Source organism: Ornithodoros turicata, chromosome 3 (genome assembly GCF_037126465.1).
Source record: "Ornithodoros turicata isolate Travis chromosome 3, ASM3712646v1, whole genome shotgun sequence".
Classification (NCBI taxonomy): Eukaryota; Metazoa; Arthropoda; class Arachnida; order Ixodida; family Argasidae; genus Ornithodoros; species Ornithodoros turicata.
In genome coordinates, this window is record NC_088203.1 from 31,659,718 (window position 1) to 31,731,806 (window position 72,089).

Genomic DNA, 72,089 nt, shown 5'->3' on the forward strand with positions numbered 1-72,089 from the left:
GTCGGGGTGCGATCGCATCACGTGAGCAGACAGTGTAGGAGGTGCGCCGTCCCGAGAATCGTCGTCCGATTCATCCTCGATATCGTGAGGATCAAAAAAGCAGAACACACACCGAGGCACTGAAAATAAACGGATCCGTAAGAAACGTGCAACAAGTAAAGGGAATAACTTACTTGTGAAGCGAGTGAAAGCAGACTGTTCCCCCCCTGAGGCGATCGCGCGGCTTATAAACCAGCAGCCATGCTGCATGTCAGAACACGTTGGGGCCATCTGTTTTATATCAAAGCTTGCATACTCCCATGCTTTGGTGGTCGTAAATCATGTGTTCCGAGAAATAAGGTCACGGAGCTTCATCGGCCACTCTGCATGTCAGAACACGTTGGGGCCATCTGTTTTATATCAAAGCTTGTGTACTCCCGTGCTTTGGTGGTCGTAAATCACGTGTTCTGAGAAATAAGGTCACGGAGCTTCATCGGCCACTCTGCACGTCAGAACACGTTGGAGCCATCTGTTTTATATCAAAGCTCGGGTACTCCCATGCTTTGGTAGTCGTAAATCATGTGTTCCGAGAAATGAGGTCAAGGGGCCTCTGCAGCCGCGGTGCACGTGTCGACACGTTGGGGCCATGTGTTTTATATCAAACCTCGCGTATTCCCATGCTTTGGCGGTCGTAAATCATGTGTTCCGAGAAATGAGGTCACGGAGGAGAAATGAGGTCACGGAGCTTCATCTGCCATCCCAACACGTTGGGGCAATCTGTTTCATATCAAAGCTCGCGTGCTGCCATCCTTTGGAGGTCGTAAATAACGTTTGTCAAGAAATGAGGTCATGGAGCCTCGGCCGCCGCGCTGCATGTCTCAACAAGTTGGGCCATCTGTTTTATATCAGCAAGCTTTCTGTAACCAAAAACAAAGGGTTCGCTTATGCAGTTTCCACGAAGTTCCAAATGTCCTTCGCGCGCATCATATATCACATGCTGTTCCTGCGTGATTGTGTAAACAGAATCGCACCACCCTTGCTCTCCTCCAGGGGTGCTTTATATAAAAGTTGCGATATATACAACTCATTTGAGGTCTGTGAAGCTACTTCCGTCGGTCGACTCCCGGTGAAGCGCACAACGAGAAAGGTATGTTTCACTATTGTCTTCAAGATGAGGAAAGTTAGGTAATAGTTGTCCTCATTTTCAGTTCATTTGGCGTGCGTAGAAACTTGCACTGAGAGATATGTCATCTATTTTCGAGGAGCTGGATAAACTAAAGAAACCCGGTGATGGGGACATTGAGAAAATGAGCATTGTTCCGAACAACGAAAAGCTCGACGTGTTGGACTTACGTAAAATGGATAGTATGTACGGGGAGTCCGTGTACGTGGAACTCCTGATGGACAACGATAAACGTGTAAAGGTGTACCTACCCAGTCGTTTTAAGCGATTCACAAATGAAGATTTGCAAGAAATGCGAGAATTACCGGATCTGAAACTAGAGAAGAAGGAGAGATTCAGGGATGGTAAAAGAGTCGCATCGCCAAACATCATCTTTACTCACGCGAAGATGAAGTGACCGTGAGACCAGCGAAAGTCCGCGTCCCTTATGTAATCAGCAGTAAAATAAAAATACATGTATTTCTGATTTTAAGAGAAAAAAACGTTGCGTTGTTGTGATGGATTAGGAAGATAGGCTGATATGATGGGAAGCTCTATTGATAGAATGATATGATAGGGAGCTATAGCGCGTATTCATTGACTAAGCAAGTATAGTTTGCGGGGAGCTATAGAGAATAAAAGACGCCACACTTTTTTAAGCGACAAACAACTTTTCTAACAGCTTTATTGATTTTAGGTCATTAGCGGCGAGATTATCGGAAAACAGGGATACAATGCTCTTCAGTGATTTCCCTTTCGCCAACAATGTCGCCACGATACAACAGTACACACCACACATTGGAGAATATAGGCTTTGAATACAGACATCATTATATTCGTCGACGGTGAGGCGTTTCAACTCGGGTTCGATGGGTGGCAATCCGAAGGAATCAAAGTAGATGAGGTCATCCTTCATTTTCGCGTACAGAATCCAGTGCTCCCCAGCTTGCTGTCGCCGATCGGTGTTTACCACGATTATACCCGGTCTATCCAGCGCGGGCAGACGGTCGTCTCGAGCGTATACACCACGGAAGAGTGTCGAAGTGTAATCGTTGTACTTCAGGAGTCTCTCGATATCTTGCTCGAACATCGCTAATCCAGTGTGACGTTCCTGTTCTTATCGATGGACATAATTCGCACACTCTTGGACAGTATCAATACGGTCGTGGGTTCGGCCAAGGCACGTCGGAACTTGAGTTGCAGACGAACGTTTCCACGCCTGATCGGTGACAGGTGGACGGAGGATTGATCGGGATCCAGGTCGTAGTACAGTGGGAACTTGTTTCCAACGTAGTGGTCGTATTCGTAGGAGACGTGCTTCTCACACAGCTGCTCCAGGAGGTTGAAGTAGCTTCGGTGGTTCAGGTTATTGTTGAAGTCGAACGTGTCTATTCACTGCGTCCCGTTCACGGTGAGCGTCGCCGACTCAGTGTCGTAGTTTACAAATCGGTACAGGTCCCGATTGAATGCTCCCTGGTAGGCTAGGGTGGGCACGAATGCGACCACCACCTTAGACGGTATCTTCTCTGGAAATAAATCTTCCAGGCATGCATCAAGGTTGCCAACTGGTAGCGAACGAATACGTGATTCACTTCCGGCCAGTGTGTAGAGAGCCTTGCGCTGCTGCAATTCCGTTTCGTGCCCGAGGAATAGGCTGGGAGACACGGTGATTTTCTTTATGTACAAGGTGGCACTCATGATTTCCACTTTATGCGTGTGCTCCTCCTGATCGGTCTTCATAATGCGGAACGCGTCGGAGCCCTGATAAAAAGCAAGCCTAATTTCCACTCCCGATATGAGTAGCTTAGGCTGCAGGAAAATGTCCGAGTTGATCTTGGAAACCAGGTCGATGGTCTTGCCGCCACGTGTGAGGTTGTATCGTTCGGTCGGTCCACGAGCGCGAATGTTGTTTTCCGATTGACGCGCTTCTTCTTGCGTGTACAGACCTGCTTTATGCACGGTACTTTGCTCCGTGGTGCTGGCGTGAAGCAAAATATCCAGGTAGCTTCTATAGCTATACAAATCATTATTCGTAATCATGGTCTGATTCAAGAAGACGGCTACGTCATTGAAAAGCGAGGTGGCGAACGCGTTGAAGGGGTAGACCTCGTCGTAGGTCGTCCGATCGCCAGCCTGTGTTTCCGGTAGCGAACCATCGTCACGTACGATGCGGACTTTCGTCACTATGTACGCGGAGTTCAAATCGAGATAGTGGTGCCCCAAATTCGAAAGCTGGAACTCTATGACGGAGGATATGTCAGCGACCGGGTAGAATACCTCATATTCCCCCTTCAGTATATGCCACTGCGTTCCCGGCACGGAAAATAACTGTGTTTCCGACTTATCCAACAGAGGAGTGTCGGGATGTACGACGTTAATCGTGTCCATCTCGATGGGCACGATTGTGGCCGCGCAACCAGCGTGATTTATGCCGTCGAAGACGTCCGGTTTTCTCCTCTTTCTTCGCCCGCCAGCCCCTCCGAGGTCGCGGAGAATTTCACGGCCCGTATCTTTCGCCAATCTTTTAAGCGCACTTCGGAAAGAGTCTCCCTCTGACAGATTTTTGGCTACGCGCTTAGCGGCCGCAACAGCCGTCTTTTTTAAGTAGGGCGATACGCGTTTAAAGAGTGGAATAGCGAAACGCCCTAGCTGAGAAAAGAAATTGCCTCCCCTCTGGTACACGTGCGACCTGTATACCGTCGGAACGCCAAATCCGTAGATTGGTACCGCTTTAGTATACATGCTTAAAGTGCAGCGTCAGCGTCGATCTACCGCGATTTTGTAGCGGTAGCTTGCGACCCCTGTCGTCGCGTATAGAAACGGTGATTGAGGAAATTTCGCGCTGCACTAACTTAAAATACTGAATGGGTAGAAAGCTGAAACTCAGTTGTTCTTTTGTTCTATCGTATACGAATGGAATTAATTTCAGTATCGGATGCCGCCCGTTTCCCACTACAGAGGGCGTGACGAGATCTGTGTATATCATAATACAGTTAATGGGAAGATCTATGGTCACTTGGCGACGCCCGTATCGTTTTCGGTAAATACGGTTTTCGCGCCGAAACCCTGTAGGTACGCAAAGTAATCAGATAATGTAAGCGACACGTTTTCCCGCAAGTTCAACGAACACTTCCTCGCCCATGCATCGTACGTGAGGGAAGCCTCCGGCTGCAGACGCTCATGGATGGCGCTCACGAGAGCTTTGGGTGTTTCGTAGTAAATTGGTGGAAGTGAAATGCGCCGACTTTCTCTCGAGTGTTTATGTGGATGCGGTTCGTCTTCACTATGGGATTACACGTGATGCGCTTTCGGGATCCTTCAACATGGATGTGCTTCACCTGAATGAGGTCCAGGAACTCGGTCGACAAGTTGAAATTCGTCGGGAGAGAGCGAGTAAGTGTTGTCTTTGTATTCCAGCCTTGATCGTCCAGCCTTGATCCAGCCTTCGTCGCTCTGAAGAAGTCGTTGAATGTGTCGGTAATTAGCGATCGGCGTTCTAAAATTAGATCGTTATTGATCACTATCACCCGGCAAACTCGCATCATAACGGCTCTTTCCTCCGCGAGCGGTAACACGTTTGGGACAGCGCGTACTCTACCGCCCTCCGGGTGATCTCCATCGATGTCGAAGATTCCAAAGGCGAGATGCAGCGGTCTGTCGATTAATTTCACCGAGCGCACGCGCGACGGTAGCTTAAAGGGACAGTCGCATCGACCACAGATCGATTCCGAAACCACAGTGAAATGAGATTCCCCGTCCTTCACTGACCATGACTCCAAAAGTCCCATCCCGATCGACGGAATACTTTTTGCATAATTCGTGTGTAAGCGGCGCTACAGCAGACGACGGATGCGGGCGCCAAGCGGAACTCCCTGCTGAGAATCTTTAGCAACGTCACGAGGAATCTGACCAATAAGAACGCAGCGAGCCAGAGGAGTCCCCGCGGCTTGCTGCTTGCATGAGCAAGGTCAGGGAGACGAAGGCGAAGGCACATACGGAGATGGCGGACTCGGAACGCGGAAGTGGCGAATCGTGCTGTTCAAATGCCTTTAATAATAGCTCCTGTGACGAATATACATGTTTGATGACGGCCCATATTCGACGGATCCGCTTCCGCTGCAAGTCGCTGGTGATGTACGTGCCGCAGCTGCGTTAGCGCAACAGAACGAGCCTCAAGACCACTGCTTTAGGTACGCTCATGATTAGAGTGCTCAATACTTGATCCCGTGACATTCACTACGACGCAGGAAACAATCCAAGTGTTTGTGCGGCGTCTGTGCTCCCCAGGAACCCGATGAGTAGCTATATGCTGCAGTGCTGGTGAAGTGGCAGAGTTGTGCAATGACGGCGAAGTACAGTGTAAGCACGCATCACACTTTGTTCCCAGCTCTTTGTCTTCGGCCAGAACTTCTGGTGGTGTATCTACCGCAGTATTGCAGCGACAATCACAGTCTTCGCCAACTGTACCCACAATAGATCGGCACGTTGAGCCATCCTTATTTTCGTAGTTGCCGTCGTCGTTTGCACACACGACGAATGCCCAATGAAAGTTACGAAGGCTCTAACCAGCTGTGCAACTCAAGGGCCTGGTTAGAATTAGAATGATTGTCAGGAGATTAACTGTGCTACGTGTTTAGGAAAGTGTCCTTTCTTTTTACAGCTACGTCAGGTTCACTGCTTATTGTGTGTTTACAAGCTGAGTTTGGAGACCGAGAAACAGACGACAGATACCTGGGTGTGTCGTCCGCATGATTCGGCAACGTTTTTCCATCCCGGTCCTATCAGGGCAATCATCTTTAGTGTGCCTCATTTCCTCAAACAAATTTTGATACCTGCCATTGATCCCATTTTTTTTGCACCACTGTTTTGAAAACATTTTTCAATGCTGTAACTTCAGAGATCCTTGGCAGAGCATTACCTCTTGTCTATGTATTATAATAATGACAGGCGATAAGTTATGTAAATGTGAATAGGTGGTGGTGGTGGTGGTGATGTTGAAAGGGCTTGCCGTTGTCGGCCTCACGGTAAATGTGAATAAATCTTTGTGTTGACTGAGTGTTGACCATTCAAGAGCCATTGCACAAGTCCACATTCAACTCTCCATGCACAGATATTCATTATTTGCTATGCAGAGACAGTTATCAGCGTGCACCACACTGGCAATGTCACTCGGGACCTGAAGCGAGGACTCACAAAAAAAAAACTGCTTCGTAAGTACTTCAATTGCAATGAAAATCTGGAATTGTGTGTTCTTTACATTTCTGGACGGTTTCATGAACTTCGGGTAATTAACATGGGGTATACCAGTTCCACCTTCACTTACCTTTTCCAAACGCACAATCTTCACCGAGAACCTCAATCTTGGGGTGGTGTTGCAAAAAAAAAATTGGGGCTGCGGTTACATTATAACAGTGGTACACAGGAAAAAGAACTCGGGGTGTTGTGGGGGACCTGGATCGATCTTTGGGCACATCCAAGTGTAAAATTTTGGAAGGGTTAGTACATCCTGAAATGACCCCATTGCCTCAGACCCCACTACTGGAATAATGCACCTCTCTTTTACGGTAAGAGTTTGTGTCAATCCAAGTTGCACTTGCATGATGTTCTCATCCAGGTACACATTATCGGTGAAATGCGAGGAGCATACACGGACAGCATGAACACTCCTTGCTTCATCTGGATACCCGCTAATGATGTAGCCGCTTCCAACTTTTGCTTCGTCTGGGGTCTGCCTGTAGCTGTACCCGAGGCGTGCGAAATCAAACATTGAAGTTTTCGAAGGAAGCTTTCCTGGAGTCAGGAACGCTGCGTCGGTTTCCAAATGACATCTCACGCGAAGGATGCAAGCGTAGAGATTCTCCCGATTCACAAAGAGTATCCGCTTCACTAGAAAGTGTCACATGTGAATACGGGCGACGTGCAGGAAAAAAATAAAGCTGCCCCAGACTTGGCGGCAGACGACAGCGTCCTTCACCGCGGATTAGCCAGATTCCACCTTGCGTCACGCGATGTTGTTGGCACTGGCGCTTTCGAGGATGAAAACGAAACCGGATCTTTTAAATTCGATTCCTCATCACCCGGGCGGTTTTGGAAAATTTGGCAAATAGCTCGTGGTAGTGTATCGAATACATTGGTATTGGATTCGTAACCATGGTTCCGGATGCGACAGTCCCTTTAAACACGTAGTGATCTTCCTCGTAAGTCCACTCTATCCCATATTCGGGGAATATTTTATTCAATAGTGTGTCCGTGTCTTCGAACATGAGCTGTTTTGTTTGCCACTTCTCCATTGATAGCGTTATCAGGTTATCAGGCGCTTGGTTCACGTTCAGGAAGCTGTTGGGAATGGAAAATCCCTCTAGACCGACGACGTACGAATCATCCAGGTGTAGCGGCTTATCTAACGCGATCGTGAAGTCATTCAGCGTGTTGGACGGGTACAGGTCCATGCTGGCGTTCGAGAGCAGGTACACGTAAAATTCATTTTCTGACATCGCTGGCGGGCACCCAAGAATCGTGATCTTTGGCGTATCCGAACCAACGAACCAAGTAGTGCAATACCCCGTTAATTTTCTTCTTTCTAATCACCGCGGATATGAGTCGCTTATCGTACGAGGAAAGATGGTGGACAGGCTGCAGCTCCTGCTCGTAGAATGATCCCAGTATTTCTTTTCCCGTCGAATCTTTCACGTACACTACGGGCGGATCGGTCTTTCTCGTTCGCGACACCTCGAACACTTCGGCCGTCCACCTTTGATCGTAGCCTTTGGCGAACACGCCGCGATCTAACGCGAGCCTCACCTGGTCCCCTGCTTTATACTTGCTCTCGCGCGGGGTCGTTTTACGATTCAATCTGTTGAACAGAGCTACTTCATTTCCGGCGTTCACGTTTTTCGGCTTTTCACCCGTGACGGAGTGCACCGAGTTGTTATAGTTGGCCACTATCTTCAGCAGCGCGTTGATATAATTAAACTTCCCCATACTAGTGAAATGCCTGGCTATTCTTTCTCTAATTGTTCTCTGCACGCGTTCACAGGAGGCCGCTTTCATTCCGCTTTGCGTGCTATAGTGATTAAGTAGCGACTGAAAATACTGATGAACGGGGGAACCCCAAAATTCGCTTCCGCGATCCATGAGCAAATTCTTCGGAATTCCGTGACGGAAAACTCGTTGGAAAGCTTTCTTTACGTCTCGCGGGCGCTTTGTGCGAATGGGGACCATGTACAGGTACCTCGATAGCGTATCTATGACCGTTAGGATGTACCTGAAGCCCTTGTTAAATTTCTGATATTTGCGCATATCCAGAAGGTCTGCCTGATACAAATCCCGCACGTGAGTTGCGATGATGGAGCGTCCCTTAAATTTTTTCTTCACTGGCTTGTGAAGGGTGTAGGCATCTTCTTTTTTCAGCTGTTCGATGGCTTCTGCGCGCGTGAGCTTGTGATAACGCCGGTGCCGATCCACTCCACCTACCCCTTTCCCCTTGATCTTTCTATAGGGCCCCATATTTGTTCCAGCGAGCAATTCGGTGTATTTTCAGAGTGCTTATAATTTTCGATACTTTGTTGTACCAACTGGGTTTCTTGATGGGCGCGCTACGACGTGCTAAGTAGCTCACGAGAGCCACAATGTTTGAGCTATTGATTCGCTTCCCTCTATATACTAGCACATTATCCGCCTGCCAGGTGAAAACTTTCTTCAATTCTTTTAGCACAGATTTCGCGCGTGCTTTATCAACGCCGGAGGGTAGAAGATTAAAATCGAATTGATTGGGTTCCGGTTCGGGCTCCGAATGGACAGGTTCCGGGGGAGGGGGAGGAGGAGGAGGATGATAGTGAGCGCGCTTCAGCAAGTAATAGAGGGCTTCCAGTATTTTGCCCACTTCTACGCCGTCCGAATCGTTAGATTTCAGAACTTCACCTATTTCTATTCTATGAGCCATGACCGATGGCTTTGGATATCGCTCGCCCGGCGACTCCCGCCACGAGACTTGGTAGCCCTGAGAGAAGCAGTGGAAGTATGGGAATGAAACCACCTTGTTGTCCCCTAATATATTTCTTCAACTGCCGGGGGCAGCACTTATGAAGTGACTTGTAAGCGAGGAAGCGGAGGATTTTTTTGTGTTTCTTCAGGTTTTTATGAAGTTCCATCGAAAGTGGGTTATTTCCGCGTAGAATGTTCAGACAGATTTCCGAAAGGATTCGAATGTCGTCGCAGCTGAGCTCTTTAAGTAACTCTGCGCGGTGCGTCGGTTTGCTGGCGGCCAATACTTTGAGGAGCGTGAGATGTCTTCTAAGATCGGTCGTCATTTCGCGGGCGTAAACAGGAACTGCCGGTCGTGCGGTAAAATACCCGTTCGCAGGCTACGAGAGGGAGGTGTTTGCGCGCGCAGATCCACAACTAAATAACCGTGCGCCTTCTCCGTCGCCTGGTTATATGCGTCGAGAAAATAGGAGAGCCCCTGTTTCCCGAACACCTGACGTCCGAAGGTTTCGATCTGTTGTACGGACCGAGCGTTCTGGAACAATACGATATAACTGGCGTTCAGCAATATCGTTCGAAAAGCGGCGTTGTGATAGAACAAGGCTTGTGTGATCAGGATCACGGACGCATTCTTATGGTTGCTACCACACACAAACAGCGACTCTACCTCCGATAGAACCGCCTTTTCCGTGATTTGATCGTCAATAACTATGAGAGTGGGATATCGCTCATCCCAATCTGCGGGTATCCTGTCCAGAAACTCCACACTGTCGAAATCCTTTTCCCAGCCGGCTGCATACTTTCGTACATAGAGTACCTTCTGCGGTGGAACGCTAAATAACTCGGGGTGTCTCATTATATTCTGCGTGAGCATCGTCTTCCCACACATGGACGTGCCGGAGATCAGGATTCGAGCGGGGTGCTGGAACTGCATGCGCATCGTGGAATAACTCGAGCAGACTGTGTAGCGAGGTGTGATGCATCTTTATTTTCATCCATAGCTCCTAGAGCGATTGATGATCGTCTCCTGATATAGTTCCTGAAGCTCACGCAGTGATTGCTCCCTATAAGCCGACAGGTACTCGTCCAAGATTTCCCGTATGATTTCCCGCAACTTGTTTGCGGTGATACGGGAGCGCAATATGTGGCAGCACATCTCGACGAAGTTCTCTCGCTCGTGTGACGCCTCAAAGTGGAACAGCGCGGAGTTGATGCACCTGAGTCGCGCCATCAGGTGGCACGAGGTAAGTTTGGATGTATGAGATAGAGACACCCAATTGGGTTAGGACCATCTGAAGCCGCCGCCGAGCGATCCGCGCACCATCTGGCGGGCACCGGTGAAGGCTTTGTTCAGTAGGCCACCCGCTAGCCATTATGGCGGGCTTAGCGTGGGCCAATCAGGTGGGGCTTAGAAGTCTGTGGAGAAGAGGAGCAATTGGGGGTGAGTAGGCTTAACGCGGACCAATCAGCGGAGCTGGCTAATTAATATAGAGGCTCATCGTGCGCCAATCAGCGTAAAGTGGGCGGAGCCAAATAATTAGCATAAAGGGGCAGCGCTATGATGAACCAATCAAGGATCAGTAGGTTAGCGTGGACTAATCAACGTGAAGTGGGAGGAGCCAAGTAATTAGCATAAAGGGGTGGAGCTACATTAACCAATCAACGCTCAGTAGGCTTAGCATGGGCCAATCAGCGTGAAGCGGGCTGAGCTGAGCCGACTAATTAGCATAAAGGAGCGGAACTACGGTCAACCAATCAGTGATCAGTAATCTTAGCGTGGGCCAATCAACGTGAAGTGGGCGGACCTAATGGCGACCAATCAGATGGCTTTGGATTTGGCTTGTGTTGGATTCCAACTGGATTGGATTGGCTTAGAACTGGATTTTGTTGGCTTAAAGGTCAGCTACGCCGATTTCCCGATGTGTTGAAACGGTTGTGATACTCAGAACGAGCACATCCAACTGCCCCCGAAACGCACCTTCGTTTCTCAATTTTGTCTTCCTATTACGAAAATTAATTAATCAAAGAAACCAAAACAAGCCATGGGCGCAGCCATTTTTGTGACGTAGATGGGATAAACCTGCTCCATCTACGTAGATAGAGAATCGTGCGTCTGATTGGATGAAAGCTGAGGCTTTCTCTGACTTCCCTAGCGTCTTCTCCCGTTTGCGAGGAAATCCAGTTATGGCCGCCGGCTACGATGAGCGTTTCGTCCGAGGTAATCCCGAGAACTATTGAACGATTGAAACAACAACCGCGAACTCACCTCAACATCATTTTCGGCGTGAAATTGTGATTATGTGCTCGAGAACTTCGCAGTTCAACCGTTCAGCTGCCATTCACGTCAACCCGTTTGCTGCTTTTACAACAAGTGCTGGAATGGGAGCGATTGAGCAACAACGCGAGACTTGGTGATTGTTTGAGAATATACCTGCAGAGGACTGGTCTTCAAAGAAAGAAGGCCGTATTTCTGCCCATGCACATCGTGCGATTGCCAGGCTTGTTACACGAGATACATATATTGTGCAGCATCATAGCGCGACTGCAATGAACGACGTAGGAATGTATCGTGACCACTCGAACTGCATTCGTTGAATCATTCGTCGGTTATATGAAAGTGCTCATTAGAGCTGCCCCGCACAAAAAGTGTTGGATGTAGTTTTGTAGTGTGTTGTTTATCTCGTAGAGCGCATCGCGGCATGTAGGTCGAGAGCCCTTATACGTATTTTTTGCATGTTTACTTGAGTGTGCGCATTGTTCTATACCACACAGGCCATATTTCATTCATAATAGTTTCGCAAATAAACACGTACGGGTTGATCTCATATTGCTTTTGAGTTAGGCATAGTGTCTTCAGATCAGGGTATGTGTATCCTGTTTGCTGGGCCCAGCAGATGTTATTAAGGGTAGTGCAACATTTCCCACTTCTTGAACCATGCTAACATTGCCAGAATAAGGAACATTACACTGTGCTGTGTATTCTACACTCAGTTGTCTCGCGACGTAAACCCCCAATTATTATATTGGGCACTCCACATGTTCAACCAGTCAGCACTTCCCATATCCTATTTTTTTTAAAACATGTGCTTAAAATTGCACAACTGCCACTCAAGTAACTTTGCCACCAAATTAGTCAGTGACAAAAGGTATATGTACTTTATCACAAATTTAATAACCTTGGTAGAAATGGTTGATGGTGTCCTCTGCCTTGTACGGTGCACTTCATAGCAAAATACACAATAGTCCAAATGTTTTGATCCACTGAAAAAACAGACTTACAGGATTTTAAGAAATAAGGTTAATTCCCTGGTTAGGCTCGCGAAAAGAAATTATTTCTGGAATAAATTTGCTGAATCCAAGGATCCGGCACGACAGTGGAATTTAGTCAATCAATTAATGGGTCGTAACACTAAGCTAAGCGTGGATGTAACTATTCTAAAAAATTTTGGCCAAGCTGAGAACGTATCTAACTTGGCCAGTGAATTTAATATGAAATATTTGGAATCTATTAATCAATTGTGTGACAATATAAAATCAGATCATACAAGTGTGAATAGAACGTCGATTAGTAATTCAATACATTTTCCTGAAATAACTCGGGAAGATATTTTGCACATAGTGAAACGTATGAAAAATAATAAAGCTGTTGGTTATGATGGCATTAGATCTCGTGATATTAAAGAAAACGTTGATGTCCTTTTAGAATGTCTATTTCACTTGTTCGATGGTATTTTCAAAACTGGTAAGATACCTGACGGTCTTAAAACAGCAGTAATAAGACCCATTTACAAGAAAGGGCCTAAAGATCATATTTTAAGTTATAGACCTGTGTCTGTTTTGCCAACCCTATGTTATATCATGGAGATATATGTCAGTAAAATAGTTGTTGATTTCTTGGAAAAAATGGGAATACTTAGTGATTCTCAATATGGATTTCGGCCTAAGAAAAGTACAATTCATCTGTTAGAAGACTTTAATGATGATGTAAATAGATTTTTGGATCGTGGATGGGTTGCTATCTCTCTTTTTATAGATTTTTCAAGGGCATTTGAAACGATAAACCATGAAATTTTGCTGAGTAGGTTATATTCTGTTGGAATAAGAGGAAATATATATGATTGGTTTAGAAATTATTTAGAAAACAGATGTCAATCCGTAAAAATTTACAACTTTTTTAGTCCTAAGTTAAGCTTGTCACATGGTGTCCCGCAAGGCTCTGTGCTGGGGCCGCTCTTATTTATTATATATGCTAATGAAATTTCCAAGGTACCGTTGCAGGGGACGTTATATCAGTTTGCTGATGATACAGCGCTAGTGGTTGCAAATCATAGTTATGAAAAAGCAGTGAGTGTTATTAAAGGTGATCTACAAAAATTAATGGAATGGTACAGACAAAATCAAATCACGGTGAATGTAGAGAAAACTAAGGTGGTTGTCTTTAGACATCCGCGAAAAATATTTAAGGAATTACCCATAAAAATGCATGGTGATTTTTGTAATTGTACTAATTGCCCCCTGATTGAGTATGTGGATAGTATAAAGTACCTTGGAATGTACCTAGACTATAATATGAAATGGCATACGCAAGTTGATAAGGTCTGTAAGAAACTTCGCTCCGTTTCGGCACAATTGTACTTCATCAAAAGAAATGCACCATTCAGTATTAGAAGATCTATCTATTTTGCGTTGGGTATGTCTTCATTAAACTACGGAATAACATTATATGGGAATTGTGCGCAATACTTAAAAATAAAATAGAGTCTGTGCATAAGAAATTGTTACGAAACATTGTCCCCTACATCGGTTATAATGATGTATCTCGAAATATATATGTAGAGTCGGGAATATTAAAATTTAGCGATTTATTTAAATATAATATCTTATGCAAATATTACTTTTTAACTCAATTTAAGATACTGGAAGAAAGAGGCATAGCGTTAAGATCTGGTACACATTATAAAATTCCCTTTTGTAAAACAGAATACGGCAAATGTACTAGGAATTATATTGTTCCCCATGAATTTAACAAACTATCGGATGAACTCAAAAAGCTGAAATCTATGTCTAGTGTCAAAAAAGAAATAAAAAAGTGGCTGTTGTACATGTAAAACACTCCTAGCGTTAGCATATATGTTCCATACAGTAAGTTTAAGTTTTGAGTTGTGGTTTAAGCTAGTAGTTAGTTTGTATGATAGGAGTAGTAAATAGTAACGATATGTAGTTGTAGTAGTGTGGTTGTAGTAGTGGTGCGTGTTAGTACTCTATTTGTGTTATATAATTCATTTTGTGTGTTAGCTTGTTGTTCATATGAACTGTATCTTCCTATTTAATTATTTTTTTTAGTTATGTCAGAAGAATCTGGCAAAGAGTTAAGTATGGTGCTGTTGTCTGCAACCTGCAAACAAGCCGTTTGGCTTAAGCAGGTGTTTTTGACTTGTAAAAAATTGTGATGAAAAATAAAAAATAAATTATTATTATTATTATTATTATTATTTTCCTTGTCCACAAATGCCCTGTCAAAGCTGAAAGACTCTTATCAAAATGGGGAAGCGAATGGGGAACAGAAACAAATATGAAACTGCAGTGCTCAACGTAAATAACTGCATGCTCAGCAACTAAGGCTGGTGATGCCGAAGACCTAATATTTCTAGGTTAAAGGGAACAAAGGAGAAAAGACCACTGCAGCGTATTAATGTTGTTTCAAAAGTATAACACCACAAAATTTGTGAGAGTCAGTTGGTGTATTTAGTGATGTTGGTCACCTCCTGCACCAATTTTTAATAAGATTCAAATGCGTTGCTACCAACCAGGACCTAAGCCTGACCTATGATCTAATAATAATAATAGTATCTATCTATTACCTATATGGACCTTCACCACTAGTTTGGTCTAGGTTTCACACGTGGCTTCTAGTGAAATTCGAAGCTGCTCTGTAGAGCTGACGGAGACTTGCAGAGTAGAAAATTTTTTATTTATATTTTCCAAAGAACATGTAAAAAACAATGTGCTGTACCAACTGTATTCAAAGAAATACAAATATACTTTGTTTTAGCTATGTGCATATTAGCAGATTACAGATGACCGATGACACACAATGGGCGTCAAGGGTGAGAACATAAGAATGCTACCACTGCAGGCACTGTCCTGAAATTCTAAGTCACCATTTGTCAGAAAGCAATGACCACGCACAGCCTAAGGATCATATTGAGCTCCTTCCATTATTTTTATTAACAGCATGTTGGCTGCCATTCAGTCCATGAAAGTGACCCTTATCGTTGAAAGAACGGTTCAACAGCAAGCGAGCTAGTGATAGTGTCCATGATGGCGAGACCTGAAGAGGAGATACAAGAAGGGACATAAACACGCTATGTTGAGACATTGTGTATGTCCCTTCCTATCCCTCGTCTCAGGGTTTTTCGCTATGGACCTTCATGATGTTTCCTTCGGCAAACATTACATATTTTTATGTAGAATTGTGAAGGTACAGCCAGGCGCTGTTAGCAAATCACACAGTACTTTTCTTGAATCAAGAATCCATGGAAGGTACACAGTCATCTTCAGCATTGCACACATCTGTGGGACATGTTAATCACTTTGGAATGTCACAGACATGTCATGGAGGCTGGCACATGATTAGTGGTGCTGAACAGACAACTATTTGTCATAGTTTTCGCATAAAAAGTAGTTTTGTCACCTGCATGTTGAGACAGATGTATCTCTACATACTTTGCCATGACACAAATATATGAAGCAACAAATGTACCCTCTACCTTATTATGGTTATTAGTCAACACTGCCAAGAATGTGGGAACACAGTCTTGTACCACCTACACTCTTCAAAATGACCTTCACACACGACACATTGTAGGTCAACGAGACTCCAGAATGATGTCCTCTCCCTCCCCATTAGCTGAAAACATTTTTCTACAACCTTGCATAAGGGGAAGTTAGTACAAGAAATGCACACATTCCTTTTTTGAGCAAATCAGTATTCAGAGCGTTACCATACTGTGGTAGACCTGCAGTGCATTACGTGGTACAGCACACACTGTAAAAAATTTCACCGTAGAACATGTCCCCCATTCTAATGACAGTCTTCTCCAGTTTTTCAAACTGCCATTTCCCATAGTGCTTTATGGTATGACACAGTATTTCTAAACCTTTATTGTAGTTTACTGGTTGTAGCAGAAAAAAGACACCACTGTTTCCGATCACAGGACGCAAGCCATAAGTGCTATACGGAAACAGTACATGCTGCTCTCTAGCAGTTGTTCGTGTTTGAACATGGTATGGTGCATGCAGGGTAAATTCCATGGTTAAAATATCCAAACGTGAACAACTGTTAGATTACATGATGTAGAATGCTCTATAGTACAGTAAAACCTCAAAAGTCGGACACCTCCCTACCTCGGACAACTCCCCATGATTTCATTGCACGGGCAGGCTCCCATTGAAACTACATGGGGACGAAATTCTCTATGTCGAACACCTCCCTATCTTGGAAGTAGGATAGGGTTTTCCCTGCAAAGTCGGAGAAAACCCTGGTCAAATTACCTCAATATCGGCCCATCTTTGCACCATCCCCAAAAATCCCAAAATGAGCCAGTGGCCTTGACTTTTGCCCCTTTTTTCCCCTATACTGGTCTCAGCATTTTGTTGCTTTAGTTTTTAGAGTCCAAAAAAAAAAAACAAGTGCTGTCAGCCTACATTGTAATTCTTTATGTGAGCACTTGTCTTCAGTTTGTCTAGAGCCTTTGAACAAACACTGCACCAAAGCTATGAGAAGTGGGCTGACGCTTCAGAGACAAGTCCTTGCTGCTCGAAAAGCTCTAGAGGTAATGCCATTGAGTAGAATCTGAACGGAATTCAATATACTAAAATCAGTAATAATTATCAGTGAAGAGTGGGTAGAGGTACCACTACCAGGAACCACCACCAGGTACCACTAAGGACCTTAAATTGAAGGAGGGGGACATTTCTCACAGCTGTGATCTCTTCCATTTTTTGTTGCCGTCATATTCTGTAACTCGGACACCTCTATAAGTAGGAGACGCTTCGGCTGCACCGCGGGTGTCCAACATAGGAAGGTTTCACTGTATTTGTGTTCCGTGTCATGTGACCACAAACAATATATGCTTTTGCTCATGCTGCACAGCACAGGCAAATTTATTTGCATGTGAGGATAATAACATGAAACCCGAGGCGCGGAGGAAAAGGCATGACTTTACGGTCTCTGTGTCAGTTGTTTCATGTTGTAATTGCGTACCAGCTGGCCTGTACCTGAGAATAGGTTTGATGCATTGTACACGCACCATAGACATGCAGTATGTGGTGTGTTGTGATAGTAATGCCAATTGAAGAATAATGCGCCAGGTGGATTGTTTCGGTACAATCTTGAACTATGCATACCAATGGGTAGGGCATCTGCATGACAGGTTTACCTGGAAGTAAGAACGTAAATGTTAGCTGAAGTCATTGAATAATTAACATTATCAATATACTGCTGCAGATGATAGAAACAATAGCACACAAGATGCTCCGATATGTTCTGCAGTAATGTCTCTGTACTCACAATATTAGTACAGCAGCTACAGAAAGGCATAAAACAAGTTTCTGTATACATGATACCACTTGAATTCAACAAAAGCTTCTGCTGCACTGCCAGAACACCACAGCAGACAGATTTACCTTACTTCACCTGAGAAAAAGTATGTACTGTTGCACACATGATGCTGTTTGAATGTCTTGAAAAACATAATTTATGACCGAAAGACATCAACTGGAAGATTTTGATTTACCTTAGTCAAAACTGAGAAAAAGTATGTGCTGTTGCACGCATGAAACTGCTTGAACTGCCCTTGAGCGCTCTGGAAGAACACCTTATTTGTGACCAAAATACAACAGCTGAGCCAGCACTGAATTTATACCTTACCCAAAATACACAAGATGTGCTGCCGTGCATATGATACGATGATACTGCTTAAATGTACTCTGAAAGCGCTGGCACCTCAGGCATGGTTGCTATAAGCTAGCGAGCAACAGCAAGGGTATACGAACACAAGAAGTCGAGCACAAGTGGTGGAATGCACTTGATTAATCGGAAAATGAAATGTTTCAGTACCAGATGTCACTGTTCCGTCAACAAAAACAGATGAACTTTGAAGGGGCGTCTGGTTGGCACTGGTGACAGCCTTCAGCTTGAACCCCAGACGGTGATAGTTGAGACGAGGAGTGCAAGCTTTTCGGTGGTGCCAGAATGCCTGCGAAATCATTTAACAAATAAGGCAATTCCAAATCTGTACCTGCTGGGGCGTAATCTCTAAAGGATGAAGCAGTAACTAACAGATAGCGTATTTTTCTCTTCTACGTGATGCAATTTGCACCGCATGACTGACTTGTCTAACATTACGCGTCTTACCTTTTTCTGCTGCCCAGTCCTGCCCCTGCAATCTCCTGCTGCAGATAAGGTTGGCACAGCATCCCGGACGAAACATCTTCGGCTTCTTGTGAAAGAAGTTGCGCATTGCTTCCGTAACATTCGTATGAGCCAGATGAACTGATCAAATCGCTGCTTTCGAAGGTGGCACACAGTCGAAGTTGTAACCGATTGTTGCAGTCAATAGATTTCTCTTTCGCCTTTATGAAAATTGTGGTTTGAAACACTGGAACTGCATGCTGAAGTGTTCTTGCAGACGGGAGCAAAATGCTCACGCATTCTCGGCACGCAGCACAGAACACGAACCACACCTGTACTGGCCTAGCAAATGCTTTGCAGTCGAAGGAAGCAAAACTCACGTTCCTCGTGGGTTTAGTGAAGTCCAGAAATATACTGGCTCCCTAATAGCGAACTGTTTATCACTTCCCCAATGTGAATCTGCGCAGCAGACGGCTCGGCAGAAGAAACTGGCCGGCTTGGCGGAAGAAACCAAGCCAAAAGTCATGCCAAGCCGGAGCGCGGGCAGACCACGAATGTGTCGTCGACACAGGGTTTGCGGGCCACAAGACGGGATGTCAGTGAAACTAAAAATTCACTTTTTCGGAAAACCGCGAGGAGTTTGGGATAACTATTTTGCATACATAATCAGTGTTCCCTTATGAACACATCGTGTGAGTACCATTCCATTCTGTGACACTCGAAAATCGGCGTAGCTGAGCTTTAAAAGTGGATTTTGGCTTAGAATTGGACTAGAACAGGAATTCCTAGAATTCGATTAGAAAAAGGACGTCGTTGTTGGACCTAGATCTATACTGCTGAGACTAGATGATCGCATGAACGCCTCCGCCACTGCAACGGTGCTACATCATGAGCAACGGGCCGAGCACAGAGCCCCCAACCACTACGCGCAGTGGAAACGGGAGTTCGTGCAAGACCTACCCTGTGTCCGGCATCACGACCATTTCAAACGTTGTACTGCCGGCAAGGCAAATTACACCGCGACACTGTGCAATCCCTGTAACGTCGCGTGCACGACGAGATAAAAACGACCGCGCACGGTGAAAAGTCACTCGCATGCGATTTGGCTGGATTGCGGCGAGAATTTCACGTTCTCGTGTGGAAATAACCTCCCTTTATCGTGGCCAGTTCAATTGAAAAAATTCGTTCGTTTGAGATTGGTACCTTCCTATTCAGAGATACCATGCAGTACCTAAATTCGTCGCTGGGGGCGTTCGTGGAAACCGTCAAATCCATGAAGTGCGCAGAGGTGTTCCAATGCCTAACGCATGTATTTCGAGACGACTACGAAATTTTGCTTCGTTAAGGTGTATTCCCGTACAGCCATGTTAGTTCTATCGCGGTGTACGACGAATTGGCCCTGCCAGCGAAATCTGTCTTCCAAAACCATCTCACGGGGAGGATATAAGCGACGAAGACTACCAGTACGCGCTTTAAGTATTTGAACATTTTGGATGCTCGAATCTGAGGGATTATAATACATTGTACTTGAAAACGGATGCTCATGCAGACGTAATGCAGCACTTCCGGCGTCCTTGCTGAGATACGGGCGGATTGGAATTGCTTCCTTGCATTTGCATCTCTGGCGTCCTATTCATGGCAATGCGCTCTAAATTACACGCGGGCAAAACTGGAGTTGATCATTGACGAGATCATGCACAGAACCAACGAATCGGGTGTTACAGGCGGACTCTGTCAGGCGAGCAGACGTCATTCACGGGCTAACAACCCTCTGTGTAGTGACTGTGATCCCTGATAACGAAAAGGTGTACATATTGTTACACCATCGCGGTCTGTGCCAAGATGAGTTCTGCTCGCCCCAAGTTCGTTCGGCCCAAGCCCACGCGACGGTTCGAAACCGCCCGCCCATTTTCACGCCCGTCTTTTTCGTCTTCGCAGCATCACACCCTCTCTTCCCCTCTGGCACTGTTGCGTTGATCTTTCTGGGGTGCCTCGTTGCCGGTTGAGAGTCCACGGTACGGTGCCAGACGGTCGACGTGAACGACAAGGGGCCGGGCACGGCCTGTCCGCCTGATCCGGTAGACGACGTCATTGAGGCGCTTAGCGACGACAAATCTTTACCTATTCAGTATGATAAAACACTTCTCCGCCGGCGACTTCAAATGGGTCGAGGATTTAACTCCGTGGATTTTATGCATCATCCCACGGATTCGGACTTGGGGTACGTGTACATGTGCGGCTTGGAGTATCCAAAATCTGTCCACGTTCTGACACGGTACTTTCCCCTGGCTCCCGACAAGGCGGTCGTCCCGAAGGAATGACTCTCGGCATTCCAGCGACGGCTCCCCGAAGAATACTGTATCACTAAACCAAGAGCAATAAGCTGCTGCTCACGGCCAAGGACAAGGTCGAGTACGTCGTTCACTAAGCGCTGCTAGCACACTATTGTAGATTAGGTATGAAGGTGAGGAAAATTCACGGAATTCTAAAATTTTGTCAGGTACCATTCCGGTGTTCCTTCATCGAGGACAATGTTGCCAAACGCGTTGCCTCGGGCACGACGTTCGAAAAAAAGATATCTAAAAAATCTCAAATAATGCGGTCTTCGAAGAAGGCTTTTAAATAAATTTAATATGGCGGACATTTGAGTAGCCTTGGATGAGGAGACAATGAGTCGTCTCTGGAGTCGTGCGGAATGCGTGAGAATGGAAATTTTGTTCCCCGAGTGCGTCATGTACGAAATGAGCAAAAGAAAAGTGCAATGCGATTTTCCCCTGCAGATTCGCTTTACCATTGTAGAACTGAGTAAATTAGCCATGTACTCGTTCTACTACGGAGTAGAGTAGTAGTACTACCCTGCTGAGTAAGCGCACTTGTCCGGTGATTGCCTGCTGCTTTGACGGGGATTCTCTGATCCTCAGCCTATTCTGCAGGGACTACGAGGATCAGTTACGTGCGGTCGCCGACGAACATTTATATTTGTTTTCCTTCGATCGGGATCATACGCGGTACAGTGAGAGGAACCGCGGCAGGCTTGGTACCTTCAAAAGTGAAACTGGTAGCACTGGTAGGAAGTGATATGCTTGAAAGCCAAAATGTACTTCATCAAATTAGCCGGGGAAAAACAAATTGCAAGAGCTAAAACGGTAAAAAAGTCTGATGGTGTACAACGACAAACGATACTTCTACAATGACGTCGACTCGTACCCGTACGGAAGCTGCGAATATGGGAAACTCGAGTTGATGACCTAGATAGCGGGATTTCACCAGGCGTTCGTCCTCCAATCAGATAACGCAGAGGATGAGAAGGGGTAGCGTCATTTGGACTGCGTCACTGGAAGGCGGTACCTTGTTCTCTTCTCGCTCGTCTCATCCATGCTGGCGCTGGATGCCGGCAACTGTGCTGCGAGCATGAAGCTGAAGAAGGATAAGCACACCTATCCACACGAATGCCCGGGCGATACTTTGGGCATGAGAGAGTGGCATGTGGTACCTATGCTGTCCGGCATAACCTGGACAAAAGCGCTACGGGAGCGCTGTGCACGTGCCTTCAATCGACTTTGTGCCACATGCTTTATCTACACAAGAGGAATGCATGCGAAAAAGCTATCGAAATATGAAATTGCATTGTTCCTGGACTGTGCTGGCCTGTTCAGTCTAGTTTAGGCATTCTAATAATGCTAATTTTCATGTTACGCTATACCCAGGAGCTTACTGGAGCTGTGCTCAATCTCTGTGTGCGGTGGCTGTTCATGATACCCTGATCAGAAGCAAGAGGCTACAAAAGATCACCACAAGAGATACAGTGAATGAGTCACTAAAACACTGACAACTCTGCGAAGCATTAACTGCAAGTGGACAACAGAGGGGCTTCAGTGAATGTGCACAAGCAGTTTCATACCTAAGATTTTTGGTTTTGGGCACCTCATTCGCCATTAATCGGTGGCTTCTGTAGAAGCGCAGGGATGGGGGAAGTATACAAGAGCTTCCTGTGCACACAGTAAACGGTACTCAAGGATCTTTAGCGATTTGGACTATATGAAGTGTCAGGGAAAGATTAAATGGTTGGGACGCTTTCATAGATGTGGTTTGTTACATCATGGGTGCATGTTTTCCACGCCATAATACTGATAAAAAAAATAATATTTTTGTTACGTGCCATATTTCGCGATATAAAAAGCTTCGAACAGATGCCATAGACCTTAGAGCCACAACCAATCCCATTGGTAGCCGTCGGGGCTGTGACATTAGAGCTACAGGAGTTTCGGTTTTCATGGTGCCCACCTTCCCATTCCCATCTTGGTTGCAAAACACACAATGGTACTGGTACAATGAGGCTTCTTTTACGTTTACGTGGGATGATGATGTTGCAACCCCTCTCAGTTACTAGTGGAGTATGACCTCATTTTGGCTATAAGACTGACCTCAGAACACTTGTCTACATCTCTTGTCTACACCGAGGATTTGTTAATGTTGCAGTGTCCTTCTTCATCCGTGGTGAGCGATATGCAGATCAGTCAGGCAGTTCTATGATCTTTGTTTATGGCAATAAAATTGTGTTACGTGTGAAACAACAGTGTCTGGGGAATGTGTGGAAATGTGCATTGATGCTAGAAGTAACCTGGCAGCTGAAACCAACATCCAGATCGAGATGTAATAATGACGTAGCCAGATGATGCGTGCAAGCAATTGAACTTCTTCGTTGTTTGTAGTGGTTGATTAATGTTTTGTGGCATGACTGCATTGGTCTTGTGAATCAGAGGAAGTGAGACGCAAAGATGCGCCCGATAATTACTCTTTAACTGTGTACTTGTATACTGTGCAATGTATTACGCCCTTATTTTTTCCTTATCTCGTTTTGTCATGCTCTTGAGCTCTCAAAGGCCATGTATGCCCTCATGTAAGTATCTTGTTTGTTCTTGTATCTGGTGCTTGCTCTCTCGACAAAGTATAATTTCGGCAAATACGTTCATCAGTAATCTGCCGCTAGAGCTGTAATTCATGAATAATTCTCACGTACGCACCTACAGTCTGTATACGATATCATGTTGTTGCCAAGTACGACTCGTTCACACGATTGTAATGCCCTTAAAGAAGCTTAGTTACTGTTCCTGGAACGTCAAACGCCTGGCATTCCAGGGAGAGATATGTGCGTAGTGTGTGACTTCGCAAGCAGCAAGTGATGCAGTGGTTACGATACGAGAGAAGTCTCGCAATTAAGCAAAGAGTTGACTTACCCTATCAAAGATAACTACAATTCCAACAAAAATATATTTCGTGTGTATAGGCGTAGCACAGCGCGGTTTATAATACGTGTCGTTCGTGGTGCTCTTCGCCATTTAGCCGCAGGCCGGCAACGTTACAGCATAACTGCACGAATCCTAAGCGGTATCAACAACGTGTTTTGGCATTTGCAAACCATCCCACAAATAAATAAATAAAGAAAAAACACTACAATCAAGTAGCCTACATCGATCGAGCAGACGCTCCCTGCCACCATCGCTTGTCTACATTCCCGTATGCCCCGTAGAGAGGGAGGGATGTCTTGAGGAACACCGATACCACTTGTGTCAGCGGTATAGACCAGGTAAACGAATTCCGTCATAAAAATGGCGGCCCCCGTGTGTGTTTCGGTATGGTTAATTTACGCTTGTTTAAAATATGGGGCCATTTTCTGGAAATGAAGGGTGGTTTCAAACACAGTTCGATATGGGCTTCCAGAATATCGTTACAGTTTCAAAAAGTCAAGGTACCCCCGGAGCTGACCTTTAAGAGCCTGTAGAAACTTCGCAGTGTTGCGATCTAGCGCGGCTACATTTGTTGTGGCACATATTCGAGGTCAGTCTGTTTAATATTGGAAGAATATTCGTGGAAAGTGTTTCTACATCAAAGAAAATCATTCTTATGACAGAATTGTGGCGCACGTCTAAAAATCTTGTCGCCGTTCATTCTCATCTATCGTCATTACTTACTTAAGCCGTGTAGCAAGCATGAGGTGAAAGTAACATTCGCTTGGGATGAGTGCACTACACAAAAATGACACTAAATTAGCCCATGTGACAGGGCTATTATACTAATTCATTATAGGTCATGGGACGACCAGTGGCGGATCCAAGGGGGGGGGGCGGTTGGGCGATCGCCCCCCCAAAACGTCAGTTTATACATTGGATTTCCCTCTCCCCCACCACGCGCTCCATCAAAGACACCGCCCCCCCCAAACCGAGGGTCTGGATCCGCCCTTGGGGACGACGCTGTGGCGTCGCTCATGATCTCAGTTGTCTCGCGACGTAAACACCCAATTATCAATTATCATTATAGGTCGTGGAGAAGTCGCAGTCATAAAAACTCTATTTATAGCTTGTGGGGGGCGCTCGTGTTATCAAGAGGAGGCATCCATCCATCTCCCTCGATCCTGATAAAAAGCCGCTGCAACGGTCGAGGGGATACAGAAGGAGAAAAGACGACAGCAGGACAGGATCAGGAAGACGATCTAAGAAAATAAGGCTGTGTCTACCAGCGCAGCACTGTTGCCAGCGAATGGCTAATTTCCGGCTACCGTGCTGGTTTGGTAGACAAGCCGTTGCCGCAGCGCCGCTGAGCTGCACCGGCAGCAGGTGGGGAGCTGCTGCTTCGTGTGTGACGTTACAGTAGCATACGACACACAACAAAAGCGCTTAGCCTTAAGCAGTTTAAGCATGGCGTCAACTTCTACCACACAGCGGAGCCTTCCTTCCACAGCACAGAATATATCCAAGTTCCACCCAGGCATTTATCCACCGCTAGCCTGCTCCTATGGTTCATATTTTATCGGAAACCTGTTCATACGAACGTACCGACAAACCATCTTACAACTGTGAAGGTAAAGGAAGAAAGGTACTCTTCCATTTAAAATCCCATTTCGGACACACGCACACAAAAGTATAATAATAATAATAATGCTGGTCAGTAATAGCCCTTGCTCCTAATATAGTTTTGAACGTTTCACATAGAGCTCTGCCTTTACAAGGACCACGTGGCTACACGGCAGTGAAACAAATAAACACTGCAGGGCAGCTGTTAGTGATCATATACTAAATAGATAATGGAGAAGCAACGTACATGTAGAATGGCGAACCAGCGAGACTTGCTTTGTCCTGGGAAATGTAGCCGGCTCACATGTCTTTGGGTGTTCGCCTGGTCCTCAGAAACCATGTCGCACCATCAGCATCGGAAGAGTGTTGCCATTTCGGTGTCCAGTTGTGTATTGATAACCTGTCGTCGAGGTCAAGGCTTTTCGGCAACCAAACGTTCAGCTGGTTTCGATACCGCGCTTTCGCGGAAAAGAGCAGACGGCAAAAGCGTGCGGTCATTACTCGAGCGAACCTTCCCTGACCGGCCTTCGGAGGAGAGTTGAATCGAGTGAACTCTCTTGTTACTCCACCTTGTTTTGGAACGCGGGTAGTGACGTCATCGCGTTAGGCGACCCGGTTTTGGAGCGGCGCTTAGGGTAAAGAGCTACTCCCGAGTTGACTCGAGTGGGTTTTGGAACGCACCCTTCGGAATTGGAGAGCATTAAAGCGTGGAATATGCTTTCAGCAAAACTGACATGTACACGAATAGGTAAAGATCCTCAGGCTCCCTTTCTATTTCGGTTGTTACAATTAATGCAGACATCATATGCCACCCAAACAGATCTCTTCGCCCATCATAGCAGTTTGTCAAATTAGAAGCTGCTTCAATCGTTTCGGAAACAACGTCCGCCGATCGCTCGAAGCCATTTTTCTCAGCGAACAGGCAAGCCTGTCTACTAAACAAGCACATGATGCCGTTAGCAGTGCCCCCTGCCGGTGCTGCCCTCGTTGTTTCAGTAGACGCAACCTAAATGTTATTTTGGTGCTGTTTGTGTATACTTTTCATGCTCTTGAGTGTTACGGCGGTAGAGGTCTGACAGGCCGGGCTCTGCCCCGGGTGGGATTCAGGGGCGGATCCCCACAAGCTGTAAACAAGGAAATAGCCACAGCAGGTCGTAAATCATGCGTGTAGTGCCATACTATCCCATTGTAGTGCATAGAGTAGTCGTAATCTTAAAATGCCAATTTAGTACTGCAAACAAGGTAATTGTCATAAGAGGTAATAAATCATGCAGGTAGTCCCACACAGCCCTAAAGTAGCGCACAAAGCAGTCATAGTCATAAAAAGTCGATTTACCGCTGTAAACAAGGAAATTGTCGTAACAGGTCATACATCCTGCAGGTTGTCACATATCTTATTATACACTCTTAAAAATGAACTTCACCGCATAGCACGGTACTAGCCAACCATCATCTGGAGTGATACCGTTATCTGCCCTGATTTGTTGAAAACGAGACGCGTGCCCCTTTTTTGTGACACTTATGCTATTCATAATTGTCACAAAAAAGGCGTACGCCTACCGTTTTCAACAAATCAGTGGTGATAACGATATTATTCGAGATGATGGTTGGCTAGGAGCGTGCTATGCGGTGAAGTTCATTTTTAAGAGTGTAGTGCATAGAGTAGTCGTAGTCATTACAAATCAATTTATAGCTGTAAACAAGGAAATAGTCACTACAAGTAATAAATCATGCATGTAGTCCCATATTGAGAGCAGTCAGTCACAAAAAGTCAATTTATAGCTCTAAACAAGGAAATAGTCATTACAGGTGGTAAATCATGCAGGTTGTCCCATAATATCCCATAGTAGAGCATAGAGCAGTCGTACTCATAAAACGTCAATTTATAGCTGTAAACAAGGAAATAGTCATAACATGTCGTAAATCATGCAGGTTGCCCGTACTACACGATAGTGGTGTATGTAACAGTTGAAGTCAACAAAAGTCAATTTATAGCTGTAAACAAGGAAACAGGGCTAACAGGTTGTTAATCATGCAGGTAGTTCCATACTATCGCATAGTAGAGCATAGAACAGTCGTAGATATAAAAGTCAATTTGTAGCTGTAAACAAGGAAATAGTCATAGCCGGTCATAAATCATGCAGGTAGTCCCATACCACCCCATAGCATTGTACATAAGAGTTGTAGTCATAAACAGTCAATAATATCACATTGTAATGCAAACAGTACATGAAAAGATAACCCGCAAATTTAGGATTAAATTCCACGGCATAATGATTGAAATTTGTAGCATGATGATAAATTTTACAGAAGAAGGATGAAATCCTACGGAATAAGGGTTAAAAATGGCGTCGTGAGGATTAATTTCCGCTCTATAAGGATGACATACGACGGGCGAACCTGTGGTATCTCTACTGGTAAATGCATATTTGCAAAGCTGTTAGCTGTTTCGTTGAGGAAGAGTCTATGATGACCAGGCACCCACGGAATAACAATATCAGTTACATGCGGAGGAACAAGACATAAGAAGACAGTGAACAATACGCTAGGGGATGATGTCAACGTTGAAACAATAAGGAGTTTGTCAGGATCAGGACATTTCCCAGGTATGTCGCCTTGGCCCCGTGCAGGAGAGCTAGCCAAGTGGAGTGTCACAAAAGCGGTGCTCCGCTTTCTACGTGATACGGGCCTCCTGGGTTCCCTGTGAGCCGGATCTCATTTTCGTTTTTTCTTGTTTTTTTTTTGTTTATCTATGTCTTTTTATGTTTTCTTTCTCTTTTTGTTTAGGGAATAGCAAGCCGGCGTGCTGATTGGCTGACCTTTCCCCTTTTATTTTTCCTTTTCCTTTCTGTCAATAAATCTCTCTCCCCCCCCCCCCCCCACCACCCAGGACATTTCCAATTGTGTGAGGGACTTCCCTACAAGCCATAACGATTGCGATAACTTCACTTTCATGGGGTGGTGTAAAATCATGGAGGCACAGAGGGAACTGGTACTCTTGTTGAGGAAAGGATTTCTCCGACTGCTATGAATTACTTTTGTTTCACGCTGGTGTTCTCGCGAAGCGATTTTAGGCAGCATCCGAGGTAGAGGAGGACGTGAAACACGTGCGGAAGAAGAAGAAGACTGGACAATCGCGTTTGGGCTATGCGTCACCCATTTTAAGAAGTGTTCTCGTCTCTCGTTCGTGGAAAACACTGCCGGTAAGTGACATCAATTGGTATCCTTTTCGTGTTGTTCAGTTTTTAACAACGCAGAGTAAATTACCTCCCACAAGGTTCTTAAGTTTTCCGTGTCTACGTTTGCATGCTTTCGTAGCACGGATGCTCCAGCGAGGTTAACATAGAAAACACAGGTCATATATGTTACGGACCCAATGTAAATCCGAGCTCGAGTTGTGTCAGTCTTGTTTCGCGTTATAGCAGGAAAGGGGCTAGCTGTGCAAGGCATACGTTGTCATGTTACTGACATTGGTATTATATAGGACAGCAGGTTGCGCTAAATGAAATAAGAACTAGAAAAAACGAGAGGCAAAAAACTAAGATATAGGGAGTTAGAAAAAGGGAAACAAGTTATTTGTTTACATGTGAAATGTTATGAAACACGTCGACGTTCCGGCGGAAGCTCCGCCTTCGTCAGGACAGGCGTTCGTCCTGACGAAGGCGGAGCCTCCGCTGCAACGTCGACGTGTCCCCTAACTTTTCAGATGTAAATAAATAACTTTCCTCCCTTTTTCTTACTCCCTATACCTTAGTTTTCTGCCTCTCCTTTTTTCTAGTTCTTATTTCATTTAGCGCAACCTGCTGTCCTATATAATACCAATGTCAATAACATGACAACGTATGCCTTGCACAGCTAGCCCCTTTCCTGCCATAACGCGAAACAAGACTGGCACAACTCGAGCTCGGATTTACATCGCATCGTTCGGGATTGGCAAACCAGGGGTCACTCAGCGAGCGATATACACCTGGGAGGGTGACCGAGCACTCCTCAATGCCACAGTGCAAGCCAGTAAATTATAAAGAGGGGGGAAAAGCCATTAAAAAAAATAGGTGAATGATGCTAGGCGTGTTTGAAATTCAAACTTACAGTTAAGATGGCTTCTATGGCTGCACGTAGAGAAACAGATACTCATTGAACGATGCGACAGCACCAGAGGACACGTGTTTCGCCGTGTTTGCGGCCCGTCGGCCCTGGGTAGCTGCGCATCGTTCGGGATTGGCAAACCAGGGGTCACTCAGCGAGCGATATACACCTGGGAGGGTGACCGAGCACTCCTCAATGCCACAGTGCAAGCCAGTAAATTATAAAGAGGGGGGAAAAGCCATTAAAAAAATAGGTAAATGATGCTAGACGTGTTTCAAATTCAAACTTACAGTTAAGATGGCTTCTATGGCTGCACGTAGAGAAACAGATACTCATTGAACGATGCGACAGCACCAGGGGACACGTGTTTCGCCGTGTTTGCGGCTCGTCGGCCCTGGGTAGCTGCGCATCGTTCGGGATTGGCAAACCAGGGGTCACTCAGCGAGCGATATACACCTGGGAGGGTGACCGAGCACTCCTCAATGCCACAGTGCAAGCCAGTAGTCAGCGCCGGCAGTCAGCGCTGCCTTCGACGGGACTGGGGCTTGGTGACAAGAACAAGCTTTATATATGGGAGAGAGTTATATATATATATATAACTACTAAGGACAAGGACACTGTATATATTGTTTACTGAAAATTATCTTGGGCAGAAATTCAGGGTTTGGGGAGGCCGACTGTGAAGTGTGGTCCTTTAGGTGTTAGGCGCAAGTTCCGTTGCGAGTTCTGGAAGCTCTGTCCATCTTCAGGAACCAGTAATATCTAATCAATATATGTTGTTACTTTCTCATACTCGAACGTTTATTTTCAGGCTGCACCCTGCGCAGTAATACATGGGTATGTCGCCTTTGTCAATTAGAAATTTTTTACAGATGAGTTACGTGATAACGTTAGCAAAGAAAGGTAACAGAAACGGATATCGCGCACGAAGAATGCCTGAAACAGAAACGAAAACGAAAACAATGTACCTTTATAATTCGGGTACTGCAGGACCCGAATTATTATAATCCTTTACCGTATCATTTAGACTAATTTCCTGAATAAACTGCATCAAGCGAACTAAAATTAACTGCGGAACTAAAATAACCTGTCCAACTGGAGCACATAAGTAACTAAAGGCAAAGCTCTTATGGTGACTTGAAAATTGCGAGCTTGAGTAACGTTAGCGGAAACAGTGTTCATATTTGTTGTTCAAAGAAACCACGTATGTATATTAAAAAAATATCTCTTGTAAGCATATATCATTAAGATGAAAAAGTAATGAAAATAGATTTCAGAACATACATATTATAGAATAGAGGTATTCGTTTTTGTCACCGTCGCAATGCTTACTACAAATTACAAATAAGGACGAACACAAGGGGGTGGGGAGGTACCGAAAAGCGAGACGGAAACATGAGTGAAACGAAAACAACAGTGGGAACTGAAACGGAAATAAATTTGGGCCAGTGACGGATACCTGTAACAGAAACGCGAAAGATTACCCACCTTACCTTTCCCTGAATGTTATTAACTGTCATGTTCATTGAGCAGCATAGCTTCACAATAGCGGATCCTCTGAAGGATTCGTAATTCGAACCAGTAACGTGTCCACAATGTAGGAGGTTGAATGTTTGGGCCTGTTTGTATATAGTAATGGGAAAGGTAACCTGTGTCTGTGTGTCTCCTTCTACTTCTCTCGTCCCGTTTTCTACCGCTGGTTACCTTTTCCCAAGCCCACAATGTGACAGCACGTTTGCCCCGTGTACAGTTTGAAATTCCTAACGCGCTCTTAATATTTTTTATTATAATGCTTCAACAGATTGGTCAGAAGTAGAGGAAAGGTTTGGTAAGCACTTTCAAGATTTCGGCATTGTTGGAGCTTTAAAATTTCACGTTGCTCCCGAGTTTCAATAAATGGTTCTCACGATTTCAGCTTGGGAGTAAGTCTGCCACTGTTTCTCTTAGCTACGTATTTCGCTCAGAGCGTCGAACCGAAACGTTTTTCGGCTTGTTTCGGGTTCGGCCATAAAGGTTCGGTTCCGGTTCAGCTCCGCAGTTCACGTACGTCGGTTCGATGAACCGGTTCACAGGCCGTAAACCGGTTCGGAATCGGTTTGAGGTTCAAATAAGCTAGAACATTATAGGTAGCAATTAAATATGGTACAAGATCTCTTAGTTACGTATTTCATGCATTTATTTCAGTTTTTCGACCAAAAGGATATGACTTAAATTGCGAGAAACGAAAAATAAAATAGAGATAACGTTAACATGTCATCTGAAAGTGAAACGTCAGTGTGACTGCTGACTAAAGCATGAAATATGTACCTTGTACTTCAGATGTCAGGATGACATCTGAACAAGGACAAAGGACATCAGAACAAAGGATGTCAGAGCACACCTATTTTTTGTATTATGTCGCACGTTCATATGGCAAATGAACTAGTCACTATTGCTCAAAGCTATCTTCCAACGCGGCATCGAAGTCTCAAGACTTGCCTTCTTGGGGTCACTAGGTTGCACTAACATATAATTGGAGGCGCATCACTCTATAAGCGGCGGCGAGAGGGCAACTTCCTTCACCCTTGACCTTGTATGTCCCGCGCCTGCGAGTGGACCCCCAGATCCCGAGTATTATGTCACACAAAACGAATGTCGCCACCAGACGATCGAATAGATAACAGGCGGCGGACACACCAACACGAACCAAACCGGTATCCCGAACCGGTAACCAAAGTTTTTAGATCGGTTCGGTTCCGGTTCAGTTCAAGCTAAACATAACTGTTAATTCCGGTTTTTAGCTTCGGTTCGGTTCGACGCTCTGATTTCGCTCATTCAGCTCGTTAAGGGAACTGCGACTCCTAGACGCAGCGAACATATCCTACAATTACAAGGTGATCTCAAGCAGGTTCTGGCAAGGTAGTCCTGTCGACCTCTCAGATTTTTTCGTTCCAATATATATTTAAGCCTAGTGCATAGGAAGTACATTGGCGGAGGAAATTGCAGAAAATATCTTATAGTTGTTTTTGTAAAAAATCATCTTCTAGGCTGACCATTTCGAGCACTGCGCTTCCTCGCAATTTTTAGGCCTTGTATCTTCATAACCATTAAGGTCATGCAGTTAATTTTTCCCGCGCTTATTGCCTATGTGCTGCAGTACAGTTTGCTCTACCTTTGAGGTCCTAGGTTCTGCAAGTGACCAGATGAAAAATCGCAAAGAAGCATCATTTGCAAAGAAATCGCCCTTTTTCGGCGCGTAGCTGCTTTTCTATAAGTACCAGAAGCTTAACATGTGTAATATCGTGTTGTTCGTCTTTAAACGGTCTCTTCATATAAAAGAGATTGTTGGAAAGTGCCGGACGTACTTCCTAACGCGCGTTTAGTGAAGGGTGGGAAGGCAAAAACTCGCAACTTCGTTTGCGTATTTCCCATATTCGCCCACTCGTGGCGTGGTTCATATTCCTCACACATGTTGGTCATAACAAACTCTTGTAGCGCAGTGAAAAAAAAAATTCGATTCAGAAATGTCTGAAGTTCCTTTTCGGGATTTTCGCCCACACCTGCCGTGACTGGTTCGTGATGCGCAGCTTGGGCGGACAGCGGAGTTTCACTCGTTCGTGGATTCATATCACATTTGAGATAGTCAGGTTCTGGTTTATAAGGTTAATTACGAAACAAAGTTCAAATATCAATCAACAAAGACAGGAGTTACGCTCCGTAGCTCGGCATGAACGTTGGCCATACCCATACGTGCAAAACACAAGTTGACAGCAGGTACGGTTCTTACCTGATGACATAGAGAAAATGGGACAAATCCTTTCTTTGGAAGGCTGCTTTCCTCCAGGCAGAAGTCTTTCAAGTTTCTTCGAAGTTTTTGCCGTATACACTTCACGAACGCCTTTACCTCATTATACTGCTTTCCCCACACATGTGAGGACTGTGTTCTAGGAATGCGCTGGAAGACTTCCCATTTTCGTTTTGAGGTTGTAAGATAGTTTGCAGTGCCTAGCGCCAGCAGATGTAGCATCTGTATCAGAGTCCGAGGTAACTAATTTCCTTTTGCTGGTTCTGGTTGGTAAGTTCTTTTTCAGGTAACTTTGCCAAAGTAACTTAAGCTAAGTTCCAAGTTACTTTTAATTCACGTTCTCGAAAACAGCAAACCCTTTCTGAAAGGGTTTGCTGTGTTCGAGAACGTGTCGTGCCGTCCCTCCTCTGTCCCTTGCTCGGGTTCCAATTTTTCACCATGTACCAGCTGGCCTGCACCCTTGCCCTTTTGCCATTACTTTTAATTCGCTTTTCACTCACGTCCACATATTTTCTTGCTTTCTCTCCGGTTTTTTCATGGCATTTTATGCCATAAAACGTGATATTCAATCAATGACAGTATTCTATTCAGCGAGTAAGAACCGCTGCCATCGAAATGAAGCTGAACCATTGTGCGCCCACAGGGAGTAAGATGCAAAGCGTTCGAACTGTGGTACATAAACGAAAGCGATCTAAGCATGTTGCACTCCTCCGCAGGCAACTCAAGGTCTAACTCAACTGCTCACGCGCGCCGCACCTGTGTAGTGCTATTTTGTGTCCGAAGTAACTTGGAAGTAACTCGTTCTTTTTTTAAAGTTACTCCGTAACTGCGAGTTACATTTCAGGCTGAAGAACAACTTAATACATTTTTCACACGAAAATTTAACTCGTAACGAGTTCTTTTTTGTGGGTAACTTGTCGACCTACGATCTGTATATTGGGCAGCTCTCAAGTTCTACTTATTTTATTTGTTTAATACTGCGTAACATTGGCTTGCACAACAAATAAAAACAAACGTTAACAAGAAAAGGACGTTTCGACGCCTATGCGGGCGTCCTCATCAGCTTTAATAAACGTGAAGGAACTGTTCATGAGAAGGGGAAACCTTTTAAAGCATTGTAGCAGTTCGGGGGTAGAGGCCCCTTATGATGATTACAAGCATTGTTGTCACTAGGAATGTGCCATGACTCAAGGAATTTCCTGACTCCCCATCTGTGTTCACGTGTCAAGGTCTTTACATTATCAAAATCGAAGGAATGACCTGTTTTTTGTACATGCTCAACAAGTTCGGTGCGACGATTCTCTGCAGGCGGGTTCTTGATCTGGGCTTTGTGCCCCTTCATCCTGGTGGCTTCATTTCTTCCTGTTTCCCCTATGTAGCATGCGTCACAGTCTGTACACTCTTATCTTGTAAACAACACCTGATTGTTATATATGGGGCACAGAGTCTTTAGGGTGACAAAGTATGTTGGGCAATGTTTGTTTTGGTTTGAAAGCTGTAGTGATACCAAGTGGTTTTAAAATCCTTCGTACGAACTCCCCTTCTCATGAACAGTTCCTTCACGTTTTTTAAAGCTGATGAGGACGCCCGCATAGGCGTCGAAACGTCCTTTTCTTGTTATCGTTTGTTTTTATTTGTTGTGCAAGTCAGTGTTACGCAGTAATAAACATCATGACCCCTGGCTATTTGTCTATTTTCAACTTATTGTATTTGCCGTACATCTCAGGTTGTACAGTGCGGCATTAGGCTTCAGTACGCCACGGACACCATCGCATGTACTCTTCCTGTATCCCGTTGCAGTAAACACCCACTTTAAACCCATTAGGTAGCTTTCGACACCGTGACACACACGTTGCCGGCGCATCGTTGGTGTATGAGTTAGTTGCTGTGCTGGGGTTTCTTTTGAGTGTCCTCAACAGAGCCTCGGCCATTTCTGAAGCAATTCCTTTTTTTTTTCACTAAGCTATGCAAGCTTGTGATGAACAACACGTGTGAGGAATATCAACCACGTCACGAGTGGGCATGAACATGGAACATACGCAACGAAAGTAGCGCGTTTTTGCCCAACCACCCGTCACTAAACACGCGTCAGGAAGTAGGTCCGAGAGTTTCCAACTGATTCTGAGATTCTTTTATACGAGTGGAAATAGCGTTTGAATACGAACAGAGCGATGTCACACACGACAACCTTCAGGTATTTGTAGAAAAGGAGTTACGCGCCGAAAAAGTGCGATTTTTTCCAGATGAGGCGAATTTGCGATATTTTGCAATAAGCGTGGAAAAATTAAGTGCGTGGCCTTAATGGTTATGAAGATACGAAACGTGAAAATTGCGAGGAAACCCAGTGCTCTAAATGGTAAGTCTTGAAGAATATTGTTTTCAAAAACATCTAAGATGTTTTCAGCTATTTCCTGCGCCAATGTGATTCTTATGCACTAGGCTTCAATATATATTGGAACGAAAGGGAATCTGAGCGGTCGACTGGACCACCCTGCCTGAACCTGCTTGAAATCCCCCAACAGTGAAACCAGCTCGCTTGCGCCCTTGCCCTTTTGAACACATCCCAGTTCTTTCAGTTCGAGATGCTGGCATTAGTCTTTTAGTATATCGGAAAGTGTTCAACGGTAACGGTTCTGAAAACACGATAAGCCAATGGCGCGATTACGTGGTACACTTCGTCGGTTTCACTCTTTTGCCTTCAAAGTGGTGTTTAACGTGTCGCAGAGATTCGCAATCGATATGTATCCTAGCTGGGGATCAATTTAGGGCAGACAAACTGTGTAACTGTTTTATACAGCGCCTGCAATTTCCGTTGGTGTAATTGTGATACGATGCGTGGAGCTTTCAACGTGTGTAGAACAAGGAGCGTTGTTCCACAGGAGTAAGGGTGGACCGTAAAAGCAGCCTGTGTCGCTTGTTATATCGAAATGTGCATTCTTGTTTGGAAAGGGCACAGCTGTCAGTTGATATCAGCTTCTATACGTTCGTGCGTTCGTTGGTCGAGTCCCATGGGACAATACATTACTTCACAATCCCCAGCATAGATCGCGCGCCAGTCCGCGAGTATATCCTTCACGCAAAGTTCAAGTGTGATCCTTCTGCCAGGAGGACGGGGCTACCGAGCAAGAAAACGCTGGTCGTGGTGTTCGTGACCTCAGGATTCGTACTTGGCTGTGGAGTTGCTGCTCTCCTTCTGAGGCCCGGCGGAGAAGGCAGGTTTTTCCTTCCTATTTTTAATAGGAACTAAGCAGTGCTCATTCTTCGAGGAACTCTAAAAGCAGCGCTTCACCGCATAACATTCTCAGAGCCAACAACTGAACCAACAGCAACACTCAGAACATGTATGACATAATGCATAATATGTGCTGCTAAGCAAGTTTCTCCGTCACACGATCAGTGTCGATAGCACATTTGAGACTGCTTTACTACATTATTGTTCGGAGAAGATCAACAAGGGTCGTATCTTTTGGAACAGGAATACGAAAATATATCGGAAACGCAACGAGATTTTGCTATATAGTCATTGCATTCCAAATGCAAGATACAATTACCTTAGATTGCAGAGGTTGCCGAACGCGATCTAGTTATTTTCTCGCATAAAATACTTTACACTTTACACTGTAGGTATGTAAGCCACACAAAATGAAGAAATAATATTATTCGGGAGTCAGTGTGTGCCAACGTGCTTATTAATGAGGGCTCGAACCGGAGACATGGTTCGGTGCATTGGAACACGGGCCGTGTCTCCAGTTTCAGCCCTCAGTAAGCAGTTTCTCTGCGCTCTTTCACTCCTGTCGATGTTTGTTAATGCTCTTTTGATACTTGCTTGATTACTCACACGGGCGATTAACTTGAAAGAAATTGATTGCAATTAGCGCGGTTGATGACAAGACAGGCAAGTAGCGTTGTTGAAGACAAGACAGGACAGTGAGAGGGGATGAGCTGTTTCCTGGTGAAGAGATAAGAATGAAATGAACTGAGAATATGGGATCGCGTGGGAGGGCACTGGAACGTCGTCGTCTTCGTTTACGCTCACACAGGTAGACTCTTACTGAAAGAACAACAACAACTTTATTTTCGACCTTGGAGAGTGGGGAGTTTCATCGCCACAGGCGATACTCTACCCCATTGCTGGATGGAATGGGGGGAATAAAATAACGAGCCCCTTCACAATAACGATCGAAGTCCGATGGTGTCCAGAAATGTCAGAAGAGCTTTGAGCGCAGAGCGTTGCTGGGCTGGATTGGGCCAGGGACCAAGCAATTTCGATAGGGAGAAAGGGCGAGAGTCCAGCTGACGAAGAGACTCGGAGAGTGTGGTTCGGGAAGGTTCGTAGTGAGGGCAATGAAGAAGAATGTGCTCCAGATCCTCAAGAGCACCACAGTGGCAGCAGGTGGGAGAGTCAACTTGTCTCAAGCGGTAACGCCACTGAGCTGTAAAGGCCACATCGTGGCGCATTCGGTGGATTAATGCAGCATCTTGACGAGAGGTGTTTCGTGGCATGCGGAAAGCGAGCGTGGGATCAACTCTGTTCAACATAGAGGGGGGAAGAATGTCGGTTGTCCGTTGGCGGGAAGCCAGGGGTGTCACTAGGCGTCGCAGAATGGGACGGCGGTCTCCTCTCAGCAGAACAATACGGGTCCGTTTCCGATACGAGAGTGCTGCTTCTGCGGCGCTGTCGGCCTGCTCGTTCCCCACGACACCACAATGGGCTGGAACCCACTGGAGAACTAGCCTGTGGCCTGCGGCGTAGATAGTGTGGTAAGCCATTAGCACGTCTGTGACTAGGGGTGCGGATGGGCCTCGTATGCCGGAATTTTCAATTGCTTGAAGGGCAGATTTGGAGTCTGTAAAGACTGCCCATTCCCGGGGTGGAAAATCAGCGATGTGTTGTAGAAAGAAAAGGATGGCATAGAGTTCCGCAGCTGTGGAGGAGGTTGGATGTGAGAGGCGTCTTCCGCGCACGACGCCTTCGGATGGAATGACGAAGGCTGAGGCGGACTTGAGGCGGAATCTGAGGCGGATAAGGTGGGGATAGAACCAAGGGTAAGGCAGAAACATTCCTGTTGTCCTGATCTTCTGCAAGTGGACCGACGGTATCATGTTCCCCGCTAACACTGTTATGTCCTTGCGTGTATCGCAGCGGAAAAACATTGCTTTTCAGAGATACATCCCCAGGGCCGTAGTAGAATACGCAATTATAGAACGGGTATACCGTCAAATATGAGTCAACTTACTGAGGAACTCATACTCCCGGGGAAAAAGCGTATTAAACATACTAAAAACGGTAAAAACTCCCAGTGCAAGGGGAGAACGCAAGGTACAAAAAACGAGACAAACACAACACTAACTTTATTTTAGTATTAAACATAGTTTTCTGTATAGTGAAGCGCTTTGTAAGGGTAGCCGCCGTGAGGCTGAAGCCAGGGGGTAGGCAATATCAAATTTCGTACAGTATGCCAACATCACTCCCACTTCCAGGGCTTGGAAGCGTTGGCTGTGGCGAAAGCATGAGCGATGCCATTCGCGTGATCCTTTTACCGCCTTGTAGCTACTTTTTGATGAGTCGATCAGTGGTCGCCTACAACGCCAGATGCGCCACTTGAACACATGGAAAAAATTATCAATGTGCCCAGAGCGAGCACATGGAAAAGTTTAGAAGCTGTGATTCGCGGATATCTCGAACAAAATACCGTGATTGCAGAAGAAATAGTCCTGCGTCGGAAACATTATGATGAGAAAATTATTAAAATCACATATACGGTACGAGCCTTAAATTATGTCTGAAATGCGCATCACGTCACGGTCAAGATGAGTGGAAATAATGTGTATTGGCTGTAAGCAGTGGTATACTTTATAATGCATGCTGGCTATGTGAGGGAACATAAATATTGCACCGCCTTCAGATACATTCGGCAACGAGACGCCTACGGTAAAGTGTTACCTATACATATACACTCCTAAAACAAAGCTTCACCACATAGCACGCTAAAGGCCAACCATTGTACAAAGTGATACGTCGATCACTCTTGATTCCGCATAAGTGTCACAAAAAAGCGTACTCCTCCCGTTTTCAACAAATCAGCGGAGAGAACGGTGTCTCTCGGGCTGAAGGTTGGCTAGGAACGTGCTACGCGGTGAAGTTGCAGAATTGCGGAGAAGAGTGCAGGGTAGTGGGAAAGTAGTGCCATAGTATTTACGCTATTTTTAATTGGTGCCAGTAGAGGTATCGCGTTAGTTTTTCAAATTTGTAGCGACGCTTATATTTCGCTACTTTGTGTGAAATAGCGTGTAGCGATACTCCGTTACTTTGATTTGGTAGCGGTTACAACACTGGTATGCAGAAATCACGCGAAACGCATGCTGGCGTCTACCGGCGAGCGGCGGACCACCGGTAACCGAGAAAAAGTTTTAGCGTCAACACTGTCTTGCTCTGCCGTTGTGGGTGTATTTTTGCCCAATGGCCCGCAACAAAAGACTTCCTTCGAATTCGCGCATATTTATGAACGCACTGGTGTGAGCCTGAAATTGGAGGAACATTAGCAGGTCCGGTTTTCCATTTACTCTGCGATTGCTGCAGATGATGCAGGAAAAAATGGCCACTGAATGTTCCTGAGTAGGGTAAGGTGGGGCGAGATGACACAAAAATTTGCAAGTTATTATGAAATTTTTATTTTTCGTGAAAAAATCCAAGCCACAGACACATTGTAGGGTCTACAGCGTCTGACCTGTAAATGCTGAACGGTCGTAGTCGGTATAAACTAAACACGGAACAAGGAATTCAAAAATGCGGATTGTCTCATCTTGCCCCAAGCCACGGGGCAAGACCAGACATCGCATGGGGCAAGACGAGACACTGGAATGAACTATAAAAATCAGCTTTTGCAAATCTAGCAGACAAAGTAAAGATCGTGGGCCCCTATACACAACCACCTCGAGACTGCCGCCCACATGATTTGCAATAAAATCATACAGGACCTTTTTGTTTCGTTCTCTGGAATTTCAGCGACTGAGAAAGTAAACAACGGTGCAGAATCAAATCCTGTCTGGGTATTCGACTATGACGAGACAAGACACACAATGCAATTCGGTGAGTTTAGAAATTACACCAAGTGTGTGCATCAACTGGTATTGATGATATGATATGGTGATATGTCAACTGGTATTACTGCTGTCGCTTCTCATTCCCTCTTTCTCACAACTCTTTTAATTCGAATTACAGAGACTGAGACGCCATTAAAGAACCACTCTGCTGATTTTCACGAGATAGCAACGTCAGAGCAGATAAGAACAACGACATCATCGGTTCCTAGTAGGACCGTAGGAACTACGACGACAGGTTTGGCAGGTACTACTACGGATGCGAGGACTATTCAAACTACATCTACAACTATAACTACTGTTACAAAACGAGCATCGAAGCCAGGTAAGCTTTCATCTGGGTTGTGTGAACGAGTGGCCATTTCTGCGCTTAAAAAATCAGTCCATGCACTAATACGTCTCCTCCAAGTACCAAGGGTAAAGGCAGAAACATTCCTCTTGTCCTGACCTTCTGCAAGTGGACCGACGGTATCATGTTCCCCGCTAACACTGTTATGTCCTTGCGTGTATCGCAGCGGAAAAACATTGCTTTTCAGAGATACATCCCCAGGGCCGTAATAGAATACGCCATTATAGAACGGGTATACCGTCAAATATGAGTCAACGAAAACGCCAAGGGTTAGTCAAATCATAAACTTCGATAGCGATTACAAGAACCTAGAACCGATGGCAGTTATTTTTTCTGACATCACTGACAGATCACTCTCATCGTCAGTAATGCTGTGATGTTTTAATTTGATTTCTAGCATAAGATGGAATGGTTGTGCTTAGCAGAAAATTATGCAGATGCAGAATCTCGAAACATAAGGAGAGGTGTAGAATAATTAGAAGTTTGTCCCATATTTCGTGAGTGTGACTTTGTCTGCCTTCCGCGAAGAATAATACCCTTTGACTTGAAGGAGAGACTCCGAGAAATACAGGGTGTTCAAAATTAAGCTTTCACGATAAAAACAAAACAAAAAACACGAGTGGTAGAAGGAAGCCGCTTGTGCAGACGGGTTTTGCGGCAAGGCGGACACAAGGTGAAATGATGGTTGCCGCCCTTAAACTCGTAATTAACTAAAATCTGTTAATTATCTTTTTAATTATTGCAGTTAGCGGGCAAGTTTATATTGGAAATTTGAAGGCAGTCGCGTTCCAAGACTATTCCACTTTGTAGAATTTTCCTAGCTCACCCGTAGTCCAAGACATTCTCCTTCAAGTTTCCCACGGTTACACGGTTTCCGTGCAATTACGGATGCAGAACGAGAGCGCAAGGCGGCTGACCCCGCCCCTTTGTGACGCAGCTGTTTCGTATGGTGGTCATGTGGGACATGGGCGTGCAGCTTCAACTGAACCTGGTAACTCTTTCCCTTTCACTCCGATAACGAAGTGTGAGAACGACCTTCCGGAACAATGCTCGCAACACTGATTGTGATACGCCCTATCATAGTGTCAAGATAATTTTTGTCACGCTTTTGCTCAACTCACGAACATACTTTTCCGTCTGGTATTGCATTGCCTCTGCTATATTGATGAGCGACCGGAAAGATAGCGAGCAAGCACCGCTGTCAAATGGCTACTTCTTCCGGGTCGAGGTATATTCTACCGAAAAAATGGTAGACGTAGTTCTGGCAATTAGCTATGCAATTGTATGCATCTGGTCCATCCTAACTGTCGAGTTTCAACCAGACCAACATTCGTGACCATCTTTAACCGCTTCCGGACAACAGGTTCTGTGCACCAACGTAGAGAGGCCAAAAAATACGTTGTCGAGGAGGACTTCGAAATTGATGTCCTTGCATACGTCAATTTATTCCCAGAAGCCAGCGTCCGACAGATCTCTCAGGTTAGCGGACGTAGCGTCGGAACCGTGCTGAATGTCCTAAACAAACTCAAGTACCATTCCTATCATGTGAGCCTTCACCAGGAACTAAGTGAAGCAGACCCTCAGAGACGGCTGGACTTCAGCAATTGGGCCTTGATCAAAATTGATCAAGACAAGGAATTTGTGCAAAAAAATAATATAGACTGACGAAGCTCGGTTTTGTAGGACGTCGTCAACACTGTAAATACTCTCAATGCCCACTAGTGGTCTCAAGAAAACCCGCATTGGCTGCGGCGACACCACCACCAAGTTCGCTGGGGCGTAAATGTGTGGTGTGGCATACTTGGGAACAGAATAATAGGACCTTATTTTTTTGAAGACACCCTCAACGGAAAGAAGTACGTGCAAGAAACATTTGTTGATGTCGTCGACAGCTTCATTTCGGATCTCCTCCTCAACGACCTACGCCAAATTTTGGTTTCAGCATGACTGAGCACCATCACATTCCTCCTCATTGGCCAGGAACTGGCTACATAATAATTTTCCAGGACAATACATCGGCCGCGATGGAGCGATGTTTTGGCCGCTGCGATCCCCTGACCTCTCTCCGCTGGACTTTTTTCTCTGGGGCTACGTGAAGGATCGCGTTTATGCAACTGAGCCCGCCGTCTTGGACGACATGAAGCAGAGAATAACCGCAGCCTGCAGGAGCGTCAGTCCAGAAATGCTACACAGAGTTGTGGATTCAACGCGAGATCGCCTTATGTGCTGTGTTGCCGCGGAAGGGAAACACTTCGAACACTTTTAAATCGTTCTCCTTCTTGTTCCTTGAGATGTTCTATGTGCAACTAAGTGAGATTTGTGTTTGAGCGCCATGAATGGCAGGTCACCGTCCTCGTCTCTTGTTAAATGTACTCTTCGCTGACTTGAGAACAAGGACAATATTGAAAGTATCGGTTCCTTCTTTCGCATTTCCCGAGCGCGGCACCAAGCCAGGTCATTCTTTCATTCTGCTCAATATGGCAGAGGTAGTCGCGATACCAAGCAGACGGTGTCGAAGGGGACGTTCGCTTGTTGAACAAAAGCCTGACAAAAATTATCTTGACACTATGATAGGGCGTATCATAATCAGTGGTACGAGCGTTGTTCCGGAAGGTCGTTCTCACACTTCGTTATCAGAGTGAAAGGGAAAGAGTTATCAGGTTCACTTGAAGCTGCACGCCCATGTCCCACCTGACCACCATACGCAACGGCTGCGTCACAAAGGGGCGGGGTCAGCCGCCTTGCGCTCTCGTTCTGCATCCGTAATTAGACGGTTTCGGTGGAAAATTTGAAGGCGAATATCTTGGACTACGGGTGAGCTAGGAAAATTCTACAAAGTGGAATAGTCTTGGAACGCGACTGCCTCCAAATTTCCAATATAAACTTTCCCGCTAACTGCAATAATTAAAAAGTTAATTAACAGATTTTAGTTAATTAGAGTTTAAGGGCGGCAACTATCATTTCACCTTGTATCCGCCTGGCCGCAAAACTCGCCTGCACAAGCGGCTTCCTTCTACCACTCGTGCTTTGTTTTTTAAGTCGTGAAAGCTTAATTTTGAACACCCTATAACCGTGTATGTGTTGCTCAAACGTTTACGCAAGAGCGGCTGGGAAGTTGTACCGGCATCACTATGGTTACCAGAGAGAAAGTTCCATATATTTTTTTTGGTGGGGGAAAAATTTATTCATGGGTGGCCTAGGCTCACTTCCAAATGTTGATGTACAGGCGGGAGGACGTGACTGGTGACAGATATCTACAAATGGTATGTGGTATGATGAGTGGTATGTACAATGATGCTCACAATAACGTTCACGGCCGGAAGTCGCGGAAAAAAACAACGCCTCCCCAAGTGTCAAGGTAGGACAGTCCTCCCCACCGTGCACCGAAGCGCTCTTCAACACTCGACGTCAACTCCTCTTGGAGCACTGCCACAAGGAGACATCTGGCACGCTGTTCAAACGGCAGAATGGGGACATTGCGAAGATTTCGCGCGACAGCGCAGCACCTCGCCGCCCACAGCACCGTGGCTCCGCAGGGGGTCAGAAGCATGCGGATACGGCCATCCGCCGAACGAAGATGTGGCGTCAGGACCACTAAGAAGGGACGACTGAGTCCGAAGAAGGTCGATATAGGCGCCGACTGCGGGGGGGGGGGGGGGGGGCGCGGGGGCCCTTGCCCCCCCGGAACATGAACTAGGGGGGGCGCCGCCTCCCCCGGGAAGTCCCGCTAAGAGGCTAACACCAAACTTTGGGGCTCGGCGCGCCCGGGTCAAAAGAGCGAAGAGGCACCAACCCAAAAATGCATCTTGCAATTTGTAAAATATGTATCCGCCCACCATACTCATTATCATAGTAGAAGGTGAGGCGAAGAAACACAGAGCGTTTCAAAGCGTCGAGGTTAGTGTAGTTTCCCTTTCTTTTATTAATAACGCGTCCTGGAGTAGCCAGTCCCGAGTGGCTCGAGACTACCATCGCCATTTTTTTCTTTTAAAATCAATCAAACACAGAGGATGACACAACACATAGCCTGAATTTCGCCCAAAGCAATCAGATCAATGAAACGAAGCAGTCGAAAAGGTACCAGCAACGGCCAGTGAGGTGTAACGGTAGGATCTTCGGAACGCATATTCGTTGGGAGCGGGTTCAACTCCCGCTGCTCCATTTCATTGACCATGTTCATTATATTGCGCACATTTCGGGTCAAACACCGAGGATTCAATACATTTTGTTCTTTTTGCACTCAGTTTTCAAAGGCGTAATGCCTTCAGGGCCCGCTTGCACGAAACAATCCTCGGTACGATCCTCAATGGTCACCTTCCTCAAGCATTTCGTTACTCAACTGAGGAATTTATGGGTTGCAGCAGAAAGTGGCTTGCACGAACACTTTGAGAGACGTCCTAATTTGAGTGGATTGTGGCTAGGAACTTCCGGCAGGCTGGTATTGGTGGAACGAACATCAGAAGCTCCTCCCCGGAAAACACCACGTCATTTTGCGTTTAGACCAACCAGTGATCGCGCTGAACGGGACTGTCGTCTGCTTTTGCTATCGCTCCATGTAATTTTAGAAATGCACAATAGCGAGCGATTGTTTTATTTTCACTGTTATGCATGTATAAGATGCTGTTGCTTGTATTTTTTTTGCAATAGACGAGCCTCATATTACATACTGTCTCTTCCCTGTGACGGATAATTTATCCCAAATGTGATCGCCGCCGCCGATATTCATCAGTTGCGGCGATTAGCTGGCCTCGCACCAAGAATGGGAATATTGAAAAAGAAAGAAAAACGTTTGACATTAGCGACGATACCAAGAAATAACTTTTCCACAAATACTGCTGAGAAATACGTTACCCACAATATGACCTGAGACATTTGATCAAATACATGAAATGCGCGCTTTTAGTAAGCAGACGATCACGCAGTATTTCCGCGCTTTTGATTTGTTTGAAATGGAAAGTGCTCCAGCAAAAAAGCGCCGGGCTTCTACGTGGAGCGATGAAGAAAGACTGGAGTTCCTCCAAGAGGTGATGGACAGGAGGACTGTCATCAGGGGAAAGTTCAGTCCATCGCTAACCAAAAAAGATAAAAAGGCGGCGTGGCAACAAATTGCGGATGTGCTCAATGCGCGGCACCCAACTACTCTACGAACTGTTGCAGAGCTGAAAAAACAGTGGGACAACCTGTGCACAAGGCACAGAACTATTTTCTCTGAGTTCAGAAGGCAGTCACTCCAAACTGGTAAGTAGCAATGAGGCTTTATTACATACATTAGTTTTATATTGGGTTCTCTTATGTACGTGTTCCTATTTTGCAATGGAAGTGAAATAAAGACATACACACAGTACTACATCATAGTGAACCTGTACGAGGAGCATGACCTCCACCACTGACGTTATGAAATGCATCAAGAACTTCGCATAACACAGCAGAAGCCACACAGTGGCGTACGTACAATTGAATGATAAGAATGGAAGAAAAGCAATGAGAATGGAACCCGATTTGCTGGCTTCCTTGGAGCATCCTCTTGTTTCGCACTCAAGTGCTTTGGTGACAGCTTTACAATATATTCATGCCAAAACATATTTAGAGTCATTTGACATGTCAATAACATCCCACAACATAAGGTACACTACATATAGCTTTACACTTACAAAGGCACACTGCTGAGCACATGTGTTCACATTTGTTTTTGTGCTACAACGTTCTGGGCTTCTGATTACAGGTCGAGGAGGCAATGTCTCGCAGCCCTCTGCAATCACACAGGCTGTGATCGACATTATTGGTGAAGATTCCCCCAGTATCACTGGGGTTGAAGGAGGTATGGACACCCGTGGGTAAGTAATACAGGTATTATGTAACTAATAAGGCTGCCACGTGAACAATTTCCAACAAGGCACGTCTCACATTGCGTTCGACTGTAATATGTAGTCTAGGGGAACACAAACACTACTGACAAGGTGGAGCTGGTGCAAAAGAGCACGACATGTTGGGATAAAAGATTTTTCATAGGTCAGGACAGCACCTGTTTGGCTTACTAATGTACAATGAGGCACTGCATACTGCATGTACAATGTGTAGCACATTGGAAGTGGGGGATAAGGGAATCATTATATGTTATCTGTAAAATGGTTATTCGAAGGGGTCGTTTCATAATACACGGCACTTGGTGTCACATCCCTTGCTGTGGAACTTGAAATGCACCCTCACACTGATGCAAACAATAACGTTCTACAGGCAGGCAGACACACAGGTAGACATACAATGCTATTGTTTACGAAGTGCTACAACCCCATTGAGCACGTTGTGCTACAAGAGCACCTGTGGTGTATTCAATAAACTATCTACAAGACATATAGACACAACAACAAACAACAATACAGCAATTAACTAATATGAAGAGCAAAATGTTGGGGCAACCCAAAAATATTATAACAATCCAAACATAACTATGCATATTAAACATTGCACACTGTCCTTTGTGACATAAGAAATGAACCACAGTTGAAGCAAACTGCTCAAAACAAATCCCGAACAAAACGTGGAATGAGGAAGCACATATATGCACGCACAAAACACACAAAACTGGGTCTCTTGTAAAGTCAAACATACAACTTATAAACAGAGTGCTAAGGAACAAGGAAATCGCTGTACATTTCACCAAACCAACTCATCCGTGTTCTTTCTACAACAGCGCTGCCATTATCGAGGACGTCATTGCAAGTCTGCCAGGGCCGTCCACCAGTGATGACCACGATTATGCTACTGTGGTCCAGGATGTTGTGCCTGTAGTTGGGCTGCGTGAAGATGATAACTTTGTCGTGACTTGCGAGGTGGGTGGCACAAGGGGTAGTGCCTCTTCACAGCCGTTTGCCGGTGCTGGGAACGGTGCAGAGGAGCAGCCGGCACGAAGCAGTACGAATGCGCGTTCCTAGCGAGCCAGGAGGGACTCTAGAGAAAACATAGAGCGCAGTTACTCGGGTCTCCTTCACAAGGACACTGAGACGGCTACAATGGAGCAACGGCTCATTGAGGTCCGCCAGAGAGTTGCTCTCGAGGAGCTTGAGCTATGTCATCTCAGGCAGGAAACAGAGCGTCTCAGGCAGCAGACTGAACTGCTGAGACACAACACAGAGAGACTGCTGCAGACAAAACTGGAGCTGGAAGTGGAACGTCTCCAGCAGCAGCAATAGCACAAATGCGCACATTTTTCAGTTCTTATTTCTTATCTCGTTGTATTCATTCCCTTGTGACAATGCAGTTGAAGCGAGCTTAATTTGTTCATGACAGTACCCTCATAGTGCTTAATTTGTTTGTTGCTTTATTTGCACATATTTACAGGGGTTGCGACTCTTTCATAGATGTGGTTCATTATGGCATCATGTCTGTGTCGTACTCCACTCCAGAGTACTGAAGGAAGAAGCATTATTCTTCTACGTCTCGTACTTGGTGAGATACAAGACCTAGAACACACAGCTGGGATAATAGGGGAAGATGTGTCACAACCCCTTAAAGCTGTACTTGACCTTAGCCTGTGTTAACCTAAATTGTTTGTTAAAGACCTCCAATTCACGCTTAGTACTGTGTTGAGTGATATGTTCCAAAATGTCCACTTACGCTCATGTGAAATGCTGACGTACGATGGCATCTCTGTGCATGAAGCCATCCTGACGTCCTTCATAACTGGACACCAGCTGGGGGTCGTAATCGGGGTCGTGATCATTGTTGCTGTCTGCCTCCTGCACTTCACTGCCGAAATCTTTGGCTATGTTGTGAAGGACACAGCATGCCACGATGATAGGACAGGTATGCTTTGTTAGCACTCGCAGCTCACTGTGAAGGCAGTGGAACCTCCTTTTCAGCTGACCAATTGTCCTGCAATACATACAATAAGGAACAAATATGTACATTGTGCATCTTCCCCGCTGGCATGTGCTGCAGTTCCATCTAGTTTTGCAACGGTGTGCAATTTTGCGCTTACATTGCAGTTTCCATCCTGCATGGAAACATGCATGTATATAGCTCATCATATTATGTATGTACATAACTAACAGGGTAGAATGCCACGTTTTAAACTGAGTCATTCAATAAACTATTCTTGCTATGTTGTTGCTAAATATCGGTGATATCCTGAACCAACTTACCGCTCTACCAAAGCCCATGTTGTCGAGTGTGAAGCATTGTACTTCTCTTGTGCTCTGTTTCGGGGCTGGAGAAACGGTGTCATCAGCCAGCGTTTGCAGGGGTACCCGCTGTCATCAAGAAGAAGCCCAGTGTGGACTCCAGCTTCCAGCTCCCTCCCAATGGTGCTTTCACGCAGTATCCTAGAGTCATGGGTGGCACCGGGCCAGTTCGCAACCACGTCCAAGATCTTACAGTCAGCACCCGCAATGAGCTGAACATTTATGGAGTGGTAGTTCTTGCGGTTGACGAAAACTGTCTCGTGTGCTGACGGTGCCTGGATGCGGACATGGGTGCCGTCCACTGCTCCCACAACCCCAGGAAAACTGGCCAGCTGATAAAACTGGTGTTGGGCCCTTGCTATCTCCTCACCTCTTGGCCACCTAAAACATGATTTTAGGAGTCAGGGAAAACAGACAGAACACCAATAGGCCTATATGCTTACCGGACGAACTTTCCGACCCTCTTGCACAGCGCTGCAACGACGCGGTGCACTACACGACAGGCTGTTGCTTCGTGCACGTTGACCACGTCACCGGCTGTGATGAGAAAGTTCCCAGTAGCGAGGAACTGCAATGTCAGTAGCACTTGTAACGACGACGGGAGGGACAGGCTCCGACGGGTCGCAGGCTCGATGTCGAGAGCAACGAGGGACGTAATGAAAAATATTCCATCCCTCGTAAAGCGGAACCGCCGTTGCAGCTCACCGTCGTCTAGACACTCCAAAGGATTTTCACGGTCTCGGTAGACTCGCTGCCGTGACAACGAGAGCGCGAGAAACAGCCGATGACGGCGTCGCAGCGTCACAACACGATCCATGCGGTCCATGTTAGTGCTAGCGTAAAAGACGGTCGAAGCTGCGTTGAGAGTGCCAGTAGCTTCCTCAGCCCTTTCGGCGCCGCCGTCCTACCTTCCTCATGGCTACGATCCTCAACTTGTTTCGTGCAAGCCACTTTTCCGCTTGAGGACATCACAGAGGAAGGAAAGTGCCGAGGATTGTCCCGGAGTGTCCTCAAAGTGTTTCGTGCAAGCGGGCCCAGTTGTGCACATGTTCACTGTTTACGTTCTCTCTGTTTCTTCTTCTTCTTTTTTTTTTTCTGTTCTTCCTTTCGCTTATTTTTATACCAGTTCTGCATACATCATAGGATCCCGCCAGAGTGTGTGATTCTTCAGCTTTAGTTTTGTGTTCTTCATTTTTCTTTTCTTTCCTTCTTTCTGTTTTCTTATTTTCTTTGCCTCTTTTGACTTCCCCCTTTCACTCTTTTTTTGAATAACAAGCCGCCATCCATCTGGCTTACCTTTCCTTTTTTTTCTTAATAAACATATCCGCCCCCCCCCCCCACGCCCTCCAGAGTACTTACTTCGCGGTGCGCCCTTGCCCCCTCCGGGAAAATGAAAACTCTCCGCCTCTGGGTCGGGATGAGAATGAAGGTTAATTCCGCGCTCTCGCGGTTGTCGAGCGGATGACGATACCGATGAGAATGCAGAGGATGAAGACGATGCGCTAGAGAAGACCGGTCTGAGCGGCACGGAAGTCCACCGGGCACCGGACGCGAGTTGCCCTGCGGAGAACTTGCCAGAAGGCTTTGGCAACGCGGCAGTCATAGAGGACATGGTCGTTAGACTCCGGAAGGCGGCAAAAGGGACAAGTGGAAAATGCAACAATACCCCCAAGCAAATCCCACACGCCAAGCAAAATCCCACTGCGTGTCTTCGAGTGCGCCGGGGAGCCAGGATGGCACAAAGGACGACCAGCGGATTGCCGCGGCGTGAGCTGCACGGCGGGAAGACTGGGAAGTCCTTGTTGCACGGGACATTTGTGTAGCAAGTGTCAACTGTGGCGACGATGCAGGGTCGATGGCAGGCACGTAGCTGCACACTTGCAGAGGGAAACAGACGACTGCGGCGTGGAACCGACTGGGAGCCTCTGCACTGGGGCCACTGTTCAAGGGGCTATCGGGGGCGAGATGGCGTCGGAGAGGGCCAAGCCAAAACTGAGAGAGCGCTTTTGCAGGGGTAAACTCTGAACGCAGAATCCGCATCGTCGTACGCAAAGCGAAGGAGCGACAGGCAATGGCGATGTCGGGCAGCCCCCACCCACGTTCGCTGGGAGGCAACCGTAGCATTTCCTGGGGGAGCAAAGCCGTTTTCGGCTGCCAGAAGAAACCCAGCACCGACGTATTAATCCTGACCGCCACTGACTGGCAGAAGGGCACTGGAAGGGGCAGAAGAACGTGTGCGAGGAACCAGAGATGAGCCAGGAACACACATCGTATGAGATACGCTCGCTCCCGATACGAGAAGCTGTACTGCTGCGTGCGGTGACATGCATCCTCAATTCTCTGCGCAGCGTTCGACCAGTTGAGGGTGCTGGGCCGGCTTGGTCCGGCTTGGTCGAAGAAAACTCCAAGCACTCGCAGGCTTGAGCACCGCCGTAACGGCAGATCTGCTGGGACGGGAAAGGCGCCAAGAGGGAGTATCTTAGATTTTTCCAAGTTGAGTCTGCCTCCGGACACCGCAGCATAATCATCATAAATACGCAGTGCAGACGACAGGGAATGTGGGTCACTGATGAAGAGGGTAACGTCGTCAGCGTATGCGGTGACTTTCCAGGTGCCGGAGCCCGGGAGGGGAAGACCAACCACGTAGCGGGACGCCTCGACACTCTGCAGGGACGGGTCCAAAGCCAGGACGTAAAGAGCATAGAATGCACAGAATGCTAAAGTGGTTCACATCACATCATCTCATTGTTGTTCTTTTTCTCATCATGTCTGTTTTCTCATCATTGTTCCGTGATGGGACCTAAACTGGACTCATCCGAACGTATATGGTGAGAGAGAATGTGCTTCCTTTCAGCTCTCAAGCCAAATCCCCTCATCTGTACGGCGGCTTACATTGGCTACGGCGACAAGTTTAGGGTTCGTGGAATCGTCGTCAACCCACCGGATGGCCTATGTGACATCTTGGTCTGTGACGAGTGTGTCGGCGTCGAGACCAATGAACTAAAAAATTACGCTTCTCGTGCAAGACAGACCGGATGTGGAGTCAGCTTTAGCCGCCAGTGAGTACAGTACCACGGTCCTGTTTGCAAATAATACCCGCGCAAGGGTATAAGACTGGTGACGTAAGACCAATGCCTCCTACAGTTCACGTATATCACGTTGAACCAAAGGAACCTCAACTGGGTTGACTTACGGTTTCCCGTGCGTGTCGTTTCGCGACGGTACGTCTAACAATAACTGTTAGCGGTCCATACGAAATGACATTGAAACGTCATTAAAATTGAAAAGTGGTACGAAATCGGTATACGGGTAGTTTTCTTTTCCCGGAGGCTCAACGTCCACAAAAACATCACCGAGCCTCCGGAGAAGAACCGCTCGCCTTGCATTTTCCGATGTATAGATGCCTGAACAGCATGAAGTTCAACGATAATGGGTCATTAAATAAGTTAGAAAATTTAATGGACCCCTTCGCTGAAACGCCTCGAAAAACGAGGTTGGCAGTTTCCACCGTCATGTAGCAATAGCTTCGACATGAATTCGTACCTGCTCGTACCTGCTGCTGACTTTATTTTGAGGTACTTTCGTACGAGTTGTTTCCTTATACTCTAGCATTGTGACCGATCACTTAAAACACGTTCGATATACACTTCCCTCTCCACCTCAGATGTACCTTTTGTGTTGATGCACTGGCTAATTCAAATGATTTATCGGTTATGTCACTTTTGTATTCCTCTTGTGTTTACGGAGCACAGAATCACGAAGCTCACAGGATTTGATGAGCGCGAATTGTGCTCTGACAGGGGCACTTACCTGTAGAATTCCAAGTTCCTCGAACGAGCTTTCAACCGGCTATGCCATTATATCCATTCAACCGGCTACTCTCAACCAACGGTTAAATTATTATTTTGACCTGCGTAGGTAGACAGTGTTTCTGGAAAGAGCGCGGGAGAACAGTGTGGGGTCTGTAACATTCCACGTGACATTTTGGGCCACTTCAACAAACTTTGTCTACTTAACGAAAGGAAACAACTCAGGGAAAAGAGGTGCTGACGCCAGGAATCGAACCTGGGTCTTCTGATTTCCGGTCAGATATGCTAACCGCTACACCACACCAGCACGCCGTTTCCCTTGAGCCATTGAGTGCCTCAAGTACGGGGGGGACGGACAACCAACCACGCTATTCCCATTCTCTCTTACATCTTTCTCACTCACTCTCTCATTCAGACACGAGGCAGGGCGAGGCTCTTTTCCCTGAGTTGTTTCCTTTCGTTAATTTCTGGGCGTTTGAGGCTTACTTGTCTGTGTCGTCCCTAATTGTTGGTCTGCCTCGGCCAAATCTCGTTGTTTTTGTCTACTTATTTTGCGTGGGGTCTGTTTGACGTCGGAAGCGTTGCACCATAGTGGCATGGCGACGTTTCAGTTTGTCACTCAATGGCATTCAGACAACAGGAATAGGAAGAATGTTAAAATGGAGGGTAAAAGGAGGAGAGATCAAGAACGGCAACTGTAAAACTTCTAGCAGGAACCTCCACGACAAAGTAAACATTTCAAAGCTTCCCCCATCACCTTTCAAGATATTTCGCTGATACGTTACTCTCCCTACTTCTGCTGTTTACATCTAATTCATTGGTATTGTGTTGAAGGATACCATTCGATGACCCAGACAACGAACACCTAGAGTCCGGTCAATACTCTATCTGCAAGGAGCACCATTACCTGTCTCGATACATCGCTGTCCTTTGGCCGCGCCGCAGATCCGTCAGCTTTGCTCAGCTCGCGCTTCCCACAGGCAGACCGAGCACATGTGCCATTATAACAAGGGAGAAGAAACTGCATGAGCATATATGCAGCCACAATCGGATTTTACGTGGTTAACGTCACAGCAGTTAAGTCACCATTTACACAAGCACGTGGGAATACGTATTGAACAAATATACACACTTTGCCAACAGTTACGTTTTACATATACTGCGAATGCACTTTCGGGACATGGACAATGGGTTTTGACGAGAGCCGTTTAGAAAATTAGTAAATAGGCCGCGCTTTGTGTGCCGTATGACCTTGTGCATCGACAAGAGCGAAGGTCTTTGATATTGACATGCATGAGCCTTCAAATTAAACATGTCCAGAACATTTGGTAGTGACACTCTTGGTGCAGTTTGATAGGAACACAACAGCCTATATTTGTACACCCGTCATATATTTGCATTATATCAACCTTCATGGGGGGTCCTGCAGTAGCAGCGTTGAATGGAATGTGTTCAAGATGCGGTTCTATTTCCTCTAAAGTATATATAACTTATCTAAGTTATGACATAGTTGTGGTGCGACACATACAGTAGTTGAAGTGACGCCCACTGTTTTTACGTTGTTGACCGTGCTTATAATAGCATTATTGCTCAATGTTTTCTGTAGCCTCCGCCAGCTTGTTTTGAATGGTAAAGAAAATAGTTATTGCTTTTGTTTTATTTGTTTAAGCAGTTGAAGTGACACAGAAGGGCACATAACAAAACCAAAATGTGTTTGCTTTCCCTTTTCCAGAGATGTAAACAAGTCAAACGTGGCTTGGATGACTGGGATGCTGCGTAATCTATGGAACAGCAATATTGCCTTCTACGGTATTCTGGACGGTGCTGATACTAGCAACACCCCTGAAGAAGCAGCAGAGATAGTAGAATTTTTAAAGGTAGCGTTATCTTTTTGGGGCTACACCCTAGAAACAATACTTCACCTCAAAACACCTAGCGGTGATCGGGTATGATATAATCATCTTATGCGTCGTGAAATAATTTACTATCACGTGGTACTTGTCTATAAATTCGGAGCGGGCTCACTATGCTTGTTTGCTCGGGCGTCTATGGGCGCTGTGATCAGCTAGAGCTGGGGAGACTTGAATCTTGGCAATTTATTCGGATTAACAACGTGCCGAGATGAGAGCTCAGCACTGTATGTGTCATTAGCAGAATAAAAAGGTAAATAAAAGTAAAAATAACTAAATAAAATAAAATCACAAAAATTCGAGATGGTTATACCTACAGACAACCGCCATTGCAGTTGACCTTACCGTCCCCTTAACCAGCCTGTAGCGTGTCACCCAGCTACACGCGTCCTCCGGTTACTTTGGAATTGGTGCTTTCGAAAAGCGAACGTGTTACTGGAGCGGCTAACGTGCACTAAACTGCCGTGTTATGGCGTGCACTTTAACGTACTGCACTTTAACGTAACAGTTCTTATATGCCTGTTTGAGATGACAATGAAACAAGAGAAGAGATAATGACATAGAGATGGTATCACAGTTACGCATGTTGACCCACCGCTATACACCGCTGCATTCATGGTTATATTTATAGGAATTGCAAAAGCAGTCTCACTCGTTCGCGGTTCCTGTGTATGCGTTCGCTGCTGTGACAGTCTTCCCGAGGTCGCCAGCGAACCGAAAGCGGATGCTAATTAACCACGTGCGGGAGCTGTTGAGGTAACATGCATTCTTTATGATGAAAGATATCTCTTATCCATTCTTTGTTTTGTTTGCGTTTGCGCTCCTTGACATTTCTTTCGATAAGAGGTCCATCTTTGCAGTACGGCGGATATCGATATCCTGGTATACCAGACATCGTACCGTAAAGGCTTGGAAGATGATGAATGCGTGGCTACTGGTCCTGCACCCTGGGAGTTGCCGTATGCGCGGCGTCAACCATCCTTTGTAAGTGAAGCACGCGGTGTTAGATTGAAAATCAAAACTGCCAAACTGGTGAGAGGGTCTGTGTATTCAGAATGACACGCGATTGGATTTTGACATTGATTTGATTCATTGCTTATTTGTTTAACAAATACATATGAGATATGCACACTGTATGCCTGATTTTGATAGCATGTGATGGGTTTAGAAAAACGAGCAGGTCAAGCTTAGTGGTATGAAGCAGCGAACGGAAGGCGACGCCTTCCATGATCAAGGGATGGCAGCCCCCTTGTGGTAACGCTTCCTCGAGCGAGTCCCCTGCCAGAGGAAGATAACGTGACGCCGCCCAGCATTGTTGCCTGCTTCAATACCTGCATTCTCCCTTGCGTTTTGAAGGAAAGGAAAGAGATGTCCCATGTATAGTTGCCGTTTCGGTCGTGTGGCGAAGTTCTTTCCACAAGCACTCACGCCCCATATTGAGCCGATCGTTATGGCGTCGGTTGCAACGGGATCGGAGCGAGTACGCTTCCGAAAAAGGTTATATCCTTCAAAAACACGAGCAGGTCAAATGAAGCAGCGCCGGGAAAAGATACCGGATGATGTCAGCAGTGGCACTGTGTTGCTTTCAGCATCCTCTCGCATCACAGAGGCGAAGCGCTCACTTCGTACTAAATTCCTTTGTATAAAATCTACGCAGTTTTAGAACGAGATATTTCGTACACATGTTCCTGACATCCTAAAGGTTACGGATATACAACAAGCTTTGTGGTGATTTTGTTGCGGAGTCCCACTTACCTCACCAGGAAACGTTTGTATGTGGCAGGTACGGTTATGTCCGTGACCGCTTCACAGACTGTGCTTGGTCAAGTTTCTCCCCCAATAACAGCTTAGATATTAAATGTTATGTATTGGGATGTTTATGTGTCGGGTTCTTTGTTATCGCATGGGTTATGTAAGCGCGGTCCGAAGACGACGACGATGGGCGCGCGACAAAGAGAATAGTGCGCTGGCCATGCCGGTACTGTCTGTACGCAGGGGACTACTAATAAAAGGTAATCCAGGTACATCGGTGTTCGCTTATGCTTATAAGCCATCAGGAACTCACGGAAACTCGGATCTAACATTAAATAAACGAGATTTAAAAATTCGCATTCTCGCTGCAGCTAAGGAAGCGCCAGCGATAGTAACCCCATGATGACATAAGCCAGCGCACGAATGGCAGCACAGCGTACGCTCTAAGAAAAAAAAAGTGTGAAAAGGTGGTAACTTCTATAGTTACCACCTAAGTCAACAAAGCGCCTGATGGAAGGTGTAAAAGGGTGGCAACCTTGCCTGTTACCGCTTCTTTGCAGGTGCAGTACAAAATGTGTGTAGGAGCGGTTATTACAGTCACAGAAGCAATCCACTTCCAGGGAGTGTTGCTTTCCTACACTGTTAGAAAGATTTATACCTTTTTGGGTATAAATCGCCCGTGCAATAACTCGTACCTTTTAGGGTATAAATTTATACCCTCAGGAAAGGTATATACAGTTTATGCCCTAGTGGAGGTATAGAATTTATACCTTTTCGCCATATAAACTGTACCTCATCGGAGGTATATTCTAATCCAGTTTGCGACAAATTTTTAGGAGAGTGAGTTGAATTCATATTTGATGAGAAGAAAAACTTTTTTTTTGCTTTTTCACACAGGCAAACTATTTGAGAGCAACGCTCGAGTACGCCATACGAATTCCCCATATAAAAAGAAATGTAAAATAAAATAAAAAAGAGAAGGTTCAAAGAGGAATACCCGTTCCGCGAGTTTGGCAGTTTGGATCGACCAAACCTAGACATCGATATCTGAAGGACAACAGATACTGATATACGGCTGGCGACTTGGCAAACTGTAGAGCATCCTTCGCTGGCAGGCACATATACGGGTGAGAACGGCAAGACTTAATTATTGCAGTATACATATAACGCGATCATAAACTCAACCTGTAGATTGTAGATGCAGCTCTAACGAAGTATGTGTTTCTTAAACAAATTACTGTTCATCTTAAATGACACCGCTTCAACAAAAGAAAATTATGCGATTCAACACATGGTGCAAGTAAAGGTATAAAAACGATGAAGGTATAAACAGCCTGCAGTTATACCTTAGGAGGTATAGCTTCGGTTGTCTATGCTATACACAAGGTATAAACACGTGATGATCAGGTATAAATATGTTACGTTATCCCTGCTTCATACCTCTTTTATACCCTTGTGCATGGTTGGAGGTATAAATTGGCACTTTGTACCTTTTCCATACCCTCCATGGGTATATATCTGCAACAGAAGGTATAAAAAAGGTACAATAGCCCATTATTAACAGTGTCATATTAACAGTGTAGCACTGACAGTGCAATGGACATTGAGCACATTGTGCACAGCGAATATAACTGCAACTAAAATTTGTTGTGCCGAGTGCGTCGAGGTAGCAGGTAGAGCTTTACAACCTTTTAGGCACAACATATGCGACGAGTATTACCAGTGTTGTGTTTTTAGGGCTTTTAGTAGAACGCGAGTAAAACGGCACTACAGTTTCAGAAAGAACCGCGACGGATGCGACAGTCTAAGCTTAGTATTGCACATTTAGCTTCCTTCCAACTGATTCATCTTTTGTCACATTTTCGCATTCAGTTTGACACCCAGTCGATCCGAAAGCGTATCCAACTTCCTCCTGGAAAAGTCGAGGCCTTCGGTGTAACCCTCATGGGCATTCGGACAGTTCTACTTGGGATGCCGCGCAACGACTCAAGGCTGGCTCTCGGAAACAGAGAAGAATGTTTGGATTCCAAAAGAACGAGTGTCCCTAGATACGTAGGTACCTTCCTCGGGATGGGAATATGTATATTTTCGCTTAGACGTCGGTATGGACCGCTCTTATAGTCTTGAAACGAACCGATTGTGTCGTCCTATACTGTGATCCGTGATACCTGATCGCTTGTGTAATCTGCTTCCAGTTGTGCTCATCTGACTCCTCCTCTGATGACGAAAGGTTTTTGCGAAGTGGGCAACAGATCCATGAGATATTCATATCGTTCCTCAACCGTTCCTTATCAATGCTCGTCTACGACACCAGCGTGTCTCTTCAAGTTAAGGTGACTGTTTCTTGCCAGTGTACGGGAGATGAGAAGGGTGCAACGTTGCCTGAGAGTTTGGGGGAAGGTGTGGCCTGCCAGCTGAAAACTGTATGTGTAATCTTACTCGCACCGGAAAGCGAAGTGGGAGAGGTGAAAGAGATAGAGGGGACTGAAGTGGAACGGGAGAGTGACAACCTTCTTGCTCTGAGACTTATGTAGTCCCGCAGAGCTACGCATTACGAAAACCTTGCGAGCTACAGTCAAATACTTCCTGTACTACGCTATGCTCAGCGTAACTCTGCATGAGTGCATGTCTGACCAACTGGTCCACGTGGTACATTCGTACAGCGGTGACTACTATGCTGGAATGCGATGTCCAGAGCTGTTACTCACCGGTTCTCGAGGGTGGCTGCCTCAACGCCTTCGATGTTCACTGGCGGGACTGCAGTCGGACGAACGACCAATTCGTCACCATATTCCATCCTTCATCAAACCATAGCCTCCTATATACTTGGAGTACATAGGAGGCTATGATCAAACTGTCTGCAATATTCGTACCCTCTTTCCTGTGACATCGTTTGTTGCTCATACTGTGCCTGTCATCTTTGCAAAGTCTCATATTCTTTGACGTATTCCTTCACAAGAAAGTACTATGCATTGCTGCTGCACTGCTACAGACATACCGCTCGCTGCCATAGTATAGCTGCCGCTGCTGCATGTGCAGTGCTGTACGTACCGTTGACCTTCGTCTTCGGAAAGCACTCAATCCTTTTTCTCGAGCGAAAGTCTCGGTGAACCTTGAACAACGCTTGTAATCCATTATACGAAAATGACCCGCATTCAAAATTCGGAATACCCACACAATAGTGCAAAATCGTAAAAATCGCAGAATCGTTCAAAAAGTTCCTAATAATGTTCTAGCGTGCGGCTCATTGTGTTTCTCTTTTCATTTGCAGATGTGCCTAGCCAGAAAGCAATACGGGTTTGTAGGAGGCTGGGTGGTGCACGATGTGCAATGGGGCTTCCCCATTGAGTGTGCCGGGCATCAAGAATATGATGGTCTCCTCCAACGCGTGCACTCCATGAGACAATTGTTGGATCAAAAGCAGTTCAGCAACAGCTGCCCTGTGTACAGAGATTACAACGAACCACCGATACCACTATAAAATATAAGTACAATGCTGAAACAAGTCATTCGTTCACATCTGGCTTCCAACTCGAAGCTATTTGATCGCGTTCGACAAACTTTGTATGGTAACGGTATGGTAACCGGAAACATCGCACGAACGTGTTTGAGGGGTGCTGAGAAGCGATGCCTCCTAATATTTCGTTTTAATTAGCTATCGTGTTTCTATTCATGAGACCACTGCATCTGCACCGTGTTTCCGAAGGTCTTGTCGTACCAGTGCTCGCTCAAAGCCGTCTAGGCCTTGGTATCCCATCGAGCCATAGAGATCTGAAGGAGTATGCTCGAAGGCGTGTATGCTAGTATGCTTGTATGCTAGTATGCTGGAAGGCAGTATCGAATCAGCCAGCGTCGCCCCAGCAGCGCTCCGCTCCGCCGCTAAGCTTAGCTTAGTGGATAGCATAACGCATATACACAGCACTGTCACCGCCGCTGCCTCGATCAATCTTGGCTACGAGCCAGGGGTCGGATTCACAAACGCGATCGTAAGTTACGCTAAGATGCGCAAAGACGTCGTAGCCTGCGACGCGCGTACGACTGCGTCGTAGGCGCGATTCACAAAGCTATCGTAGTGGGGAGAGTGCCCCCTTTGACGAGGAAGAGGAAGAGAAAGAGGAGTTGCTCGCACTGTTCTCGATTGTAAAAGGCTGGATCGCGGATAGGGAGCGCGAGCGTGAGGAAACCGGCCGCCATCTTACTGTACCCACAGCAGTCGCCGCAGCGATCATGGCAACTTCTTGCAATTACGGTCGTACCAACCGTACCGGCAAGGATACAGGGCCGAAATTTCTACAGGTGAGTAATTCCTTATCAAGGAATAAATAGGCGTCCATTCTGTATATTCAGTTGACCATTATGAAGTGTTTTTTGCTCAAAACGAGCACTGGATGCAGGTTGCTTGATCGCTCTTCCGAGGTTCAATCGAGCACACTTGCATGTTACCTGGTGGCAAATGCAGTTTGAGCGCATAATGTGCTTGTAAGAACATGTTACAGTACACTGGTAGTGTTGTCATCAATATATGTGCGAACACTCGAGCGCTTTTTTGCATGCATTGCTAGCATGGTACACGGTGTTCTCTGCGGAAGCAAGTGCCACATTCATTTCTTTGAATTACCTTCGCGCACAAGTTCGGTATTACGTCATAATTAGACCAAGATTGTCACCTTTTTTCATGTATTGGTATTGTTTTGTGCCTTGGTTCGATTTGTGACACAGAATGCTACGTGACGGTGGTGTGGCGCGACTAGGATAACGCCTTGTGTCTCAGCTGTATCGTCAGCTTGTTACGATAATAATAATTTCTAGCGTGTCGTGCTATTTGTAGCAGTTTTAAGGCAAAAGTGGTCTCTCAATACAGGTTTCGTCATGTGGACTACCCAGTGAATAATCTGTGCAGTGTGATACGACTGGGTGTACAGATAAGTATCAAGTTCCTCATCCACTGGTTTCTACTTGACAGGAAGGAACCACCTCAGTGCACGCACTGTGGTTAGCCTCTCTCAAATTTGCACATTTTCTTACATGTTCACATCAGAAACACACCTTAGGCTCCTTCACCCAGCAATATAGTAATTATAATCCTTTTTAGAAAAGTTCCCCATATTCTTTTTAGAATAGTTTTTAATCCTTTCAATTTTTAGAAGGTACAGGGATTATAAGCCATGTTTTAAACTGATGTTTTAACATTTGTCCAATGCATTTATTAAACAACATATTCATTTTTAACTGGTTGCACCCAAACCAGTGTTCCGATGTATTATTGCCTTTGTTGTCGATGCACCATAAAAATTGGAATAATCATCAATACAGGTTACTTCACAGCTGCCTCGACATACTCAAGAAATGGGTGCAGAACCTGCGTAATGCCCACAAACTTTGACTACCACAGCACCTCCAGAAAGTAAAGGCATATGTGTCACATGGGATTGTTAAAGGCATTCACAGTATATAATACCTTGTATGAACTGTTGTAGATCTAAGCAGCCTCTACAGTTCTCAGAAATTAAAACATGTCAGGGAACCGTGATAATTGTTTCAGTTAATAGGCGTGCACATATATGCTATAAGAAGAAATTTATTTTATTGAGGATGCATTTCATGTTGTAAATTTAAAATTCAGCATATATGAGAAAATGTCAGGAGGGAAGTTGCTATTCTTTGCTCATTCCAACCTAAAATTGAGTGCTACAAATTTAGAGGGTGCACCTGTCCATTGTCATCCCTAAAATATATATTGTCATTGTAGGAAGGTCCAAAACAATAAATGTAGTCTTTTGCGACCTCCCCGCACGTTCATTGTATCCGGAAACGCATAAGTGCAAGAAATAAATGTTGAACTTGAAAAATGTATACTCTCTTTACTAATCATCAGTGATCTTCTTTACAAAAGCATATCGTTCTGTTGCAATTTGCAGACCATACGTGTGTAGTGCAAGAGGGCCCTTGCACATCAAAGAGTAAGATGGGAGTCACAGTTAATGAAAGTGGTTCCTATGAGAGACTTCGATGCTGAAGAAAATTGTGCAAACTGCGGAAAGTGCCATAGAAGATCCCCAGAAATGGTCTCACAACGGTGCCCCTTGTAGATGACTATGATACTGATTGGTGTTTCAGATGTGGAGCTGCATTTTTTGTAACGTGCTCCACATAACAAGCATGACAAAGCCAGTGCTGGATAGCAGGCCCCCGTCCCTAAGCAGCTTTGCTCACGCTGCAATTATATTCAGCAAAAGCATGTGGGTACTCGAGATGGACATTCAGCTTGACAAAACCGCGCATGCAAATACGCAGAACAAATGAAGGAAGCAACAAACAAACATAGAAGGGCTGTACTTCAAAAAGAGATAAGTCCTGTGTCTCAAGCAGGTGTCACCCCTTCCTAAGTAACTTAATTGATTAAGCTTACACCACTACCTGATTAGCTGTTCCAACGAGCGCGAACGAATTGCGTGAAGTAATTATTTGAGCTGCTTCGTTGTGTCCATATTTGCGAGGCATGGCGCCCATGTCGTTCACTAAAAGACTCTTTCTGCGGCGATGCTTGATATAAATCATACTAAACGCATACACGGCTAAAACAACGGCTGAGAGTCTACAGAACGATATCTTTCTGTCATGCGAGTATATCTTTTCCCGGACCGTTCGTGACGGAACAATTTTTGTCCAGAACGCAGTACGGGATATTATATACAAGGTTGTTGTTAACCTCACATCGTTTCTTATTGAAATATTTGCTGGGAAACGTGCAGTAGTACAATTCCCAGCGCTGCACTGTAGTGACGGTCTAGTTTCGGAATGCAAAACATAACGTTATTAAGAATCGAAAAGCAGGGCACCTGCGAAACACTGTTAGGATACATCAGTATACTGGTACCTCACAAAATCGCGTGACGACAAACAATGATCAACGCCTGTAGCGCAATAAATACTCACAATCTCTGTTGCCTCCCATTGTTTCCAATGGGCACACACAGCCTGGCCTGTGACACTTCCATAGGCTCCCATTGGGTCGATTTCTCCAGGCGCACTAGCGCCAAACTCTCCCCTTGTGGCGGCCGGCTGGTTTCTGCGCATGCGCATTATGAGGATCGTTCCACGGAGGGTGGCTGCGAATAGCGACGGCGAGGCCGTTGTTCACTACCCCTATTCATCATGGCGGTGTGCAGCATGTGGTTGTGGCTTTACACTGTTTATTGGATTTCTACGAAGTTTCTTGCAGAATTTGCAGTGTATAGAGTGTACTGCGCGGTAGTTTCGTCTTCGTGGTAGGAACCCATTGCTGATCCACAGGGTGAATACGACAGTCTTGGTTTGTGTGTGCCGGTTCGTCTGTTTGAGTGACACGTACACGCAGATTGTTTTAATCAGGTGTATTGAAACAGTTATCGTTACAAGCTGTACAAGTGCATTTAAGGAAGTAGGAACCCTATTGACATCGATAGCGATTATGAGACAACCACTTCACAGGAAAATTCACTGGCGGTTAGTATCTATTTTGATAAGGTAATGAACAGTGTGCTGTAATCGAGGGTGGAAGACAAACTGTGCGTCAAGATATACACGCTATGTACACAAGAAGAGCGATCTCTCTAAAAATGTAAATAAAATATACTCCAAGAATTTGAGACAATTGTATAGGTAAAACACGAACCTCACGGCAAACACGGATTAGTCTAAATCACATAGATCAGGGACATATCTCACACATTTCGCCAGTGCGGTGGAACCAGTAAAACAGACTAACACGCATTAACACTGGTGCTTTGGATCATAGTTGGTACTTTCAGCTACCTTAGACATATACATCTACGTGATAGCACACACGCGTCAGTAGCAGAACATTGACAGGAATGACGGAATGATCATGGTGTATCCAGTATTGCGTAAAAGCACATGAAATAACAGAACGGAGAGCAATTTTATGAGGCCATCTGAAGCAATATTAAGATAAGTGTGGTACACAAAAGACTAAAGCTGAGACTAGGGTAAGAGAACAAACGTGATGCCAGACAAATACACAGAGTGCATGTGACCCAGATAATGACCAAAGACATTTGGAGAGTTCTAACAAAAATAATGCAACAAAATATAAAGCCTTATTAGCATAGTATCACACATTACAAGCATAAGTGTACCTAGATGTCACAACATTTAGAAAAATTGGCATGTAGCATTACATTCACAAAAACAGAGAGAACCTCTTATGGCACATGCTCCGCTAGTCACGAAAAAAAAAATTCACGTGGGAACAGGTCGTACACAAAGTTCCTTGACACCGTGTGTGCGCGGTGCTGTGCCATGGGATTGTGCAAGCTTCTTGCCTTTCCTGGCAGCTGCTGAATGCCTGGACTTATGTAGTTTGAGGCTACGATTGACAAACCGCAGATGCCATTTCAGACGCATATGTACATACTGTTTTGCAAATCTATCATGACATGCTGCACTACAGAAGATGTCTGTGCTGAGTCTGAGTACGCCACACAGCGACCTGCACACACTTGGCAAATGGCACACGGAACCAATGGTGTCCAAGAAAACAGTCTCCATTGCTTGAACGTGACGAAAACAGTTATCAGACGGGACAGTAATGTTCCCAAACATCTCGCCATGTACGTCGTTTGCTTTGAGAAGAGCCAGGAATTGGTGCGTGCCACTCAGAGTGTCTTGGTCTTCGGGTTTCAGGAAGCGTGCACACACACATGCATCTGGACTGCTTTTGAGGAAGTCTTTAACGAGGCAGCCAGCAACATAGTACTGGACATTATCATCGACTATCTTTGAGCTTGCTGCCAACGGTACTGGAGAGTCTGTGGACTGGGACAAAGATGATGTTTGTCCCTCTTGGGTCGCTGCTGTTGGCTCCGACACACTGCTTTCACTTGCAAGGCTCGCCAGCATCACTGCGGTGTCTTCTTGACAATTTCCTTCTTTTGAGAGCTTCATGAGCTTTGAAATGCATATGTATTTGAGTCCTGCAGTGACTTGCAATACGCTGGGGTTCTCGTTGCACCCGTGCTGCTGACGCACTATCCCAAACAAGTTCTCGAGAGGATCCTGCTGCAACCTTCTTGTGAGGAGATAATTGTATCCATAATTTGCGTGCAGGTCTTGCCACAAGAGTATCACAGCCCTGATCGTTATTTTCCATCCCCTGATGGTATGCGGTTGACGGGAAGATTCAAAGTGCCACTGGTCAATCCAGAGTAGGCATTCCTCCAGGAAGTGGATGTGGTCAGAGTCTTCGGAAATTGCAAAACGTAATTTTGAACTCTTGTGTCTCACACATGAGCTGTTCAAGGTGTCAAACAGCTTGTCCATTCGCTCCACGAACTCTGCTGTCGACCTTGCGGACACAGGCAATTCCTGGAGAGACACAAGCACAAGCAAGGCGAGGGAGACAGTGGCGCTTAACACCTGCGTTGCTCTTTGAACGTTCATATCTGCAAATGGGTGCTTGTAGATATGTTTGTCAGTGAGGTTGGGGGCTAACTTTGGTCGCAGGGGATTGGTGCTTTCGTGGAGGGCAACTATATGAGACCACTCCACGGTCTGTGAGCCAATTTTTAGAACATGCTGGCGCAGGTTGTTTTTTGTGCACTTAATGAGGTGAGGCGTGTCGAAAAGAAAGAAAATCTTGTCGTCATTCAGCATGAAGTATGGCCGTTCAGGTGACACGTTGAGCAGGGTGGACAGTGCAACGTTGTTAGACCCCTGGTCGCAAATCACTGCTTTTACGATCATGCCTACTTCTCTGAGTTTTCCAATGATGTCCAGCAGCAATATTTTTATAGTAGGGGCTGGTGTTGAATTGTGAAGCCACGAACGCAACTGGTTGAACCTAGCTCCTCGATATACCAGACACAAGCACAACGAAGGCTTCGTTAGCCACACGAGGCGATGTCTCCACTCCGTCATCTGTGAAGCCTCGAACAATGTCATTCTTTATGTCATACTGTAGCAGCCGATTTATTGCCATCTCATCAAACATCAGAGAACATGTCTTGTCTCGTTTGCTCCAGTTCTCCGTTGCGTCTCGGATGGTCTTTATTACACCTGGTATTATTCCAGTCTTCATCGGTATGTTTGAAAGCCACCTTTTGATTGTTCTTATGCTTGGAAGGTGCAAGTTTGATGCAACAAACCCGTAAGCTTTAGGCCCGTGAAAGAAAAGGTTCATCGCAAACTTTCGGACCACCGCTGGCCATCTCCTACCATGCTTGTTTACGTGCAGGAGGTCGATATGATTAGACAGCAATGCGAAAATCTCGCTGGGGATGAACCGTTTCATTACGAGTAATGCGTCTCGTTTTGTCACCTCTTTTTCTTTCTTTTCCTTGAGACGGTTCAGGGCCTTTCTGTACCTTGCTACTTGCTGCTTCAGCTTTGCAATGTATCTTGCAGTCCTGGGTGTATAAGCCCGCCCTTTTGATCTTGACCTCGGGGTACTGGGGATGGAGGGTGTTCTGTCGTCTTGTGGTGGCATGGTGCAGCTGGATGGCGTTCAATCATCTTGTGGTGGCATGGTGCAGCTGGACGGTGTCCCATTGTCTTGTGGTGGCATGGTGGAGCTGGATGGCGTTCTGTCATCCTGTGGTGGCATGGCGCAGCCGGACAACGTCCTGTCGTCTTGTGGTGGCATGGTGGAGATGGAGGGTGTCCCATTGTCATGTGGTTGCATAGTGGAGCTGGAGGGAAGCACTCAAAAACAAGACATAGCTTTTGAAGCGAAGCTTAAAGCCTATGCTTTATGCAGTGGCGCAGCATGCTGGGGGCCTTGGGTGCAGAATTGTAAAGGGCGCAGAATTTCAGTGGGGATCACCAGTGCCAGGTCTGAAGCAAAACAGAGAAGTATGCTTCACTTGTACAAAATGCCTCTGTTCACTTTTGTACAAGATAGCATCCTTGAATTGCATGACATGGTTGAAATTTTAAAGCAAATCATGCCGAGTATGACATTTTTACATCCATGAAAGTTCTTATGGCACAGTAAATAGTAAGTGCTATTCTGAAACCATAAAAGGGAGCACAGAGCGCAACAGAACAGGTGGCCTCAGTAATGAGAATTGTCATCTACATGCCCGGCTGTCATACGAGGTTAGGTGGACTCCTTATTATAAAAATATCTCGGTCCAAGCTCTGCTGCACTGATGCACCAGAAGAAACACCAGTACAGTCATGTCTCACTTATCCGGACGCCTTCGTTCCCCACTCATTCTGTCCGGAAACAGAGTTTTCCGGATAAGTGAAACAAACTAAAACGGGGCAAGTGGGGGTGCTTCCTGCGCTGTAGTCCGGATAACAAGGTTTTTGGATAAATGAATTCCGGATAACCGAGACATGATCGTATTATATTTCATAAATCTGCCGTGTGACAAAAAAATCACCTCATGGCTATCCTGTCTCCATTTTAAATTCTTTCGTTTGCTGCAGATGCTGTTTTGCAGAATGTTGTGGTGCAGTGAAAAATGGAAAGTGGGGTCGTTTGTCGTTAATTTCTACAGTTGCAAAATAGTCATTAGTTACTGTAAAGCATAATATAAGAAAATATTTTCTCACCATTCTCTGGTTCTGAAGGAACGTGGGGCTGTGGGAGGTGATATGGGTGGTCTAGGCCAGCCAGCAGTTGGTGTGTGCTTTCTGTTTGAGATTATAAAAGAGATGGGCTGTGAAGTAATCATACCACAACTCAGGAGGTTGAGCTGATAATGCGAATGCATTACAAGGGCAGATGACTTAAGTAAAGATAGAATCGCCCAAGAAGGAAGAAGACAAAAAATGTGGCCCACCTATGTTCTGAGAAGCAGGATTTTCATGAAATGCTTCTGGTGATAAGATGGCCATGGAATCCATACCTAAGAGAGGAGTAGAAGGAGGTTGGTATTTGTTGGGACAAGAGCAGGGGCATGACATATGTGTACATTTGGCAATTATGCAATGCTTTTAGGCATTCATGCTTACGTAGCTCAAGACATTTCACATTCCTGATAAGGACAGAAAGCCAGGGTGAGGAGACAGATCACAGAGATGAAGGGAATCTTCCAGGTGTTGGCAACAGACAATTTAAACGCCTCACCATAAGGGGGAAAAAATTAGAAATAAAAATACAATGTATTTACCCGTGCGCTCATCATCCGCAGAGAGGTGCACAAGAGAAGTGCGGCCATCATTGCCCATTGGAATGTTGCTTGAATGGCAGAAAAGCTCTGTGCCTGTTTTTAATGATGAATCATAAATAAGCTTGTTCACTAATCTGCTATTTGCCTATAATATGCTGTTGAAATCACCACTGCCACATCTTACCATTTGGGACCAGAAACTGCACTCTTGAATTGTTCACAGGCACAGTCGGTACTGCAGTCTTCTTGAGTCGTTTACAGGCTGGATCCATGAAATCACTTCGTCGGAAGTGCTCAGAGCATAGCACAGAACTTTTGTAAGCTTGCTCCGGAGGTTTCTGAGCAATGTGCGGCCTGTTAGCGTACTGGAGCCATCGTAGAAACCTGAACACATGCGTGGTGACTTTCAATTTCTGGGCGACAAAATTGCTAATGCAAAGGCAGTTCTCTCAGGACTTACCTTTCGTCTTTGGGAATTCGAAAGAAACTACAGTTGGCTGTCGCACCGTTGTTATTGCACCACTTGCCACAGCAGTTAACGTGCGCTCGCCGTCTTTTCTCAGACATATCGGCTGCTCGTGCTCAAAAGCTTGCAAAAACAGGTGAACATCGCATTTGCAAACTTACTTACACAGACGTTGATCCGACGGGACGCACGGAGCGGAGCAACGGTTTATATCGCGCGCGTCTGTCTTTCGCTCTTCGGACAGGCACACGATTGGTCGCCTTTGAAAAGTCGGTTGCGGTACACGTGACATTAACAACAACGACAATTGAGATAATACAACAAACACATAAGTCAGAGCAGTACCATTTATTTTTTGTAATTCCAAAAAGTACACCTTCAATTAGAATTTGGTGTGCGGTTTGTAGGAGAGCCAGCAGGGTGGTGGAGCTGCCGTCGCCGTCGACTAGGGTGGCACGCTTGTCGGGGCCGCTAACTTAGCAGAGTGTCATAGTCCAGACACAGCGTTTTAGGGCCCACCAATATGGCGGCTCGAATGCGTGCCTCTCTCCCACGAGCCCCTCTCCCATACGCGATCCAGCCTTTATACGTAGAGATCAGTGGTTGCTCGCTTCCTCTCACGTGCACCTCCTAGAGAAACAGCCAAAGGGTGCGAGGCTATGTTTTCGCTATGGTAACGATGACGAAAATTTGTAATCGCACCAATAAGAGTCGTCCCGTTGGAAGAAGCCGAAGTTGTTCGTTCCCAAATGTTTTGTTACTGAACGTGCTCTCGGTCTTTCGATAGCCATAATGGATGCCATGCAATCACAGGCGAAACGCGTTCGATGACATAGGAAATATATTCCCAGTATGTTCGTCTCGGGGTGGGTGAGGGTGTTTTGTAAGCGGTGTGTGGCACCTAGTTTTGCAGCTTTTATGACTTCTTTTGCCTTTCTTGCAGACAATTTCGAGGGGTGTTGGGGATGTCTTAGCGGGGTGTAGGGGATGCTTGAAAAATCCCTGCGACCCGATTTTACGGAGCACAAAGTTGAAGCATTTGTTGAAGGTTACCAAGCAAAAAAGTGCCCCAATGTCACTTGGGGGATGGTCTCGAAGGTTCTGTGGCAAATTGCAATGCGTGTGCGCGTATTACGGAGTCTTTGTTTGCCGTCTCCAAATCCACCGCTGCCAAATAACGCCGCCATCTTTCTTCGCAGGACTGCTCGGGTGCTCTCTTAGGATTCGGCCGTAAGCTGCGAAGATTTTGCGACGCGCGCCCTTTGTGAATCTACACTTCGTCGTAACTTTCCCGTACGACGGAGATACGACAGATTCCGTCGCACGAGCTCTTTGTGTATCCGACCCCTAGGTAGGAGCCACTGATCTCTATGTATAAAGGCTGGATCGCGCATGGGAGAGGGGCTCGTGGGAGAGAGGCGTGCCTTCGGGCCGCCATGTTGGGGCGCCCTAAAGTGCTGTGTGTGCCCATAGAAAACAATGGGAGGCAACAGAGATAGTGAGTATTTATTGCGCTGCTAGCATTGATCGTTGTTTGTCATCACAAAATTTTGTAAGGTGCCAGTATACTGATGTATCCTAACAGTGTTTCACAGATGTCCTGCCGTTCGATTCTTAATTATCGTTATGTTTTGCATTCCGAAACTAGACCGTCACTGCAGTGCAGCGCTGGGGATTGTACTACAGCACGTTTCCCAGCCAATATTTCAATAACAAACGACTTGAGGTTAACAACAACCATGTATATAATATCCCGTACTGCGTTCTGGACAAAAATTGTTCCATAAAGAACGGTCCGGGAAAAGATATACTCGCATGGCAGAAAGAGATCGTTCTGTAGAATCACAGCCGTTGTTTTAGCCGTGTATGCGTTTAGTATGATTTATATCAAGCATCGCCTTAGAAAGAGTCTTTTAGTAAACGACAGTGGTGCTTTGCCTCGCAAATATGGACACACCGAAGCAGCCCAAATAATTACTTCACGCAATTAGATCACACTCGTTAGGGCAGTTAATCTGGTAGTGATGTAAGCTTAATCAATTAAGTTACTTAGAAAGTGGTAACACCTCCTTGAGACACATGACTTATCTCTTTTTGAAATACAGCCCTTCTATGTTTGTTTGCTTCTTCCTTTATTCGTTCTGATTATTTGCAGGCGCAGTTGTGCCAAACTGAATGTCCTTCTCCAGCACTCACATGCTTTTGTTGAATACAACTGCAGCGTGAGAAAAGCTGCTTGGGGACGGGGTCCTGCTGTCCAGTGCTGACTTTGTCATGCTTATTATGTGGAGCATGTTCCAAAAAATGCAGCTCCATGTATGGTCTTCAAATTGCAACAGGACTATTTGGAGCTTGAAACAGTTGTGATTTTGTCATTGTGGCCCTCGTGTACCCAGTCTGTGAAACGCAAACGAAAAAGTCTAACACGACATGCTTTTGTAATGAAGATCACTGATGATGAGTAAAGAGAATATACGAGTTCAAGTTTATTCAATATTTTATATAATTCATTGTATTATTCAACATTTTATGTCAAGTTTATACAATATTAAGTTTATTCAAGTTCAAGATTTATTTCTTGCACTTATGCGTTTCAGGATACAAGGAACGTGCAGGGAGGTCGCAAAAGACTACATTTATTGTTTTGTGACCTTGCTACAATGGCAATATATATTTTAGGAATGACAATGGTCAGGTACGCTCTCTAAATTTGTAGCACTCAATTTTAGGTTGGAATGAGCAATGAATAGCAACTTCCCTCCTGATATTTTCTCATATATGCTAAATTTTAAATTTAATGTGATCTGATATGTGATAATATAATAATAATATATAAGAATATAATATGTGATAAATGAATGTGATCAACAGTAGATGTAAACAACATGAGTAGCCAGAGAAGTGCATTCTCAATAAATAATTTTCTTCTTATAGCGTATATGTGCATGCCTATTAACTGAAACAATTATCACAGTTCCCTGACAAGTTTTAATTTCTGAGAGTGTACTGTAGAGGCTGCTTAGATCTACAACATTTCATACAAGGTATTATATACTGTGAATGCCTTTAACAATCCCATGCGACACATATGCCTTTACTTTCTGGAGGTGCTGTGGTAGTCAAAGTTTGTGGGCATTACGCAG

General features: G+C 45.6%; 2 protein-coding genes and 1 non-coding gene across 3 annotated transcripts; 1 reads left to right on the forward strand and 2 right to left on the reverse strand.

Moving 5' to 3' along the window:
* The first annotated feature begins 28,516 nt into the window (after positions 1-28,516).
* Positions 28,517-59,871, forward strand: LOC135388384 (uncharacterized). Its single transcript, XM_064617936.1, has 12 exons — positions 28,517-28,593; positions 30,288-30,313; positions 36,366-36,472; positions 40,267-40,350; positions 40,483-40,686; positions 51,745-51,949; positions 54,432-54,576; positions 55,241-55,365; positions 55,470-55,593; positions 58,234-58,413; positions 58,557-58,694; positions 59,633-59,871. Exons 4-12 carry the CDS (start codon positions 40,341-40,343, stop codon positions 59,840-59,842), a joined length of 1,341 nt encoding a protein of 446 aa, XP_064474006.1. The 5' UTR covers positions 28,517-28,593; positions 30,288-30,313; positions 36,366-36,472; positions 40,267-40,340; the 3' UTR covers positions 59,843-59,871.
* Positions 48,327-49,479, reverse strand: LOC135387657 (putative nuclease HARBI1; the record flags this gene model as incomplete). Its single annotated transcript, XM_064616764.1, has 3 exons — positions 48,327-48,582; positions 48,852-49,271; positions 49,334-49,479. Coding segments are annotated over 3 exons (822 nt in total), but the record flags the coding sequence as incomplete, so codon positions are not given.
* Trnas-gga (transfer RNA serine (anticodon GGA)) lies at positions 52,935-53,006 on the reverse strand. The gene has a single exon. It is a non-coding gene; the product is annotated as a tRNA-Ser (tRNA).
* Positions 59,872-72,089: the final 12,218 nt, after the last annotated feature.

What these genes read in the sequence shown, in the direction of transcription:
- LOC135388384 (XM_064617936.1), top strand. An exon ending in AAAACGAGCATCGAAGCCAG is followed by an intron (nt 40,687 to 51,744) that starts GTAAGCTTTCAT and finishes GCTTCCTTTCAG; the next exon opens with CTCTCAAGCCAAATCCCCTC. An exon ending in GAACGAGTGTCCCTAGATAC is followed by an intron (nt 58,414 to 58,556) that starts GTAGGTACCTTC and finishes ATCTGCTTCCAG; the next exon opens with TTGTGCTCATCTGACTCCTC.